The sequence below is a fragment of the Heterodontus francisci genome, chromosome 5, assembly GCF_036365525.1.
Source record: "Heterodontus francisci isolate sHetFra1 chromosome 5, sHetFra1.hap1, whole genome shotgun sequence".
In the NCBI taxonomy this organism is placed as follows: domain Eukaryota; kingdom Metazoa; phylum Chordata; class Chondrichthyes; order Heterodontiformes; family Heterodontidae; genus Heterodontus; species Heterodontus francisci.
Genome location: NC_090375.1, coordinates 184340135 through 184412223, shown reverse-complemented (window position 1 = coordinate 184412223; position 72089 = coordinate 184340135). Strand labels below are relative to the sequence as shown.

Genomic DNA, 72089 nt, shown 5'->3' with positions numbered 1-72089 from the left:
ACCCTGTAATTGTAGACATCCCAGCACTTGGTGGATATGTTATATAAATCTCCTAAATTAGCCCATTAACTTGTGGGGGGGGGGGGGGGGGTGCAGGGGTTTTCCAATCTTTAGATGTTTTTATCACGATTTTCTGTTTTTGCTATGGATTTCCTGTCCATCACACATCTGTATTTACTGTCTATTTCACTTTTTAAGTGTCACACTTTTTAAAGAAATGTGTAAAGAAACAAAGGCATTTGTTTGAAATAGACAGAGAAACTCTCCAGGAACAGACAATACCAGAGTTAACATGTTAGTGTGGAATCTTAGTTGATGTCCCTATCGCTGTAATCTCCTCTACAATACCCGCAGTTCACTATTTCACTGACCTCTGGCCTCTTGTGCAACTCCACTCTTGCACGTTGTGCCAGATATTGTTCTCCTCCCGGAGTCGGGTTCCGTGGCGGTGGGGGTGGGGGGGGGGGGAACGGAGGCCGGAAAATCGGAGCAGCAGCAGCAGCTCACCATGCAATCTGACGCTGGGATTGCCAGGCCTGATCTTCCTGTCGGCGGGGAAGCTCCGTGGTGTCCCTTGCACCGCTCTGGGACAGGACTCGAGTTTGCATATTTAAATTACATCTTTGCATTAATTAAAAGGTAAATCACAGCAATCGTACCTTCAGTTCCGGATCTTCAGCGTGACGGGCGGCACTCGCACACCTTCACTTCCCATCCAAGGAAAGCTGGTGCCACTGAGGTGGGGAAGGGGGTCAACTCTGCACTATGAGTTAATGTTTCAGGTTTGCGATCCTTCATCAGAACACTCGGACTTTTGTGTTCCATGTCAGTGCGCCATTTTCCCACACCCTCTTGGCCAGTCTGGACATAGCAGCGGATGCCTTTCCCATGGGCTTGTTGATTTCTGCATCGAGAGACAGGTTACTGGTGATAGTTGAGCCTAGGTAGGTGAACACTTGAACCACTTCCAGAGCGTGGTCGCTGATATTGATGGGTGGAGCATTTCTGAGGTCCTGTCCCAATATGTTCATTTTCTTGAGGCTGATGGTTAGGCCAAATTCATTGCAGGCAGTTGCCATCCTGTCGATGAGTCTCTGCAGACACTCTTCTGTTTGGGATGTTAAAGCAGCATCGTCAGCAAAGAGGAGTTCCCTGATGAGGACTTTCCATACTTTGGTCTTCATTCTGAGACGGGCAAGGTTGAACAACCTGCCACCTGATCTTGTGTGGAGGAAAATTCCTTCTTCTGAAGACTTGAACGCATGTGAGAGCAGCAGGGAGAAGAAGATCCCAAACAATGTAGGTGTGAGAACACAGCCCTGTTTCAAACCACTCAGGATAGGAAAGGGGTCTGATGAGGCACCGGTATGCTGAATTGTACCTTTCATATTGTCATGGAATGAGGTGATGATACTTAGTAGCTTTGGTGGACATCCGATCTTTTCTAGTAGTCTGAAGAGACCACATCTGCTGTCGAGGTCAAAGGCTTTGGTGAGATCTATGAAAGCAACGTAGAGGGACAATGTAGACCGCCATGTAACAATTGTTTTTACAGCTGGGTGTCATGCTAAGCCACTTCAAAGAGCACCAGTAGTCAAATGCTTAACGTCAGAGTGGGGTCACATGCAGGCCAGACACGGTATGGCTGGAAGCTTTCCTTTTCTGTACAACATCAGTGATTTTGTTGAGATAGGGCCCCCATTTGTCTTCAATCCTAAGTTTGACAGATCACCTGACACAATTTCTGTCACATCCAACATGATCCCACCGCTAAACACATTTTTCCTCTCTGCTTCCCAAGCCTCTGTGAAACTCTAGTTCATTCTTGCACCACTCCTACCATATACTCTCCTTCCATAAGATCTTCCCATGCAAGGGCAGGAGATGCATTTACACTTTTATCTCCTCCCACACCACTGTCCAGGGATCTCAACACTTCTTCCAGCTGAAACAGAAATTTGCATCTATCTTTTCTAACCGAGTATACTGTTCTCACTTTCTCTTCTAAACTGAACAGACCAAATACAGATTAGGTGCCCACTTTTGTGAACACTTCCATTCTATTCTGAAGTGCAGATCTGAGCTCGGTCTCTTCTGACATCAATTGCCTGTATCCTAGTCACTCTGACCTCTCTATATTTATCCCTTCACATTATCCCAATGAAGCTTAACGTAAGCTCGAGGAACAGGATCTTAATATGAGGGCACTTTGCAGCTTTTTGACTTTACTAACTTTTACTGCCTGGGGTGGGGACTCTGTATCATAACCATGCTGGTAAGGTGCTCTACATTCTTGGTGTCTACCTGCTTTTCCTTCTCCCAAGGATCCTGGACCATGGGAGACTGCTTCGTTTTGCCAGACTTTCATGCTTCCATTTCTACTTTCCTTAACCCCTTCACTCTAACATTACCTCAGCTACTCATAAGTTCTCTTTGTCTTGTAAATGCCTGTAATATCTTTAATTATGCCTCCCATTGCTCTATGTTATTATCACTTCAGCCATTTAACTGCCTCCTGTTACCCATTTCAGCACTTTATTGCCCATTTTATTTCTTTATGTGCAAGTGTGTTTTTGTTTCCTCTGTCCATTTTAAATGCTGTTCATCTGTATTCTCCAGTTCTGACCAAGGGCCTACACCTGATATGTTAACTCAACTGCTGTCTCCCCAGATGCTGCTTGACCTGCGGAGTCTTTCCAGCATTTTAACTTCTTTTTCTTACAGGAAATTAATCGTGCTATAGATGGGCGCCATTCTCGTCAATTCTCACGCTGTCATTATTTTCAAAAGGATAACAATGCAAACAGTCTCTGTAGCTGAAACTGCCAACAAGGAAAGAGGTTTAAAATAAATCAAACATTTAAACCAGAACACCCAACAATAAAGTGGCAGGTGTTATCAAACTATAATTGAGACTGTGAGCTAAACATTTCATTGCTTTCAGGATTCATTTCCACAATCCTCTAATCTCTCACAATGCCAAAATTTGCACAATGGCCTTGTATATTGAATTGTTGACAACAATAACTTGCTGTTAATACGGTGCCTTTAATATCGTAAAACATTCCAAGCCCCTTCATAGGAGTGTTAACAAACAATAATTCAAACCGAGCCACATAAAGAGATATTAGGACAAGTAATCAAAAGCTTGGTCAAAGAGGGAGGTTCTAAGCAACATCTTAAAAGAAGAAATAGAGAGAGAGAGGTGGAGAGATTTAGGGAGGGAATTCCAGAGCCTGGGTAACGGAAGACATGGTCACCAATGATGGGGCAAAGGAAATTGTGGATGTGCAAGAGGCCAGAATTAGAAGAGCGCTGAGTTGTTGAAAGATTGTATGGCTGGAGGAGGTTACAGAGATAGTGATGGGTGAGGCCATGGAGAGATTTAAACACAAGGATGAGAATTTTAGGACTGCATTTTATTAGCGCTGCGCGGTGGTGTGCTTTGAACTCGGCAGCAATCTGACACAGAAGTGCCGCCGCCGAGCCCCCGCGATATTACGCACGGGGGCTCATTTAAATAGAGGGGGCAGAGCGGCCGCCTCCAATGATGTAGAGGGTGCAGCCACTGAGTCCCTGGCAACGGCGTCCGTGCCACCACGCAGGTGCCGGCGCCATTTTTAAAGGGTTTCAAGCCCTTCAGTAACATTTTAATATTTAACGGTCCTGGTCTCCGGGAAATAAAAATAAAAGTTTATTTCAACTGTAAATCCCATCTCCCATCCCCCAATATGTAAATTGCCCTCCGCCCCCATAATAAACTGTTATTGATATCCTGAACTATCCCCCCGAAATTTGTTCCCTTTGACCCTCAGCTCCTTCCCACCATCCCCATTGCTTTCCCCACTCCCCCACCTCTGCTGCCCTGAAAATCTTATTCCTCCCCCCTCACCACCAGGTTTCCGCCTCAAAACTCTGTACGGAGTTCCCAAGGTGCGCAAGGTGCGTGTTTGGCCACTATAAAATCGGTATGGGATGGCCACCGCTAGCAGGTAAGTTCATTTACATCTAATTTTTGTTAATTTAAATATTTAGAGGAAGGTCCCACCACCAAGCGGTGGGGGGGGGGCCGCAACGAGGTCCCCCCACCGCCAGAAATAAGCGGCGGGCCCTTCTCGATGTCGGGGGTCGAGGCGGGCCTCTCCCTGCAGAATTTTACGAGCCCCCCCACCCCCCCATGCTGCGACCCACGGCGTTGAGAGACTGGTAAAATCCAGCCTTTAAATTCAAGGTGTTACCGGGCCAGAAGCCAATGTAGGTCAGCGAGCACAGGATTAATGGGTGAACAAAACTTTGTGCGAGTAAAGGTACGGGCAACAGAGTTTTGAATGAACTGAAGTTTACAGATGGAGAAAAATGGGGGGCCGGCCAGGAGAGCATTGGAATATCAAGCCTGGAGCTTATGCTAAATTATCTTTATGCCAGACAGTTGGAATTTTCAATACCCTATTTTTCACAGCAGGCATGAGTCACATCAGCTCACCTAGTAACAAACTATCAAGGGTGTCCTGATATCATTTAGAAGCCTTGCAATCACAGTACTGCAAATTGACATTAATCATTCCATTTTCACTGAACATTTCCCATTCACTGCCAAGCAAAATATGCCTTTCAAAATTATGTTCATTTTTTTTGCTGTTATAAACTTATTATCCTGGTTTACGAAAAAAGAGTAGGGGAGTTCTCCCCGGTGTCCTGGCCAATACTTATCTCTCAAAAACAGTTTTAAAAAAACTGAATTAAGGGCTCTGTAACTGAATACCCGCAGCATTCACAATAAAACAAATGAATTGTCAGCTGAAATAAAAATTCACATGTATGACCTGATAGCCATTATGGAAACATGGGTACAAGGAAACCAAAGCTGAGACCTGAATATCCAAGGGTACGTGACATTCAAGAAGGACAGGAAGCTGGGAAATGTGGTGGGGTAGCTCTGATAATTAAAGAGGGCATTAGTACCGTAGTGAGAGATGATCTTAGTTCTAAAGATCATGATGTAGAATCAGTTTGGGAGGAGCTAAGGAAGAGCAAGGGCAGAAAACATTGGTCGGAGTTGTTTATAGGCCACCAAGCAGCAGAGGTAATATAAATCACAGTATAACTCGGGAAATTAGAGGTGTGTGTAACAAGGGTAATACAGTAATCATGGGGGATTTCAATCTACATATAGACTGGGTAAAGCTAATTAGCACCAATGTTGTGGTGGACGAATTCTTGGAATGTATGCAAGATGGTTTTCTGGAGCAGTACGTTGAGGAACCGACTAGGGAATGGGCTATTTTTAGATCTAGTATTGTTAAAAAGGGCTAATTAATAATCTTGTTGTAAAGAAGCCTTTAGGAAAAAAGTGACCATAATAGAATTTTACAGTAAGTTTGAAAGTGATGTAGTTCAATCAGAAACTAGGGTCTTAAATCTAAGCAAAGGAAACTATGAAGGTATGAGGAGCAAATTGGCTGTGGTAGTTTGGGAAACTACATTAAAAGGTATGACGGTAGACAGGCAATGGCTAACATTTAAAGAACTAAAACATAGTTTACAACAAAAGTACATTCCTTGAAATCACAAAAACCCAGCAAGGAAAGTGTTCCAACCGTGGTTAATGAAAAAAATCAAGGATTGAATTAGATCAAAAGAGGAGGTGTACAAAAATTGGCCATCTGGTTGATAGTGAGGGGGATAGCTGTAGACTAAAGGAAGATATCAAGAGACTGGTCGGGTGGGCAGAAAAGTGGCAAATGGAATTCAACCTGGCAAAATGTGAGATGATGCATTTGGGGAGGTCAAACAAGGCAAAGGAGTACACAACAAATGGGAGAATACTGAGAGGTGCAGAGGGCGTGAGGGACAATGGAGTGAATGTCCACATATCCCTAAAGGCAGTAGGACAGGTCAATAAGGTGGTTAGGAAGGCATATGGAATACTTTCCTCTATTAGCTGAGGTATGGAATATAAGAACATGGAGGTTATGCTGGAACTGTATAAATCATTAATTAGACCACAACTTGAGTACTATGGGCAGTTCTGGTCACTTCATTACAGAAATGATGTAATTGCACAAGAGAGGATACAGAGGAGATTTACGAGGATGTTGCAAGGACTGGAAAAATGCAGCTATGAGGAAAGATTGGATAGGCTGGGGTTGTTCTCCTTGAAACAGAGGAAGCTGAGAGGAGATTTGATTGAGATGTACAGAATTGTGAGGGGCCTGGATAGCGTAGATGGGAAGGGCCTATTTACCTTAGCAGAGAGTTCGGTGACTGGGGGGCATAGATTTAAAGTGATTGGTAGAAAGATTAGAGGGGAGATGAGGAAAGGTTTTTCACCCAGAGGGTGGTAGGGGTCTGGAACTCACTGCCTGAAAGGATAGTAGTGGCAGAAACCCTCAACTCATTTAAAAAGTGTTGGGATGTGCATCTCAAGTGCCGTAACCTGCAGGGCCACAGACCACATGCTGGAAAGTGGGATTAGGCTGGGTGGCTTGGTTTTTGGCCGCCACAGACATGACAGCCCAGGTGGTCTCTTTCTGTGCCATAAACTTTTTATGATTCCATAAAGTTTGCCAAAAAATGGTCAGCCTGAGGATTGGGAGCATTTTAGAATTCTGCAAAAGAAGACCAAGAAAAAGATTAAGAAAGGGAAAATAGAATAGAGTAAATCAGCAAAAAACATAAAAACAGACTGTAAAAGCCTCTATAGGTATGTAAAAAGGAAAAGAGCAGCAAAAACAAATGTGGATCCATTGCAAGCAGAGTCAGGAGAATTTATAATGGGAAATAAGGAAATGGCAGAGAAGCCAAACAAATACTTTGTGTCTGTATTCACAGAAGAAAATACTAAAAAAACCTCCCAGAAATAATATAGAATCAAGGGACTAATGTAAACAAGGAAATGCAAGATATTAATTTTAGTAAGAAAAAGTACTAGAGAAATTAATAGAACTTAAATAAATAAGTAAATAAATAAATACATTTCCTGGACCTGATGATCTACATCCCAGAGTGTTGAAAGAGGCGGCTGTAGATGCATTGGTGGTCATCTTTCAAAATTCTATAGACTCTGGAATGGTTCTTGCAGATTGGAAGGTGGCAATTGTAACCCCACTATTTAAGAAAGGACGGAGAGAGAAAATGGGGAACTGCAGACCTGTTAGTCTAACATCAGTCGTAAGGAAAATGCTAGAATCTATTATAAAGGATGTGATAACTTGACACTTAGAAAATAATGGTAGGATTGGGCATAGTCTTTTCCAAACCTGTTGGAGTTTTTTGAGGATGTAACTAGCAGAATAAATAAGGGGGAACCAGTGGATATGGCATATTTAGATTTTCAGAAATCTTTTGATAAGGTCCCACACAAAAGGTTAGTAAACAAATTTAGAGCACATGGGATTGGGGAGAATATACTGGAATGGATTGAGAACTGGTTAACAGACAGAAAACAGTGAGTCGGAATAAATGGGTCATTTTCAGGTTGACAGGCTGTGATTAGTGGAATACCACAAGGATCAGTGCTTGGGCCCCTGCTATTCACAATCTGTATCAATGATTTGGATGTGGGGATTAAATGTAATAATTCAAACTTTGCAGATGGCACAAAACTAGGTGGAAATGTGAGTTGTGAGGAGGAGGCTAAGCAATTGGGCAAAAATTTGGCAGATGGAATATAATGTAGAGAAATGTAAGGTTATCCACTTTGGTAGGAAAAACAGAAATACAGATTATTTCCTAATTGGTGAGAGGCTGGGAAGTGTTGTATTTCAAAGGGACTTGGGTATCTTTTTTCATGAGTCACGGAAAGCTAACATGCAGGTGCAGCAAGCAATTAAGAAGGCAAATGGTATGTTGGCTTTTATTACAAGAGGATTTGAGTATCGGAGTAAAGATGTCTTGCTGCAATTATATAGAGCCTTAGTGAGACTGCACCTGGAGTATTGTGTGCAGTTTTGGTCTCCTTACCTAAAGAAAGATACACTTGCCATAGAGGGAGTGCAACGAACGTTCACCAAACTAATTCCTGGGATGGAGGGATTGTCCTATGAGGAAAGATTAAATAGACTGGGCCTTTATTTTCTGGAGTTTAGAAGAATGAGAGGTGATCTTATTCAAACATTCAGAATTCTTACAGGGCTCGACAGGGTAGATGCAGGAAGGATGTTTCCCCTGGATTTAAACATATTAAAAACATCAAGGGATAGGGGGATAGTGCAGGAAAATAGTGTTGAAGTAGAAGATCAGCCATGTTCTCATTGAATGGCGGGGCGGGCTTGAAGGGCTGAATGGCCTACTCCTGCTCCCAGTTCTTATGTTCTTATGTTCTCAACTGACATCACTAAAACAGATTGTCTGGTCATTATCGCATTGCTGTTTGTGGGAGCTTGCTGTGTGCAAATTGGCTGCCGTATTTCCAACATTACAACAGTGACTGCACTTCAAAAGTATTTCACTGGCTGTGAAGCAGTTTGGGACATCCTGAGGTCATAAATGGCGCTATATATAAATGCAAGTTCTTTCTTTTTACTACTGTTACATAATAGAAGGTGTTATAATCCCCATGGAGATCAACAAACCAAAAGAACAGAATTTACCGAATGACCCCAGTAAACAAAACTAAATGGACAAGATTTCACTTTTATATCAACATAAATTAAACATGAATTAACAGACAAATCACGGTCTATATAAATTACAAACTACACATTAACTATCAGATACAACAAAGGTAGATCTCACAGATTTACTGGGCAGTCCACTCAGCATGTATGACACCAATTACAACCACAAAGTTTGTCAAAGCTCTGAACTTCCTCAGGTCGATCTCCAGCTCATTTCTTCCAAGCTGCAGCACCAATTGTCATCCGACAGCCATTCCCCTTTAACCCGAACTCCACAGGTATGGTCTTCACCCAAAACGACGCACATCTCCACAATCTCCTCAGCTCTGCTCACGACAGTCTTGCTGGCATGGATCTACCTGGATTACCTTTATCCGAGACCTTCAGTGACAACACTATGCACTGTCTGGCTGGATCTGGTTAATCAGTTACTTTAAGTTACAGAAACAGCTCCTGGATCTAGCCTTCACTTTCTTCAGACTGCCAGCACTACACTCCTGCATGATCTGAGCTTGGATGGCTCTATGTCCTTTTATCTGGTTCCAACCAGTTTCTATTTTCCCAGAACTCTGAAGTTTTTGTTTCAGTCTCTGTGACAGTTTTAGTTTCCCTTTCAGTTAGGCTCTGTCTGTAAAAACAAGCTTTGAAACCAGGGTCAGTGCAACTAAAAGAACATTCGACAAGTCATCTGTTCAGACAACAGTTCATACACACTCCCCCACTAGTTGAACAAACCATGGACTCTATCACAAAGGCAATTATCTACAATATAACAGATACCTAGGAGGGTTTTACAAGGCTCATTATTGGGATGTTTGGGTACTATCATACATTGCAGCTGTCAACTTCTAATGAACCTCAGCTGAAGCTCAAGATGTACTCTAGCCTTTAAAATGTTGCTATGTATTCTATAGTTTATACAAGATCTTTGGTGCTAAGGCTCTGGAGGATCTAACTAAGGACTTTAAGGATTAAAGGATAGTGAATTATCTTTCACTCTCTTCCTGTCATGTAAAACACATTTTACTTTCAACTTAAAACCAATTCTAGGCTAACATGCCGCCTCTGGTTCTTTTGCCAATCACCTTAAATATGCGTCCTCTGGTTACCGACCCTTCTGCCACTGGAAACAGTTTCTCCTTATTTGTTGTATCAATGCCCTTCATGATTATGAACACCTCCATCAAATGTCATCTTAACCTTCTTTGTTCTAAGGAGAACAACCCCAGCTTCTCCATTCTGTCCACGTAACTGAAACCCCTCATCCCTGGTTCCATTCTATTAAATCTCTTCTGCACCCTCGCTAAGGCCTTGACATCCTTCCTAAAACTGGAATTGTAAGGCCATGGGATCCAAGCTGACAGAAGCATAAAGATTAAGGCAAGAACGATGAAGGGCTGGCGGCTAGCTAGGACAATATGACCATAACTAAATGTACAGGTCAGAAGCCTGAAAAAATGGTGGAAGCAGATTCAGTAGTAACTTGTGTTATGAAAGTGCTTCTATATTTTTTGTTAAGTATATGTTTTTGATGACTTATATTTAAATTGTGAAGATGGATTCATTGGAAGGCTATAGATTTCATAGAAGCGGGACTTTGCTTTGTTGTTGACAGTTCATTGAAAGGACACTGAGATGTTGTTTAAAAACAGCCTTGCTGGAAGTCATGTGCTTTAAGCAACAAACAACAGAAAACTTGGTGACCTGGGGAAGATGTTTAGAGAGAAGTGACAGGTCAAGATGTATCGGGGTCAGGAGGCTTGACTCATGAGATATTGTTTTTGGTTTCACTTTGGACAGTGTGTTGGGGTGTGAACTGTTTTGACAGTTAGAGGAAACTAGCCAAAAGAGTATCCACCATCAGCTCACCTTCTTCCATCTCTTTGAGAACTTCCTGAGAATCAAGTGCAAGAAATAGAAAAACTGATGCTGCATTTCTCCTGGAAATCCTGCCAAACAGATCCTCACTGTTGCCTGAAAAGAACTGCTCTAGAAAGATCCCGTGACAGCCATCTACACGTATTTGGGACGCCAGACCAAAAAAGGGACAACTGACATCTTTCCATATCTTCTCTTTTTTCTTCAAGAATTAGCAAGTATTTGGCCAAAGTATTCTTTTTTGTCTTTTTTTTGTAACAGACCTCCACAGAGAGAATTTCTGTATTTTTTTCAGTGTGTGTGTCAGTTTGTGTGTGGGGAATTTTTAAAAGCGGAACTTTCATATTTCAATCTGTGTGTTAATGCTTTGCTCCATTACTGGTTCAGTCTTGTTTTATAATAAACTGATAATTTTGTTGTTTATTAAAGAAACCTTGTTGGTGTATTTTATTCTGGAATAAAGAGTAGAGTATATGATTGACCATTTCGGTAACTGGATAAACATTTAAATAGATGTTGTAACCTGTGGAGAAGTGGAACTAGAAAAGACAGTGCACTCCTCCTGCCTCAGTCGTAACACTTGTGAAAGGAAATTTTCTATACAGTATAAATAAAAAGGAAAAAGTTTCAGGGGTGTGGGGTAAGAACAGGATAGTAGAACTAATTGGATAGCTCTTTCATGTAATAATAGAAATGGTAACATTTTACTATACTGTACTGGACAATTGCTGTAGACTAGGGTTGCCAACAGTCCAGGATTGCCCTGAAGGATTGCCCTGAAGTCTCCAGGAAATAAAGATTAATCACTAGGATATTGCTGCAAGTAAATGAGGAAAAAAGTCATAAGGCGTTAAAAAAGTTGTTTTCTTTCATTATCTTTGAACACTTTCACCTATTAGTTATACAAGTATTGGAGATTAGACAAAAAGGTGGTTTGACACTGTCTGAATCATCCAACCGGGTAATGAGGGGTTTATTTCCCTTCCAGTTGGTGAGGGGAGGGTGTGGATGGACATTGGGCAGCACAATGGCGCAGTGGTTAGCACCACAGCCTCACAGCTCCAGTGACCCGGGTTCAATTCTGGGTACTGCCTGTGCGGAGTTTGTAAGTTCTCCCTGTGACCGTGTGGTTTTTCGCCGGGTGCTCCGGTTTCCTCCCACAGCCAAAGACTTGCAGGTTGATAGGTAAATTGGTCATTATAAATTGTCCCTAGTATAGGTAGGTAGGTGGTGGGTATGTGGTAGGAATATGGAATTAATGTAGGATTAGTATAAAATGGGTGGTTGATAGTCGGCACAGAGTCGGTGGGCTGAAGGGCCTGTTTCAGTGCTGTATCTCTAAATAAAAATTTTAGGTGATCAATGAGGGAAGTGTAGGGTTAAGGTGGCTGGAGACAAAAGGTCATTTGATGGAAGCTCCAGGAACATGTCTAACCAGAGTTGGCAACCCTACTGTGGACTGGTGAGGTTACATTAAGCTGGTCGTTATGTTGTTATACTGCGATGCATTCTTCCTAGAACAGTGAATCATTTTTGCCAGTCAAACTGTTACTGTTAGCGGGGAAGTGGTAGCTTTGTTAAAGGTGCAAAGTCTGTGAGAGTATCTGATGGTGACCCGATGCCCTGACTCATCACTCAGTGGTGTAGAACGAGAATCTATAAACAAGTCACCTTTGCTTGTGGAGTGGCACAGGGAAATGGTACCCTTGTGTGATAACCGGATGGCTTAAGGCAACGCTAGTTAGGTAGAAATTGAACTGGTGTAGCTACTGTCTATTAGAGCAGAGATAGGATTAGAGGATCTCCTGACACCACTGTGTTCTCTGATGAAGGTAACAATGATTGGTCTGTAAGTACTGCAAATAAATATTTTTGACTTTAACCTCTCTGTAAGCACATTTACATCTGTATCTGAAGTCACTGATTACACAATCAAGTATTATTCAAAAAATGAATAGTTTTGATAAAGTAAATACAGAGACACAGTTTCCAGTGGCAGGAGGGTAAGTAGCCAGAGGACACCGATTTAAGATAATTAGCAAAGGAATCTGAGAGGGGAGCTGAGGAGAATCTTTTTTACGCAGTGAGTTGTTCTGTACTTAATTGCATTGCCTGAGAAGATGGTGGAAGCAGATTCAACAGTAACTTTTAAAAGGGAATTGTAAATACAGTATAATTGAAAAGGAAAGATTTGCAGGGCTATGGGGAAAGAGAAGGGCTGTGGATAGTTCTTTCAAAGAGACAAAACAGCCACAATGGGCCAAATGGTCTCGTTCAGCCAGCAAGATTCTCTGGACCGAATTTTATCATGGGCTTTGGGACCCCAATGTTGGGCCAAAAAGCGGGTCCCAAACCCACACTTGCTGGCAGCGGGACTGACTCGGCGATTTTACTGGAGGCAGCCGCTTAATTGGCCACCTCCGGGCCTGCGTCCAATTACGGATGACGGGTGGGCTGTTGATGCTGCCGGACCAATCAGAGGACCAGCAGCTCTGAAGCCACAGCAGCATCACCGGGAGAGGTGGGCGCTGCTGAGGCAGGTCAGAGATTGAGAGGGTGCCTCGACATGGAGGTGCCCTCGGACAGGTAAGTAAAAACTAAAATTCAGGTTGGCTGAGGGGGAGTAAGCCCAGCCAATCAGACGGGAATCCCCTCCGCGGGGATCATTGGGACTGCCGAGGCTGCCTCCCCTGCCTGCATCCTCCTCAGTGGGCCATGGAACCTCTGGCTCTGATGGCCCCCTGGGCTGCCCACAGGGAGGCCTCCTCAATAAAGCTGGAGGCCTTCCCAGGCAGCGGGGGGCCGCCCCACCCTCAGCAAAATGCTGGCAGCCCAGCTTAATGGTCCCTAATTGGGGCCTTAATAATGCAAATCGGCTACCCTCCTCTGTGGAGCAGGCAGCTGATCTGCACCCGGGCCTGCCTCCTGCCCGCTGCTGGGAAACTTCCCCGACGGCAGGACAGTGATGGGACAGCGATGGGACAGCGATGGGGAGCTGTCGCAATGCGGCTCCCCGTTATTTTACCGGATGCCCCCCCACCCCTGCCTCCCAGCCTGCCACCCAGGGACTGGTAAAATTCAGCCCTACGATTCTGTGAAGAACTAACATGGACAACGATAGCATATTGGGCCATATGTGGATTTCCCAGCCATTCTTAACGCTGAGCACCAATCATCCTGACATGTGATAAAATGCTACATGGGAGAAATGAATGACAGTCATTGGCTTAAAGGGAAAATTGCCCATGGTAACAGAAAATCTAAACAAAAATTGCAAACCACAAATGGGAAAGCTGGAAACAGGAGGAAAATTGGAAGAATGAATGTAATGTTAAGGATAAAATAGTTCGGCTGCAATGGGATCTAGACTAGTTAAATGATTGGGCGAGAAGGTGGTAGCTGGAGTATAAAGTGGGGAAGTGTGAAATTATCTACTTTGGTTGGAAGAATAGAAAAGCTGAATATTTTTAAAATGTAAGAGACTTGTTCATGTTGGTATTCAAAGGGATTTGAGCATTCTTGTACATGAATCACAGAATATTAGCATCCAGCAATTAGGAAGGCAAATGGTAGGGCTAGCCTTACAAAGAGGTTGGTGAATAACATTAAGGAAGTCTTGTTGAAATTATATAGAGCCTTGGTGAGACCACACCTGAAGTGTACTCTGTACAGTTATAATCTCTGTACCTCAGGATTTTTGCCTTAGAGGGTATGCAACAAAGGTTCTTTAGATTGATTCCTGAGATGAGATAGTTGTCCTATGAGGAAAGATTGAATAGAGTGGGCCTATATGCTCTGGAGTTTTGTAGTATCAGAGGTGATCTTATTGAAACGTATAAAATTCTTAAAGAGCTCAGCCCGGTGGACGCTGAGGCTGTTTCCCCTGGCTGAGCAGTCTAGAACTAGGGATCATAGTCTCAGGATAAGGCATTGATCATTTAGGACTGAGATGAGGAGAAATTTCTTCACTCAGAGGGTTGTGAAAATTTCTCTACCCCAGAGAGCTGTGGATGCTCAGTGGTTGAATATATTCAAGGCAAAGGTTGATAGATTTTTGGGTACTAAGGGAATCAAGGGATATGAGGATAGGGTAGCAAATTGGAGTTGGTGTAGAAGATCAGCCATGATCTTATTAAATGGTGGAGCAGACTCCGCACGGCCTCCTCTTCCTCCAATTTCTTATGTTATTATGAAATCTGGTAAGGAATGTCCTTAAGATTGTGATGCAGCCTCAAAGCCTCACTATGGCACAGCACATTGGAACTGCTGCACATTGTGCCATTCAGTTTGGAGATATGAGTTTTTTCCCATGTCCCCTCGTGTTAGGTTCCTGATCTCCGTCTAGCCATAATGGGGAAGTATTGAGTAAAGGCCAGTAACTTCCCAAAGAAGAGGACAAGAAAATTGGAGGGCCAATCACCCTGTGTTGTCTTCTTGCACCTCTTAGTGTCTAGCTGTGAAGCATCATTGATTGTGAAATGGGTGTGTGATATGAGGGCAAGGAGAAAATAACTTTTTTTAAAAATGTGTAACACAGTCAAGGGGTGAAATTCCTCTGTGCTAGTGTTAGATCAGCTTATTTTTTATTGCTCTTCATTTACATGCTCTACAAAAGTTGACTTTCATTCGTAAGCCAGTACTTCTAAAGCACCAAAACTTGATCCTTTTTTGTGGAATATCTGGGATGGTAGACCATGGGATGCAGAGTGTGTGTTGGGTTATCCCCTGTAAACTGTACTTCTTAGTTAAACAGTTGGACTTCAGAGTGTCAGGCATTACAGTAACATATGTGACTGTTTCTCTCAATACCAAACTCACATGCATTGCCATTGACCAGCTAGTGGGGAGGGTGGGGATGCAGGCAAGTCCGAGGAACTCCTCATGGGTTTGCTCCTGTACCTGGCCAAGGCAGTCTCCCACAGGTCCAGGTTGGACAAGGTATGTGGTGGGGAAAGTGGGTAGCTCTGGTTACCTGTCTCCCTTCCACCGCCCTGTCCATGCTTGGGTGTCGCTGGAGAGAAAGCACGTGGTGTCTGCCGACACACTTGAGGCCTTCTTTGACCGGTGAACACCGCAGGGACTTGCAGGCGTAGCAGACACTGGCAACAGTATCATTGTTTAGTTTAATAAGTTTCCTTCATCCTTTTGTTTAAGCTCTGTTAAAAGGGGACACATTTAGTTATTTTGGTTTTCATTGATGTCAATGGGGCAACCCAATCCCTCCTTTTTGGTCAATTGTAAAAGACATACATTTCATACCATCAGCAGTCTTGTCAATGAAGGTGGGAAGTTTTGTTTCAGTGTCAGAGTTCACTTCAGAAAAGCTGGTGTGGACCTATCCCTCACAAAAATAGAAAGATAGACTAAAGCCCGTTAGCAATTAGTATTAAAAATATTTTAATTATTAAAATACCGAGTCTAGCTATCGATTCATACAAAAATAGATTTTTTTTGCGATAGAACAGATATCATTCTGGCAGTTAGAGCTAACCCAAGAAAAATATTTGCCAATTTTTCACACACTGCTAAAATTGCTTTGGAAAGTAATGTGATTCAGTGCATGACTTCCAAAGTACTTCATTGGCTATATAGTGCTTTGGGACATCCTGAGGTTGGGAAAGGAACTATATCAATGCAAGTTCTTTCTTTCATCACTTTGTTGAACATACAGGAGGTAATATCCATTGAGTGAGTGGATATTGACTACTGTATGTTTAAGGCAGCAGCACAGCTTTATGAGATAATGAATAATTTCTCTAAACGTAAATTACTATGCCGAGAGACTATATGGGAGCACATTGAATGCACTGGACTAGTCAGCTATATGTGTGAATAATTACAGTGTTCAATCTCTTTTAGGTTATCCATTATTAGCCTGCTCTACTGGCTCTTCACAGCCTTCATTACTTCTCTTTGTCTTCCAAGTGTTGCAGATTCCAAGATCAATTTAGATTAAGTGCAGCAAGCAATCAACAAACACATCTGGCACCTTTAAAATTTATGAGGGTGGTGGAAGCAAACGATCGATGATATCAAAAGGAACTTGAATGGACACTTGAGGGAAATCAACTTGCAGGGCTATGGGGATAGAGCAGGTGGTTGGAACTGACTGGATTCCTCGACAGAGAGCTGGCACAGACTTGATGGGCCAAATGGCCTCCTTCTGTGCCATAACGACTCTATGACATCCATATATGGCAGCCTCCATTTCCTCAAGTTCATCCTCATTTGCTCACCTTTGCACTCTGCTTGCAGTCTGATGCCTCTTTCTGGTTAAATGCCCGCTACCCCCCCAGTTTCTCCAAGTATGTAATCAATTGCTCATGGCCGAGGTCATGCCCCGCCCCCCCACACACCTGCTGTACCCTCTGCCTACTGGTGGGTTGGCTGACTGCACCATACACAGAGCACCTTTCGATGATTATACACTGTACTGAGGGAGGAGGGAATATCGTCAAGAAAAGACAATATAATCATTCTTTTGAAAGCTACCTCACTATTGTAAAATGAACTGACACTCAGAGGATAGAATGTGCGGTTGGATTTCCTCTATTACTTTTTAAATGTACGTCTGCATCAGTGGTTGAACCCGTAACCAGCCAACATCATGAGCATGTCTTTGATTCACCCTGTTCAGTTTATTCTATGAATCACCTTTACTTTATATCATCATACCCAGAAATTGCAGTAACCTGTCACCTTTAGAATTAACAACAGGAAGAACAATATGTTCTTTTTGCGTGCTTTTCATTCCAATAATGTAAGTAGTCAACATGCGCTCATCAGCACTATGTATAATCTACCTAGTTATTGTCAAGAATGGTACGTTCAGCACTACATCGACAAATGCAGAAAAGCACAACCTTGAATTTTACTTTTCACTTAGCATCACCATCTCCTTTCATTTTAAAGTTCCTGTAGGAAGATTCCCTTCTATTAAACTTTTGAATACCCTGCCTCTTTTGAGCACTTAAATCTTTTCAACATCCCCAGTCTGGTGAGCTAATTTGACATCTAATTGACAATGTCTAGTCCAGTTGAAACAGGCAGGTGCCCCAAGGCGAGCCAGCTGTAGTGCAGTATCTGCAAATTCTGTTTGCTGTTCCTGCTGGGTGTCATCTGTCTCCTTGGTCTTACAACGGATAATTTCTGTCCCTCTGACATCATTTGCTTGAACAGCTTCTGCCTGGGGCCTTGTCTGTCCAGGTTTGCCATCAAACACTGTAGCCCTGTACCTAATCTGACTCGGCATGGCTCCAAACACTGAAGCCTTAGGCCTTTTTTTACCAGGATCAAGATTGTATCCCACCAATGTATAACCATCACAACTGTGGCCTTGGCTTCCCATCGCAAACACAGCCGATGGACTTGTTTTGCTCACGCAAAGTATGTCCCATGCTCTAAAGCTTTCACTCGCATTACTTTCATCGCAGCTGAAGTCTGCCTCAACAGGTTTGGGTTTCCCTGCCTGTTACAAGCAGCTGACCTGGACATAGCCACTTGGATGACAAAATCCTGCAGCAGATTATCATTGTTTCATCGCCTGTGGGTAAATATGACAAGACTCAGCAAATAAGTATGGAGAGATTTCTAAATAAAATGTCCTGTACACTAATCCCAAATGGCACAATGGTTTCTGGAAGACAAGACGGTATATGTTGTAAGGGGGGATAAAAGTGATAGAGTTTGCTGGGTATATCTTTTGTTCTTTAAAAAAAGATGATGACCACATATGCTGATATATATGCTCTAGGCAACTGAAATTACCATAATTCTTTATGCTTAGATGACTGGTTAATACCACCTGACCAGCAGGACTCTATGAATGTACTGCTTCTGACTTATCTGGTCTGTTTTTATTGCATTTGTTGAAATCATAACCTGAAATATTCTAAGATCTACACAACTGTTTTCTCAACAATACTTGATCATTACAATAGCGTTCCATTTACAAAAATAGATCTGTGACTTGGTTTAGAACTAAAATCCATTCCATAATACTGTAAAAATTGTGATTACGAACATACCAACATTCGACCATACGAATTAGGAGCAGGAGTAGGCCACTCGGCCACTCGATCGGCATGTGGCCTCAACTCTGCTTTCCTGTCTGCCCCTTGTAGACAAATCACATAATTAGTGCAAACAAGTGCAAGGGTACAGACTGGTGTTATCAGAAGTCTTTGTGTACATTCAGTGCACACATTGTTTACACTCACTTAAGAAAATATAACCTTTCCATTCTGTAGGTAGCATATAAGAAAATGAAAGATAACGACCACGGATATTGTCACCACAGCATCCAAAATGGACCACAAACCTATAGTAAACGTTGTGCTAGAAAAATTAGGAAAATTACTGTCATTGCTTTCCAGGACAGTGCTCCTGAAACAACAATAGATCCATCTGTTTCTGTATTCACTTGAGCTTAATGGCCGATTGCTTTACAGCAATAAAACTTACATTAATACAGCACTTTTAATCTATTAAAACACCCCAAAGCGCATCACAAGAACGTTATCAGATACATTTGACACCGAGCCACATGAAGTGATATTAGGACAGGTGACCAAAAGCTTGGCCAATAAGGTAGGTTTTAAGGAGCGTCTTAAAGGAGGAGAGCGAGGTTGAGAGGCGGAGAGGTTTAGGGAGGGAATTGCAGGGCAATAGGGCCTAAGCAGCTCAAGACATGGTCGCCAGTGGTGGAGCAATGAAAGTCAGGGATTTTCAAGAGGCCAGAATTGGAGGAACGCAGAGATCTCAGAGGGTTGTAGGACTGGAGGTGGTTCCCGAGAGTGGGAGAAAGGGCAAGGCATTAAATGGACTTTAACATAATGTTGGTCAACGAGCACAGGGGTGGTGGATGAAGGGATGGTGTGAGTCAGGGTGTGGGCAGCAGAGTTTTGGACAAGCTGAAGTTTACAAGGAGTGGTAGGTGGGTAACTGGCCAAGAGAGCACTGCAAAAGTCGAGTAACAAAAGCACGGATGAGGGTTTCAGCAGAATTTGTTTGATGAATAGTGAATGGTTACAGTGCTAATTGTAGCAGGAGGCACAAGGTGGGAATAACCAGGTGGAATTCCTATGTCAAAGTAAATCCTCATCTGGCTTAGGTGGTCCCTCGAGTTGCTATTTTAGAATTATCATTGCCATTGTCACTCTACCTCCCCATGTCTCCCGAAACAACTTTTAGGGATGCCATCATCTCCCATGGCTGCCCACCTCCTTGCCATTCACTGCCAGGAACTGAAAAAAGTCAGGAGGCAAGTGTGCCGCACCAGATAGTTTGATTGACAGCTCTAACCAGCTGGCAGCTCTGGGCATAGAGTTACCAACTCTGGTTGGATGTACTCCTGGAGGTTTCACCTCATGATGTCCCATCTCCAACCAGTCAATCAGCCTTTATTCCTCCATCGCCAACATTTTTACAACAAAAAAAAGGTCGCTTTACAGCCAATGAAGTGCTTTTGAAGTGTAGTCACTGTTGCAATGTTGGAAATTCGGCACAGCAAGGGCTCGCAAACAGCAAGATGGTAATGACCAGTTGACCTTCTTTTAGTGATGGTGGTCGAGGGATAAATATTGATCAGAAGACTGAGGAGAACTCCTCTTCAAAACAGAGCCCTAATATAATCAGCCTGTAGAAATTGACCAGCAGAAAATAGGTACGGGTTCTGCAGGCTCAAAGGTTCTAGGAGTCTGCACTGCTTTACAGTGTCTCAGAATGTCAGATTGGGGACAGCAGCTTTTCAGAATGCAAAGGCACTATTATTACCCATAGAGGAGATATTAAAATATCAAAGGGAGTTTGAGTTTGCTAAATGCTAGATTTCTAGACTTATTTCCTTCTACCCTGGAGCCCTCATAATTAGATTCTGCCTGCTTCCTGTTTCCCCTTAACAATAATTATTTGCTGCGTTAAGAATTGCAAAGTGATTTGAAAGATCAGATGTGTTCGTTATTAGGAACACAGGAACAAGAGTAGGCCAGTCAGCCCCTCGAGCCTGTTCCGCCATTCAATTAGATCATAGCCAAGTTCAATCTTAACTCCATCTACCTGCTTTGGTTCCGTAACTCTTAATATCCTTACCTAACAAAAAGCTACAAGCAGCACGCCAAACAGCCACCACGATTCCAAGTGCGGCGGCTCATTTAAATAGCCGGGAGGGCTCCCCCCCACCCCCAACCCCTCCCCCGATCATATGGAGAGGGTGGGCTGTCCATCCCCGACAATGGCGTTAGCTGCCTGTGCGCAGACGCTGACGCCATTTCTAAAGGGCTGTTAGCCCTACCAGCAAATTTAAATATTTAAAGGAAGATTAAATGAAAATAAATACATCTCTTTTGCCCCTCTCCCACCCCCAATAACAATTAAATTAATTATTTGCCCTTCTCCCCCAAAAACACTTACCTTTACCATCTGACCTCCCCCCTCCCCCCTTCCAACTGCACAAGCTTTAAACTATAACCCTTCCCACCATTCCCTATTCCCATGATGTTAGTTTGACCTTGTGCACGCCCCCCCCACCCCACCACACTGATAAACCTACCTCTTCCCCACTTCCCACCAGCTTTGCACCTTGTTTCCCCAGACAGGGATCCGAAGGCATGACAGTGCTAGCTGCCAGAGTGAAGATGGCGGCAGGACTTCAGGAGATGACAGGATAGTAGTTAATGCAGGTATTTTAATTTATTTAAATATTTAAATTGCGGCCCCGTTGCCGAGTGACTGGGGGGGGCGGGGGGTGGGGTGGCCGCTACAAGGCTTTGCCGCCGCCGGCATTATCAGGTAGGCCTCATCCGGGGCCATCTTCAGGCCCCTTCCACACCCAGCCATGGATCCCAATGTTGAGGGCTGTATAGAATCCAGCATTTTGTGTGGAGTAGTGCGTCCTGACATCACCCCTGAGATGCTACTGAGTTATTGTTGCTCACAAGTCCCGTTAGTAAACCAGAGTTAAAGGGTTTTAATTATGCACCAGAACACAACGTCCCTACTCGCTCTTGGTGAACAACGTACAAAATCTTTTTTTTTTAATTCAGTCACAGGAGGCGGGCATCACTGGTAATACCAGCATTTATTGACCATCCCGAATTGCCCTTGAGAAGATGGTGATGAGCCACCTTCTTAAATACAAATAAGTGGCTTACTCGGCCATTTCAGAGGGCAGTTAAAAGAGTCAATCACATTGCTGTGGGTCTGGAGTCACAATGGCCGGATCAGGTAAGGACGGCAGATTTCCTTCCCTAAATGATATTAGTGAACCAGATGGTTTTTACAACAATCCAGTAGTTGCATTCCAAATTCCAAATTTTATTTAATTAACTGAGTTCAAATTCCCCAGCTGCTCTGGTGGGATTTGAACTCATGTTCTCTGGATCATTAGACTAGACCTCTGAATTACTAATCCGGTAACATAACCACTACACTCCCATAACCCTATATATATTTACACTAGACAATAAAGGCAGTGCATCTAACTAAATATAAACAAGCATTTAACCAGTGGCAGCTCAATTCCTAGGACTTCAACATTGCATTGTTATGTACGATTCTCAAGTAATACCCAGTGGTGTAGCAGTGAGCTGTACAGACCAGGCAGGTGACTGGTTTGATTCTCTATCTTTCTTTCTTTCCTTCCTGGAATATACCTTTCACAACAGAGCTGCAGTTGGAGTCTCCAACAAGCCTTGATTAGGAGCACCGTTGGGTTGGAACAGACAAGCAGTGCTCCACTTGAATGCTGCTTCCCCAAGACTCGAAGTCTAAAGTGAAAGAGTTGTAAGTTTACAGTGAGAATCTCTGCTTATAAGCTGCTTCCCCGCAGTTTGATAGTTAAATGCACTACCCAGTAGTGTAGCAGGAAGCTGCACAGACCAAGAAGCCTCGAGGTTCGATTGCCAGTCCATGCAAGTGGATGTTAGTAAGGGCAGGAGTTGGGACATTGCAAATCACCTCAGTGTCCCTGGGCTAGGGAAAAGAAAATCAGTCCAGATTCCCTGGTGCTGAGTGTTATCCAGTGATCACTGCAGAAAACAGGAATGTTGGATGAAAACAGGAAGAGGTTTGCCAGTGATATGTACTTTCCTTAGTTGACAAGCCTGCCAATAATCACTATCTAGGCTCATACATGAAGAATGTCCACTAGGATGAGGTATTTGAGAGCTACCAGCACCTGGAACATGAACGCCAGTCGGTAAGTCAGCACCTTCGGGGGAAGTAGGAAGAAAAATAATTTGAAGAGGGAAACACATAGCAGATTACAATAATGTGAACTTACTGTGACTTCAAAACAGCAAACAGAGTTGACTTGTGATTTTCCATTTCACCATTCTGTGGTGTGCTGCTGTTTTAAACTCTAAAATGAGGGGTAACCTAGCTTTACCTGAAGCGCTCAATAGTACAACAGCACAGTTAGGGTTAAAATTGACAGATCAGTAATCCAGAGGAAAGCTTCACACAGCTGGAGTACACATTGGGATTTGGTAGTGAAGGTTAGCGCATTCCATCCTGGATGGAAATCATGCAGGACACATTGGCCTTTGGGCCAAATTCCCATCAGGTTTTCCTGTTCCGAATCCATGCCTTTGTTGCCTAGACTCAAATATTCCAATGCTCTCCTGACCAGCCTCCTCCTTTGCACCCTCCGTAAACTTCAGCTCAGCCAAAACTCCTCTGCCTGTATCCTAACTTGCACCAAATCCCATTCACCCATCACCCCTGCGCTTGCTGTCCTACATTGGCCCCCGGTCCTGCAATGACTCAATTTTAAAATCCTCATCCTTGTTTTCAAATCTTTCCATGACCTCCTTATCTCTGGAACCTTCCTATCTGAGGTATCTGAGCTCCTTCAATTCTGGCCTCTTGAGCATCCCCAATATTAATTGCTCCACTATTAGCAGCCGTGCCTTCAGCTGCCTAGGCCCTAAGCTCTGGAATTAATTCCCTAACCCTCTCCGCCTCTTTACCTCTCTCTCCTCCTTTAAGACATAGTTTAAAACCTACCTCTTAGACCAAGCTTTCAGTCACCCCTCCTAATATCTGCATATGTGGCTTAGTGTCAAATTTTGTTTGATAATGCTCCTGTGAAGCACCTTGGTACATTTTATTATGTTAAAGATGTTCTTTGAGTGCCAGCTGTTTATCTTGATATTGCATAATATATTACTGAACTACACAGACCAAGCAGTTCGGAGTTAGATCCCTGGTCTTTGCTGAGTTAGGTGATCCCATTTCAGGTAAAGGTGCTGTGATTATATTCAACATTCTTATCCCATGGAGGAGAAACATGGGCCAAGACTCCACCACTGATTAATTGTGTAAAGCAGAACTACCTACCAGAAAAGATTGAACAGGTTGGGCTTCTGGTAAACAGAGATGTTTCCACTTGTGAGATACGTTACAACATTGACAAGGACACAATCAGTAAATCTAAAAGATAGTTTTTTTATTGAAGATCAAATATCGACAGCAATACTGGGAAGGTCCTGTACTTGGTTGTTACATTGCTCGATGAAGAAGGGTGTGAAAAGGCTCGTGTGGAACATAAACTCTAGTATAGACCAGCTGGGCCCAATGGCCTGTTTCAGTGCTATAAATACTTTGTAATATCTGAAAGTTTGAACAAGCCTAGAAAAATTGTATTCTTCTTTTGGGCCTCCTTATCTCGAGAGACAATGGATACGTGCCTGGAGGTGGTCAGTGGTTTGTGAAGCAGCGCCTGGAGTGGCTATAAAGGCCAATTCTGGAGTGATAGGCTCTTCCACAGGTGCTGCAGAGAAATTTGTTTGTCGGGGCTGTTGCACAGTTGGCTCTCCCCTTGCGCCTCTGTCTTTTTTCCTGCCAACTACTAAGTCTCTTCAACTCGCCACAATTTAGCCCTGTCTTTATGGCTGCCCGCCAGCTCTGGCGAATGCTGGCAACTGACTCCCACGACTTGTGATCAATGTCACACGATTTCATGTCACGTTTGCAGACGTCTTTATAGCGGAGACATGGACGGCCGGTGGGTCTGATACCAGTGGCGAGCTCGCTGTACAATGTGTCTGTGGAAGCCTTACCCATGCGCTTGTTGATTTCTGCATCTAGAGACAGGTTACTGGTGATAGTTGAGCCTAGGTAGGTGAACTCTTGAACCACTTCCAGAGCGTGGTCGCCAATATTGATGGATGGAGCATTTCTGACGTCCTGCCCCATGATGTTCGTTTTCTTGAGGCTGATGGTTAGGCCAAATTCATTGCAGGCAGACGCAAACCTGTCGATGAGACTCTGCAGGCACTCTTCAGTGTGAGATGTTAAAGCAGCATCGTCAGCAAAGAGGAGTTCTCTGATGAGGACTTTCCATACTTTGGACTTCGCTCTTAGACGGGCAAGGTTGAACAACCTGCCCCCTGATCTTGTGTGGAGGAAAATTCCTTCTTCAGAGGATTTGAACGCATGTGAAAGCAGCAGGGAGAAGAAAATCCCAAAAAGTGTGGGTGCGAGAACACAGCCCTGTTTCACACCACTCAGGATAGGAAAGGGCTCTGATGAGGAGCCACCATGTTGAATTGTGCCTTTCATATTGTCATGGAATGAGGTGATGAGACTTAGTAGCTTTGGTGGACATCCGATCTTTTCTAGTAGTCTGAAGAGACCACGTCTGCTGACGAGGTCAAAGGCTTTGGTGAGATCAATGAAAGCAATGTAGAGGGGCATCTGTTGTTCACGGCATTTCTCCTGTATCTGACGAAGGGAGAACAGCATGTCAATGGTCGATCTCTCTGCACGAAAGCCACACTGTGCCTCAGGGTAGACGCGCTCGGCCAGCTTCTGGAGCCTGTTCAGAGCGACTCGAGCAAAGACTTTCCCTACTATGCTGAGCAGGGAGATTCCGCGGTAGTTGTTGCAGTCACCGCGGTCACCTTTGTTTTTATAGAGGGTGATGATGTTGGCATCGCGCATGTCCTGGGGTACTGCTCCCTCGTCCCAGCACAGGCATAGCAGTTCATGTAGTGCTGAGAGTATAGCAGGCTTGGCACTCTTGATTATTTCAGGGGTAATGCTGTCCTTCCCAGGGGCTTTTCCGCTGGCTAGAGAATCAATGGCATCACTGAGTTCTGATTTTGTTGGCTGTATGTCCAGCTCATCCATGACTGGTAGAGGCTGGGCTGCATTGAGGGCAGTCTCAGTGACAGCATTCTCCCTGGAGTACAGTTCTAGGTAGTGCTCAACCCAGCGGTCCATTTGTTTGTGTTGGTCAGTGATTATGTCCCCTGATTTAGATTTGAGGGGGATGATCTTCTTGATGGTTGGCCCAAGAGCTCTCTTCATGCCATCATACATTCCTCTGATGTTTCCGGTGTCTGAGGCCAGCTGAATATGACTGCATAGGTGTTGCCAGTAGTCGTTTGCGCAACGCCTAGCTGTTCTTTGTGCAGTACTTCTGGCTGCTTTAAGTGCTGCGGATGTTAAATCGCTAGGGGCTTTCTTGTAGTTCAACAGTGCAATGCGCTTAGCGGCTATGACAGGTTCCAGCTCTTCATTATGAGATTGAAACCAGTCTGTAAATACGATCTGTAAAGTGCTAGGAACTAATTAGCAGGGAACTAGTTGTTATGTGTAAGTGTTCCAGTGGGGCCACATTCACAGCTGCACTGGACAGTCATGTGATATGTAACAGAAAACCAGTTACACCAGTCCTGCAGCAGGCGGCATGGTGACTGAACAAATAAATGAAAAGTTCAAGCCTTTCCAAATTTAAAGTGTGATTATTTCCAACATCTGGGAACCAGAAACAACAAGAAGACGTAACACTGGGCTTAGACAGTCACAGTTGAGTCTTTAGTAGGCATAGTTACTCAGTGTAAAAGTATTTTACACTGTTCGGAACGTTCCGATGAAGGGTCACTGACCCGAAACGTTAACTCTGCTTCTCTTTCCACAGATGCTGCCAGACCTGCTGAGTGGTTCCAGCATTTCTTGTTTTTAATCCTGCCATTTACACCTCCTCTAGACACATCTTTTGTTTCTTTACTTGTCCCATTAACACTCCCTTTGAGCCTACACTATGAACCCTTTTGTCATTTAATCTCTCCTGGCTTCCACCATATCACAGACCTTCCCTTTTGTTTTTTTTTGCCACCCTCCCCCTTTCAGTTTCTCAAAATCTATTCCTGTACATTTCTAACTTTTCCCAGCTCTGATGAAAGGTCACAGACCTGAAACGTTAACTCTGTTTCTCTCTCTAGACCTACTGAATATTTCCATTATGACAGGTTGCCAGGTCAAAAATACTATTGAGAAAGAGGCTGACTATAGAAGATCCAGAGGGGAAGTGAAAAATCAAATAAGAGAGGCAAAGAGAGAGCATGGAAAGAGATTGGCAGCTAGCATTAAAGGAAATCCCAAAGTTTTCTATAGGCATATAAATAGCAAAAGGGTGGTAAAAGGAGGAGTGGGGGAGATTAGGGACCAGAAAGGGGATTTACACATGGAGGCAGAGGACATAGCTGAGGTATTAAATGAATACTTTGCATCTGTCTTTACCAAGGAAAAAGTTGCAACCCAGGCAATGTTGAAAAATGAGGTACGTCAGACACAAGAGGGGTTTAAAATTGATAAAGAGGAAGTATTAGTTAGGCTGTCTGTACTTAAAGTGGATAAAGCACCAGGACCAGATGAGATGCTTCCAAAGATACTGGGGGAAGTGAGGGTGGAAATCGCAGAGGCATTGGTCATAATTTTTCAGTCTTCCTTAGACTCAGGGGCGGTGCCAGAGGATTGGAGAATTGCAAGCATTACACCCTTGTTCAAAAAAGGCTCTAAAGATAAGCCCAGCAACTACAGGCTGGTATCTTTAACTTCGGTGGTGGGGAAACTTCTAGAAAAAATAATTAGGGACCAAATTAATAGTCACATGGACAAATGCGAGTCAATTGAGGAAAGCCAGCATGGATTTGTTAAGGGAAAATCATGTTTAACTAACTCTCTGGAGTTTTTTTGAGGGGGTAACAGTGAGGGTTGATGAGGGCAATGCTGTTGATGTGGTGTACATGGACTTTCAAAAGGCATTTGATATAGTGCCACACAACAGACTTGTGAGCAAACTTGTAGCTCATGGAATAAAAGGGACGGTAGCAACATGGATACAAAATTGGCTGAGTGACAGAAAACAAAGAGTAGTAGTTAATGGATGTTTTCGGGCTGGAGGAAGGTTTGTAGTGGAGTTGCCCAGCATAAGTGTTGGGACGCTTGCTTTTCCTGATATATATTAATGACCTAGACCTTGGTGTACAGGGAACAATTTCAAAGTTTGCAGATGATAGGAAACTTGGAAGCATTGTGAACTGTGAGGAGGATAGTGTAGAACTTCAAAAGGACATAGACAAGTTGATGGAATGGGCAGACTGGTGGCAGATGAAGTTCAATGCAGAGAAATGTGAAGTGATTCATTTTGGTAGGAGGAACATGGAGAGATAATATAAAATAAAGGGTACAATTCTAAAAGGGATGCAGGAGCAGAGGGACCTGGGTGTATATGTGCATAAGTCATTGAAGGTGGCAGGCCCAGTTGAGAGAGTGGTGAAAAAAGCTTACAGTATCCTGGGCTTTACTAATAGAGTACAAGAGCAAGGAAGTTATGTTGAATTTGTATAAGACACTACTTCGGCCTCAGCAGGAATATTACTTCCAGTTCTGGGCGCCGGAATTTAGGAAAGATGTGAGGGCATTGGAGAGAGTGAAGATTCACGAGAATGGTTCCAGGGATGAGGAATTTCAGTTATGAAAGTAGATTGGAATGTTAGGACTGTTTTCCTTGGAGAAGAGAAAACTGAGGGGTGATTTAATAGAGATATTCAAAATCATGAGGGGTCTGGACAGAATAGATTGAGAGAAACTGTTCCCACTCATGAAAGGATCGAGAACGAGAGGGCACAGAATTAAAGTATTCGGTAAGAGAAGAAAAAGTGACATAAGGAAAAACTTTTTCATGCAGCAAGTGGTGAAGGTCTGGAATGCGCTGTCTGAGAATGCGTTGGAGGCAGGTTCAATTGATGCATTCAAAAGCAAATTAGACAGTTCTATGAAAAGGAAGAATTTTCAGGGTTACGGGGAGAAGGCGGGGGAATGGAACTGAGGGAATTGCTTTTTCAGAGAGCCAGTGTGGACATGATGGGCCGAATGGCCTCCTTCTGTGCTGTAACGATTCTGTGATTCCAGAATTTTGTGTTTTTATTTACTGTCCTCAACAGGCTCTGTTCTCCTTTCTCGTCCCATTTCCCATTGCAATTTGTCCATCTCTCTCTTATGCCGCATAATCAGTGCCAAATGCAATGTGCAGTTAACTCACCACTAAAGAAAAAAAACAAAGACTTGCATTTATATAGCCCCTTCCATGCCTTCAGCACGCCCCAAAGCACTTACAGTCAACTAAGTGCTAGCAAGCTCCTACAAATAGCAATTTTATAATCACCAGATAATCTGTCTTAATGATATTTTTTGAGGGATAAAAATTTGGTAGAAAACCAGGGAGAGCTCCCTTGCACAATAGTTCCATTGAATATTTCACATCCACCCTGAAAGGGACAGACTGGCTCTTGGTTTCATGCATCATCTATAAGTTAGCACCTCTGACACTGCAGCACTTCCTCAGTACAGCACTGGAGTATGTTATACAGACTCACGATTACACAGGCCTTCATTAAGTGTTATATGTAAAAATTATTATGGAACAATTTTTTGAAAATCATTCACACAATGTGGCCACTGCTGGCAAGACTAGCATTTAATATCCATCCCTTGTCCTTCTTGAAACGGTGCTGATGAGCCTTATTCCTGAACCACTGTAGTTCTTTGTAGCAGTTTTTTTTTTAATATAACAGGGGTGTTTGCCTGGCCACTTCAGAAGGAAATTAAGATTTAACCACATTGGTGTGGGACTGGAGTCACATGTAGGCCTGACCAGGTGTGGGCGGCAGATTTCCTTCCCTAAAGGACATTAATGAACCAGTTAGGTTTATAGACAAAACACTTGTCACTGGTCACTTTTACTGATTCCATCTTTTTATTTCCAGAGCTTTAAACTGAATTCAAATTCCCAAATTGCCCTGGTTTGATTTGGACTTGCATTTGGATTTCTTTGCTGTTATCACATGAGACACTCTGATTCCATTGCAGACTGGTTCTCAATAATGAATGACAAAAAATACAAATTCTTTAAGCATGATGTTAAAATGTTTGGTTTTGTTTTGCTTTTAAACTGGCTGTTTTACAAAGTGACCTGCTGTCCATGGGGGCAGCAGTTGGAACTCTATAGTTAATTTCAGTGGTCTTTGGGCTATGGTGGAGAAAATCAACCCAAGCTCCCTGTCCTGATCCAGTGAGCACTGCTGGAAGTACTCATGTCGGGACATCAGGTCAATGTCGGGACAACAACAAATTATATTTATATAGCGCCTTTAACGTAATAATACATCCCAAGGTGCTTCACAGGAGCATTATCAAACAAAATATGACATAGAACCACATAAGCAGAGATAAGGTCAGATAATCAAAATCTTGGTCAAAGAAATAGGTTTTCAGGAGGAAAGCAAGGTTGAGAGGTGGAGAGATTTAGGGAGGGAGGGAATTCCAAAGCTTAGGACCAAGACAACTGAAGGCACGGCCACCAATGGTGGAACAATTAAAATCAGGGATGTTCAAGAGGCCAGAATTAGTGGAGTGCAGATATCTCAGAGGGTTGTGGTGCTGGAGGAGATTACAGAGATAGTGAGAGGTGAGGCCATGAAGAGATTTGAAAACAAGGATGAGAATTTTAAAATCAAGATGTTCTTTGACTGGGAGCCAAAGTGGGTAAGCGAGCACAGGAGTGATAGGAGAACGGGACTTGGTGCGAATTAAGGCATGGGTAGCAGGGTTTTGGATGACTTCAAGTTTACAGAGAGTAGAATGTGGGAGACCAGCCAGGAGTGCATTGGAATAGTCAAGTATAGAGGTAACAAAGGCATGAATGAGGGTTTGTGCAGCAGCAGGTGAGCTGAGACAGGTCAGAGTTGGGTGACATTATGGAAGTGGAAATAGGCTGTCTTAGTGATAGCACGAATATGAGGTCAGAAGCTCTTCTCTGGGTCAAATGTGCCACCAAGGTTGCAAGCAGACTGGTTTTGTCTCAGACTATTGCCAGCGAGAGGGATGGGGTCAGTAGCTAGGGAGCAGAGTCTGGAGCAGGAACTGGAAACAGTGGCTTCAGTCTTCCCAATAATTAATTGGGAAGATATTCAACAGATGTTAGGATGGGGCTCAGCAGTGATACACTTCACAGTTGAACATACTACCAAGTCTCACTGCTCACATGTGGAGCAGTCATTTGGGAGGAAGTAAGTTGGATAAATATTTGAAAGGAAAACATTTCCAGGGTTGTGAGGAAAGAAAGAGCAGAGGAGTGGGACTAATTGGATAGCTCTACCAAAGAGCCAGCTCAGGCATGACAGGCTGAATGGCCTTCTTCAGTGCTGTATCATTCTATGATTCTATGAATAGAAGTCTGTTGACATCTGAGGAGCCATATCCCAGCAAAAATAAACGTCTGTGGGAAAGAGCACTGGAAGGAAAATGGGGAAGAGCAATAAATGTTAATGTTGTGAAAATGAACTCTCAAAGAAAAAATTGTCCTGCCCAATATTTAAAAATATATTTAATTCACACTATATTCCACATGACAAGCAGGTTTATTGGATTTAACCTGCGAAATTAGTGTACACTAATGAATCTGTAATTCCGCGTGTGCATTTATATAGCGCCTTTCCTGGCGTTAAGACGTCCCAAAGCACTTTACAATCAATGAAGAACTTTTTGAAGTGTAGTCACTATTGTAATGTAGGAAACCTAGAAGGACACATGGGAACAACACCACTTGCAAGTTCCCCTCCATCCTTGGAAATATATCAATGTTCCTTTACTATTGCTGGGTCAAATTCCTGGAACACCCCTCCTAACATCAGTGTGGGTGTACCTATATCACATGGGCTGCAGTGGTTCAAGAAGCCAGATGGTGATGTAGTGGTAATATCACTGAACTAGTAATTCAAAATCCCAGGCTTGTGTCCTAGGGACATGAGTTCAAATCCCACCAAATCTCAGTAACAGTGCCATGAAAGTATCATTGATTGTCATTAAAAACTCATCTGGCTCACTAATGCCCTTTAGAGAAGGAAATCTGCTGTCCTAAGCTGATCTGGTTTACATGTGATGCTAGACCCACAACAACGTGGGACTCTTAACTGCCCTCTGAAATGACTGAGCAAGCCACTCAAGTTGTCAATTAGGGATGGGCAACAAATGCTAGTCTTGCCAGTGACACCCACATCCCATGAAAGAATTTCAAAAAAATGCAGCCGCTGCCAATTTGCACACAGCAAGCGCCCACAAACAGCAATGTGATAATTTTAAGAGATGTTGGTTAACAATCATAAACTGATTAATTATGGTTTAATCTTGGCCAGGACCCTCCCCTGAGTCCCTCCCCCGACCTCAGGGCAAGATCTGCAGGTTCTCACTCTGCCGCCCCCTGCCGGCGGTTCCAGCTCACAGTAGAGTGGGCGGCCCTTCCGCCCTCAGCCAATCACAACCATTGTTCTTGACAACCGTTGGAACAACCAATCAGTGACTCTCATAGAATCAGTTTCTCCACCAAATCAGCTTGGGAAGAAACCATTGCCTTGTCCATTACAGGGGGTGGAGTGTTTAATCTGCTGGTTTAAAATATTTAAATACAGTTAGAAGCAGTCTGTTCATTCGGACCAAGTCCCGGGTGTTTAATCCCTCTCCCATCCTCAGTGCCTGCGGCTACCGGTTATAGAATCGCCCTGGTTGTTTGTGGTGGTTCCGGCGACTGGATCAGCTGATCCAGAGAGAGGAGCGCGGCATGGAGCGCGCGCGGAAAGGTTAGAGTGTGTTTGGGGTCAGAGATCAGGGGTCAGAAACCTCGGGGGTGTGTGTGTGTTCTCCCCACTCACATCGCCCCGCCCCCTCCCCTCCCCAGGGTCCAGTGAGTGTCCCACATTCCCCCCCCCTCCCCCCACAGGCTGGTGAGTGTCCCTCATTCCCCCCTCCCCAGTGTCCAGTGAGTGTCCCACATTCCCCCCCCTCCCCCCACAGGCTGGTGAGTGTCCCTCATTCCCCCCTCCCCAGTGTCCAGTGAGTGTCCCACATTCCCCCCCCTCCCCCCACAGGCTGGTGAGTGTCCCTCATTCCCCCCTCCCCAGTGTCCAGTGAGTGTCCCACATTCCCCCCCCTCCCCCCACAGGCTGGTGAGTGTCCCTCATTCCCCCCTCCCCAGTGTCCAGTGAGTGTCCCACATTCCCCCCCCTCCCCCCACAGGCTGGTGAGTGTCCCTCATTCCCCCCTCCCCAGTGTCCAGTGAGTGTCCCACATTCCCCCCCCTCCCCCCACAGGCTGGTGAGTGTCCCTCATTCCCCCCTCCCCAGGGTCCAGTGAGTGTCCCACATACCTCCCACCCCCCCCCAGAGGCTGGTTGTCCCACATTCCCTCCCCCCCCCCCCCTTGGAGGGGCTGGTGAGTGTCCCTCATCCCCCCCCCCCCCAGGGGCTGGTGAGTGTCCCACATTCCCCTCCCAGGGGCCAGTGATTGTCTTTCCCCCTGGGGACAGGAAGTGTCCCTGGGTGCCAGAGTGATTGGTTCCTGGCCATTGGACCCCAGCACTTTTAAATGTGTCTTTGACGATTGCCCGCCATTCTTCCTCTGTTACTCGCTCTCCCTCCTCCTCTTCCTCTTGTTTCAATGTTTGACCAGTCTAAATTTGTTGAATTTTTTTGTTATTTTGGCAGATTTGAGTGAGATTCATTCCAGGCTGTTTGACCATAGGCCCATCATCCAGGCAGACATTCGCTATTTTGTTAGAGAGTTCGAGGTCAGTATTTTTACAGGAAGGATGGGTGAATCGTATGCGTGGAAAAGCATGTACTTTCTCTGTTGGACCTATTTCCAGCCTCCCTCCTCCTCAGTAAATTGCTTGCTTTGTTTATACACCTCTCATTGTTACTGACAAAATTGCACAGCCAGTTTTAACCTGCAGAACAGAACCTGCTTGCTTTTCCCTAATGGTGGTGGTTATTGTTGTCTCTGCACCTCCCTTTGTATTTTTCTCTGGGGCTATTGTGCAATCTGGCTGCCCCCCAAGCATGTAACCCGACTCCTGAAGTGACAAAGTGAAAGACTTTTCTATGCAGCAAGTGGTTAGTATTTGGAATGCACTGCCTGATAGGGAGTTGGAAACTGATTTGGTAGTAGCTTTCAAAAGGAAATTGGATAAATACTTCAAGGAGAAAAAATTTCGGGAATATAGGGAAAGAGTGGGGGAATTGGAACTAATCAGATTGCTCTTCAGAAAAGAACTGGCACTGATTCAGTGGGCTGTATGGCCTCCTGCTGTGCTGTACTGTTTTATGATTCACTGACACCAACTGCCTCTCCTTCAGGTCCTGGTGACTGTTTTATTCTGCATGGTCTTTGGGGGTTAATTTCTCCAACCTGCTTCCTGACCCCATCACCAATTCAGTACCTCATAACACTGCTGGTGGATCAACACTCACCACCTCTTCTGTATTACTCTCCAGAATGTTCAGGCTCTTCTCCCCACAATGTAACAGAACCCTCCCAGGTTGCCTAAACATTCCATCGCTTGCCCAAATTGATGATGTAGTTGTGGTGTACATTTCATTGCCAAGACATACCTTATTCTCCAGGCACCTTCTCTTTCAAGTACATCATTCTCTCCTTCAACAGCAGTTTTGTTCTGAAAACAGTCTGATTGCAATCATCAGCACAACACAGGAGTGCTGTCCACCTCAGTCCCTTTAATTGGTATCCATTTGCATTTGAAGGATACATTCTCAGAGACAGGGACAATGCATTATTTAATGTACTTAACCATACAGACCAACATGTCCTGAGTTCGATTCCGGGTCTATGCTGTGTTGGGTGATCTCAATTGAGACAATTATAAGGATGCTACACTTGGTGCGATGGATCCTTGGTTAGGGAAGGGTAAAGGCAGCCAGGGTTTGTGCTCCGCAATTGCTCTCCAACAGCTTCACCTGGAAAATGTGAATGTGTTGATATCTTGAGGGCAGGGTCTGACTTGCCAGTGATGCTCTCTAATGGTGGAACAGCCTTTGACCAATTGCTGTTTACACATACACCTGTATAAAAAAACCACTTAGATGTGCTCCCAGCCTGATTCGGTACCACATCAGGAACGAGCTTCAGAAGGGACAGAAATTGTGTTTTTGAGGAAAAGGGGAAAGTCCAAAAATGCTGTTTTCTTTCAGTGAGAAATTGTCCTAAAACATAAAAAATTAGATGGAACACCAGGGGTAGGAACCTAAGACTGGAAGCATTCAGTACTCCCATTTGGAAACAAACAAACTTATTAGCGAGAGACAGCATGGTTTTGTGAAGGGGAGGTCGTGTCTTACTAATTTGATTGAGTTTTTTGAGGAAGTGACGAAGATGATTGATGAGGGAAGGGCGGTGGATGTTGTCTATATGGACTTTAGTAAAGCCTTTGACAAGGTCCCGCATGGCAGACTGGTGCAAAAGGTGAAGTCACACGGGATCAGATGTGAGCTGGCAAGATGGATACAGAACTGGCTCAGTCATAGAAGACAGAGGGTATCAGTGGATGGGTGTTTTTCTGAATGGAGGGATGTGACTAGTGGTGTTCCGCAGGGATCAGTGCTGGGACCGTTGCTGTTTGTAGTATATATAAATGATTTGGAGAAAAATGTAGCTGGTCTGATTAGTAAGTTTGCGGACGACACAAAGGTTGGTGGAGTTGCGGATAATGATGAGGATTGTCAGAGGATACAGCAGGATATAGATCGGTTGGAGACTTGGGCGGAGAAATGGCAGATGGAGTTTAATCCGGACAAATGTGAGGTAATGCATTTTGGAAGGTCTAATACAGGTGGGAGGTATACAGTAAATGGCAGAACCCTTGGGAGTATTGACAGGCAGAGGGATCTGGGCGTACAGGTCCACAGGTCACTGAAAGTGGCAACGCAGGTGGATAAGGTAGTCAAGAAGGCATACGACATGCTTGCCTTCATCGGTCGGGGCATAGAGTATAAAAATTGGCAAGTCATGTTGCAGCTGTACAGAACCTTAGTTAAGCCACACTTAGAATATTGCGTGCAATTCTGGTCGCCACACTACCAGAAGGACGTGGAGGCTTTGGAGAGGGTACAGAGGAGGTTTACCAGGATGTTGCCTGGTCTGGAGGGCATTAGCTATGAGGAGAGGTTGGAAAAACTCAGATTGTTTTCACTGGAAGGACGGAGGTGGAGGGGCGACATGATAGAGGTTTACAAAGTTATGAGCGGCATGGACAGAGTGGATAGTCAGAAGCTTTTTCCCAGGGTGGAAGAGTCAGTTACTAGGGGACATAGGTTTAAGGTGAGAGGGGCAAAGTTTAGAGGGGATGTGTGAGGCAAGTTCTTTACACAGAGGGTGGTGAGTGCCTGGAACTTGCTGCCAGGGGAGGTGGTGGAAGCAGGTACGATAGTGAAGTTTAAGAGACATCTTGACAAATATATGAATAGGAAGGGAATAGAGGGATATGGGCCCCGGAAGTGCAGAAGGTGTTAGATTAGGCAGGCATCAAGATCAGCGCAGGCTTGGAGGGCCGAATGGCCTGTTCCTGTGCTGTACTGTTCTTTGTACTGAAACAGGCTTCCCTCTATAAGTACAACCATGGAAGCTAGATACTAATCAGAGAATAAAACAGTACAGAAGGAGGCTATTCGACCCATCAGGTCGAAGCCAGCTCTTTGAAAGAGCGATCCAGTTAGTCCTGCTCCCCTGCTCTTTCCCCATAGCCCTGAAATTCTTTTCCCTTCAGTTGTTTCTCCAATTCTGTTTTGAAAGCTACTATTGAAACTGCTTCTGATGAAGGGTCACTGACCTGAAACGTTAACTCTGCTTATCTCTCCACACATGCTGCCAGACCTGCTGAGTATTTCTAATATTTCTTGTTTTTATTTCAGATTTCCAGCATCTGTAGTGTTTTGCTTTAATTATTGAATCTGCTTCCTCTTTTCAGGAAGTGTTTCCAGATCATCATAGCTCATGTCACCTCTGGCTCTTTTGCCAATTGTCTTACATTTGTACCCTCTGGTTACTCACCCTTCTGTCACTGATGTGAAGTTTAGGGAATTTGGTGAAAAATGAACAGTAATTGCTTTTGGCCACAAATTACCTGATCATTTATGCACATAACATTATTCCGCCTTTCATTTTGTCTTCAGAAAACTTAATTTTTTAGTCCTAATGGCTTTACTTGACATTGCTTTTGTGCTGTGGTGGTGTTTCTCACACCTTCCTGTCCCTGTGTATTCCAGTATTGATTGCAACCTGCCTTAATTTTCTTTGTTGTACAAATGATCCTAACCTCGTGGAAGATTGCTTGATTTTTAGGACGGATAAAAGTAGAATGTTTTTACATTGGTCGCCTTTTTTTGTTTCCAAAGGAGAAGCGTGGATTTCGAGAGCAGAGGGGGCTGGAAAGCGTGAACAATCTGATAGTGGAGCTCAATGACCAGACCCTTCCTAAGACCAAGGAGGCAATGAGCGGCGGCATTCCAAGTGTTCTTGCCAGGTGTAAGTTTACTGGTTTTGACACGATATATGTTTTGTGGTTTAAACACTGTGAGGGGCTTTGATAGAGTATGTAGAGAGAAACTGTTTCCAGTGGCAGGATTTAAGATTAATTGGCGAAAGAACCAGAGGGGCAATGAAGAGAATATTTTTGGTATAGAATGGATTGTTATGACCTAGAATGCATTGCCTGAAAAGTTGGTGGAAGGAGATTCAAAAGCGAGCTGGCTAAATACTTGATAATCGCTCCTCAGTTTAACTAGAATTGCCCTCTTTCTCCGCCTTTTCACTCACCCCACTACTTGGGTATCTCTGCTGATAACTTGACTCTCCATTTATGGCTTTTCTCTGCTCAGTACTGTTGTGCGGTCTCCAAGTTTGCCAGAATACCTCTTGTTAACAGGTTACACCATCTGAAGCTCTGAGTCTGAATATTTTTCCTGGCACCACTGTGGACTAGGGATGGAGGTGTAATGGTGTGCTGCTGTGCATATGCAACAGATAATTGGCAGTTTACTAATGTTATCACCACATGCCTGATGCACAGCAAGGCAGTACTCCACGTAAGTGTGCAGTGACAGGTTCCCGTCCCTGTTTCTGTACCTTGGGGGCAATTTGTCAACTTTTGGCCAGCATCTTCATTTTCGATCACCCAGTGCAGCAGCTGAGCAGGTCCTTTTGGAAGCCCACTCCTTGTTGGTCTTTTGTGATGAAGGAGGTCCCAACATCTGCAAGCTGCATCTTCTACATTCTCCTCCATTCCTCCTCTTCACTGTCCTCTTTGCCATTTTCCACTTTGCACCTAACTTTCTCTTTGTTGTGTTTCCATTGCTTCTCTTAGTGTATCCTTTCCATCTCCTGCTACCCCTCCACTGTCTCGTTCCTGATCTTCCTTGCTACACTTCACCCCCTCCTGCTTCATCTTTTCCCTCAAAATTCCCATTCTCCCTGCCATATCATTTTCACTTTCCCGATCACCTTCCTTAATCCCATCGCATGCCTCTAATTGGCCACTTTCACTCATTCACTCCCTCAGTCCCTGTTAGCTAGTTTTGTGTGAGTTCAATCAACAACAGTAAGACAATACACTCACTGGGAAAGTTCTGTTTGTTCAAAATTTAATCCTCCAAATGTGGTGAAGTAACTTACAAATTAAGCGAACCTGATTCAGTGGAGTCTATCTATCGAGCCCTTGATAGATAGATAGATATATATATATAGTCATTGAGCTCAAACGTCCCAGATCAAGTCCAAATTCCTGTTATAGTTTCACATCTTTTTATATCTTTCAGAACTCCCCATTAAAATGCCCAAATATTATAAACTGCACGCTCTAATTACAGTGATGAATGGGTGATCTATATTGCTTCTGCTGATTGAAATGCAGCGAGTGGTTAGGATCTGGAATGTGCTGGTTGAGGGTTTGGTGGAGGCAGATTTAAGTGTGGCTTTCAAAAGGGAATTGGATAAGCACCTGAAGAACAACATTTGCAGAACTATGGGGACAGAGTAGGGGAATGGGACGAGCTGAGTAGTTCTTAGAGAGCCGGCATGGACGCAACGGGCCGAATAGCTGCCTTCTGTGCTGTAACCATTCTATGATTTCTGTTCTATTGATGTGGCTGAGGATGATTTTGCATTGCACTGTACCGTCATCCTTCATTTTCTCAACCGTCTTGTTCTTCCCGATGTCACCTGATCACCTTTCAATGAAGTAGCAATGGGCTAGCGTCTAATGACACCATGTGTAGTTTCACGATCAGTCTGACCTCAGTGGTGGGTGAATTGTTAGAATCCATTCTGAGGGACAGGATAAACTGCCACTTAGAAAGGCACGGACTGATTGGGGATAGTCCACATGGATTTGTTAGGGGAAGATCATGTCTTACTAACTTAATTGAGTTTTTTGAAGAAGTAACGAGGAGATGAGGGTAGTGCAGTGGATGTGGTCTACATGGATTTTAGTAAGGCATTTGACAAGGTCCTGCATGGCAGACTGGTCAGTAAAATAAAAGCCTATGGGATACAGGGGAATGTGGCAGGTTGCATCCAGAATTGGCTCAGGGACAGGAAACAAAGGGTAGTGGCCAAAAGATGTTTTTGCGAATGGAAAGATGTTTCTAGTGGCATTCCACAGGGCTCAACGTTGGGTCCCTTGCTGTTTGTGGTATATATTAATGATTTGGACTTAAATGTGGGAGGCCTGATTGGGAAATTTTCTGATGACACAAAAATTGGCCGTGTAGTTAAGAGTGGAGAGGATAGCTGTAGACTCCAAAATGATATCAATGGTTTGGTTGAGTGGGTGGAAAAGTGGTAAATGGAATTCAATCCAGAGAAGTGTGAGGTTATGCATTTGGGGAGGGCAAATAAAGTGAGGGAATGCGCAATAAACGGGAGGATATTGAGAGGGGTAGAAGAAGTGAGAGACCTTGGAGTGCATGTCCACAGGTCCCTGAAGGTGGCAGGACAGGTAGATAGAGTGGTGAAGAAGGCATATGGAATGCTTTCCTTTATTGGAGGAGATATAGAATGCAAAAGTAAGGATGTAATTCTAGAACTGTATAAAATGCTGTTTAGGCCACAGTTGGAGTATTGCGTACAGTTCTGGTCCCCACAGTACAGAAAGGGCATAATTGTTCTGGAGAGAGTACAGAGGAGATTTACAAGAATGTTGCCAGGGCTCGAAAGTTGCAGCTATGAGGAAAGATTGGATAAGCTAAGGTTGTTTTCCCCACAACTCCGGCTCGGCTCCCTGATCCTGATCCCAGTAGTAGTACACCATTGTAAAAGGGACAATGGTGGGAGCTGATTCAATGTTTTATTACCTGCACCCCCTCCCCCCCCCACTCCCAGCTCACCCCCCTCGCACCCCCTTCCCAGCTCCCCCCTTGCACCATCTTCCCCTCGCACCCCCTCTCCCTGCACCCCTCTCCCCTACCCCCTGCAGCTCCCCCCGCACCCCCTTCCCTTCCCTCCACCCCTTCCCACCGCAGTCCTCCTCCTCGCACCCCCGCCCCCCCCCCCCGCACCCACTTCCCTCCACCTCCTCCCACCTACCCCTGTGTAGGGGCCCCAACAACCCCACTGCCTTGTGGGCGTCTCGGGAGAGATCAAGGCTAAGGGAGTAAACCCTAACAGAAAATCCGGAGCGGAACCCCGAAGGCGGTCATGTCACCTTTGGCATGTTTCCGGCAGTTCCTGCAGCCATATTGGTGCCAAACGTCGTGCTCTGCACTCCCTTGGACCCCACCAGTAAGGCCGAGAGGGGGGTTTTGACGCTTGGGCAACTCACAACCTCCATACATCCGCCCAGGCATGCGCCATGGAGAGGTCACTCCATAGTCGCCTCACAGCGACCAAATCAACACGGAAGGCAGCAGTTACAGGTTATAAGTCCAGCTCAATTGATGTAGAGATTGGGCGCCACAGATTGCCTTTGTCGGTGGGAGAGGTCATCGCATCTCACCGGACAGCTACCGCCCGCCTCAAACCGGTCAGTAAGGTTCTGTCCCGCCGCAGTCCACCTGCTTCAATGGGTGCTTGGAGCTGAGGGTCATTGCCCGAAAAGTGGACTGCAACACCGCACCAAACGACCAAAAAAGGAAAGAAGGTACCAGCCCTTCGTTTTGCAAGCTGGAATGTCAGAACTATGTGTCCTGGCCTGTCGGCTGACTTTACACAAATCAACGATTCTCGGAAGACCGCCATCATCAACAACGAGCTCAGTAGACTCAATGTGGACATTGCAGCACTTCAAAAGACACGCCTCCCTGCGAGCGGATCTCTAACAGAGCAAGACTACACCTTCTTCTGGCAGCGTAGGGATTCTGAAGAACCAAGACAGCATGGAGTGGGCTTCGCCATCAGAAACTCTTTGCTCAGCATGATAGAGCCACCCTCAAATGGCTCGGAACGCATACTGTCCATCCGCCTGTTCACCGCCTCTGGTCTAGTACACTTACTCAGCATCTACGCTCCAACACTCTGCTCCCCATCTGAAGTTAAAGACCAGGTCTATGAGGAACTCCATAATATCATTAGTAGCATCCCCAACACCGAACACCTATTCCTGCTTGGGGACCTGAATGCCAGGGTTGGGGCCGACCATGACTCATGAACCTCCTGCCTTGGGCGCTTTGGCATTGGAAGGATGAATGAGAATGGACAGAGACTGCTTGGGTTGTGTACCTATCATAACCTCTGCATCACCAACTCATTCTTTCACACTAAACCCTGTCACCAGGTTTCTTGGAGGCACCCGAGATCACGTCGTTGGCACCAGCTGGACCTCATCATCACAAGGCGAGCCTCTTTAAACAGTGTTCAAATCACACGCAGCTTCCACAGTGCGGACTGCGACACCGACCACTCCCTGGTGTGCAGCAAGGTTAGCCTCAAACCAAAGAAGCTGCATCACTCCAAGCAGAAGGGCCGCCCGCGCATCAACACTAGCGGAATTTCTCATCCACAGCTGTTACGCAAGTTTCTAAATTCACTTGAAAAAGCACTCCAAAACACTCCCACAGGGGATGCAGGGACCAAGTGGGCCCACATCAGAGACGCCATCTATGACTCAGCAATGACCACCTATGGCAATTGAGTGAAGCGGAAAGCAGACTGGTTTCAATCTCACATTGAAGAGCTGGAACCTGTCATAGCCGCTAAGCGCATTGCACTGCTGAACTACAAGAAAGCCCCCAGCAAGTTAACATCCGTAGCACTTAAAGCTGTCAGAAGCGCTGCACAAAGAACAGCCAGGCGCTGCGCAAATGACTACTGGCAACACCTATTCAGTCATATCCAGCTGGCCTCTGACACAGGAAATATCAGAGGGATGTATGATGGCATTAAGAGAGCTTTTGGGCCAACCGTCAAGAAGATTGCCCCCCTCAAATCTAAATCATGGGACACAATCACTGATCAACGCAAACAAATGGACGGCTGGGTGGAACACTACCTAGAACTGTACTCCAGGGAAAATGTTGTCACTGAGACTGCCCTCAATGCAACCCTGTCTCTGCCAGTCATGGATGAGCTGGACGAACAGCCAACAAAATCGGAACTCAGTGATGCCATTGATTCTGTAGCCAGCGGAAAAGCCCCTGGGAAGGACGGCATTACCCCTGAAATCAAGAGTGCCAAGCCTGCTATACTTTCAGCTCTGCACGAACTGCTTTGCCTGTGCTGGGACGAGGGAGCAGTACCACAGGACATGCGCGATGTCAATATCATCACCCTCTATAAGAACAAGGGTGACTGCAACAACTACCGTGGAATCTCCCTGCTCAGCATAGTGGGGAAAGTCTTCGCTTGAGTTGCTTTAAACAGGCTCCAGAAGCTGGCTGAGTGTGTCTATCCTGAGGCACAGTGTGGCTTTCGAGCAGAGAGATCCACCATTGACATGCTGTTCTCCCTTCGCCAGCTACAGGAGAAATGCCGTGAACAACAGATGCCCCTCTACATTGCTTTCATTGATCTCACCAAAGCCTTTGACCTCGTCAGCAGAAGTGGTCTCTTCAGACTATTAGAAAAGATCTGATGTCCACCAAAGCTACTAAATATCATCATCTCATTCCATGACAATATGAAAGGCACAATTCAGCATAGCGGAGCCTCATCAGACCCCTTTTCAATCCTGAGTGGCATGAAACAGGGCTGTGTTCTCGCACCTGCACTGTTTGGGATCTTCATCTCACTGCTGCTCTCACATGCTTTCAAGTCTTCAGAAGAAGGAATTTTCCTCCACACAAGGTTGTTCAATCTTGCCCGTCTAAAAGCGAAGACTAAAGTACGAAAAGTCCTGATCAGGGAACTCCTCTTTGCTGACGATGCTGCATTAACATCCCACACAGAAGAGTGTCTGCAGAGACTCATCGACAGGATTGCGGCTGCCTGCAATGAATTTGGCCTAACCATCAGCCTCAAGAAAACGAACGTCATGGGACAGGACGTCAGAAATGCCCCATCTATCGATATCGGCGATCACACTCTGGAAGTGGTTCAAGGGTTCACCTACCTAGGCTCAACTATCACCAGTAACCTGTCCCTCGATGCAGAATTAAACAAGCGCATGGGAAAGGCTTCCTCTGCTATGTCCAGACTGGCCAAGAGAGTGTGGGAAAATGGCGCACTGACACAGAACACAAAAGTCCAAGTGTATCAAGCCTGTGTCCTCAGTACCTTGCTCTACGGCAGTGAGGCCTGGACAACGTACATCAGCCAAGAGCGACGTCTCAATTCATTCCATCTTCGCTGCCTCCGGAGAATCCTTGACATCAGGTGGCAGGACCGTATCTCCAACACAGAAGTCCTTGAGGTGGCCAACATCCCCAGCATATACACCCTACTAAGCCAGCGGCGCCTGAGATGGCTTGGCTATGTGAGCCGCATAGAAGATGGCAGGATCCACAACGACACATTGTACAGCGAGCTCGTCACTGGTATCAGACCCACCGGCCGTCCATGGCTCCGCTTTAAAGACGTCTGCAAACGCGACATGAAGTCCTGTGACATTGATCACAAGTCGTGGGAGTCAGTTGCCAGCGATTGCCAGAGCTGGCGGGCAAGCATAAAGGCGGGGCTAAAGAGTGACGAGTCGAAGAGACTTAGCAGTTGGCAGGAAAAAAGACAGAAGCGCAAGGGGAGAGCCAACTGTGTAACAGCCCTGTCAACCAATTTTATCTGTAGCACCTGTGGAAGAGTCTGTCACTCTAGAATTGGCCTTTATAGCCACTCCAGGCGCTGCTCCACAAACCACTGACCACCTCCAGGCGCTTACCCATTGTCTCTCGAGACAAGGAGGCCAAAGAAGTTTTCCTTAGAACAGAGGAAGCTGAGGGGTGACTTACTTGAGGTGTACAAAATTATGAGGGGCCTAGATAGAGTAGACAGGAAGGACCTGTTTCCCCTCGTCGAGAAGTCAATTACCAGGGGGCACAGATTTAAGGTGATTGGTAGGATTAGAAGGGACATGAGGAAAACCCTTTTTCACCTATAGGGTGGTGGGTGTCTGGAATTCACTACCAGGAACGGTGGTGTAGACAGAAACCCTCAGTTCTTTTAAAAGGTACCTGGACATGCACCTGAAGTGCTGTAACCTGCGAGGCTATGGATCAGGTGCTGGAAGGTGGGATTAGATTGAGCGGCTAGTCTTTTCAGCTGGCACAGACGTGATGGGCTGAATGGCCTCCTTCTGTGCCGTACTTTTTCTATGGTTATGTGAATGTCAGGGGAATGGATCAGGGTTAGCTGTGATATCCTTATGGGAATTCCTGTACTTCCATATAAAGAATGAACTGTTGGATGAAGTACAGGAGGGCTGCTTTCACCCTATTACCATACTCTGCAAGAGATGCTGTGTAGTCTGTGTCATAAGTGTGAAAGATAACCTTGAACTCTATTTTTTGATCGTTGTGTTGCCTTGCTGAACGGAAATCTCACTCCTAATATTTCCCTAGTGCTGACTGTTCACAGACTTTTGTGCTTGTTTTTTTCAGTGCAAGCTGCAAATCACATTATGAGCAGAATCCAGCAGAGGGAGCAGGAGGCCGATCAGGTCAGTGTTACAGCTTCACAACCTCAAAATGAATCTTTTCAACATCCGAACATTTTTCTGAATGAGGATGGCGGGGGTATGGGAGGCCCCCACACCTGCTACAGTTGGCAGGGTGGCTCTGCTTATTTTCCGCTGATGCCACTGTTCTTTATTTAATTGCTCTGCGCAGAACTGAAATCTGAGTCTATTTGCGTGGTTCTGTCGCTACATTGCGGGATAGATTCTAGAACATCGGTGGGAACACAAAGCAGCTGCCCAAGAGCTGTTGTTCAAAAGTCTCAAATACAACTTTGGTATTTCAGGCCTTGGATTGTCTCTGCTGTTATAGAAATATCCATAGAGACTCACAGAGGGCATCTTTGGGCCTTTACTGGGAAGGCTGAGCATGCAGCCAGCTTATGGGCCCTGGAAACTGGCTCCACAGACTATGGTTTCCATTTGCTTTTGTTGGTATGGATGAGGTTCGGGGTATGGCAGGAGGGAACGTGCCGTGAGGTAATGCCCAATGTCTCCAAACGCACTAGCCTCTTCATTTAATATTAGCTGGAGTAATCGTTCGATTCAGCAGCATTAGTACAGTGTAAATATAGCATTAATCTCTGAACCAATTGTTCATACACCAAAAATCGCATTGCTCTAATGGAATCTTGATATATGGGCAATCCAATTTCCATTGAAAAAAGACTTTGTTTACTCGTACGGAACAATCTCACAGCACAAATGACTTTAAACAGTCGGCATTACTCCAAGGCAAATTGAAATTTATCATCCTTTCCACACCAAGGGGCATATACTAGTAATCCAGTCAGTCTGCTTAAGGTATAGCCAAGGATATGAAGTAAATTAGAATTGTTTTGTTTCTCAAATCAGTTTATGTAGAATTTACAGCACAGAAATGATAATTCGGCCCACTGGTCTAGGCCAGTGTTCAAGTTCCACTCGAGCCTCCTCCCACCCTACTTCATTTAACCCCATCAGCATAACCTTCTATTCCTTACTTCTTCATGTGCGTATCTATCTCCCCCTTAAAGGCATTATACTATTCGCCTCAACCACTCCATGTGGTAGGAAGTTCCACATTCTAACCATTCTCTGGGTTAAGAAATTTCTGCCAAATTCCTTTCTGTATTTACCAGTGACTATCTTTTATATTTATCACCCCTAGTTTTCTCCCCCACAAGTAGAAACATTTTCTCTCCGTCTAACTTATCGAATCCCTTCATATTTTTGAAGATTTCTGTCAGGTCACCCTTCAGGCTTCTCTGTTCAAGAGAAAAGAGCCCCAGCCTGTTCAGTCTTCCCTTATAGTTTAATGTTGAAGTTGACTTGCCAGCTTAGTGTGAGTGTCGCAGCCACTTTGTTGCATTGTCAGCATCATTGACCTAACTTTATTCAGTGTCGTCAATGGATAGGCCAAGTCTTTTTCACTATTGTGAATGTGAGGGAGGGGATTAAACAGCTGTATGTAGTGTGCAAACTTTCAGCAAGTGATTTTTCAAGCTTGAGCATTTACAGTTTTTAAAATTAAATTGGTGTTTGCCAATTTTGAAATCATTTATTGCATTTGGAACTTGCAAGCTTCTATTTTCTTGAGGGTGTTTTAAGTATTTTCTTGGCGAAGGGTGCCTGGGTGGGGGGAGATTTTGAGAAAGAGAGACCTTTAGCTGTTCACAGCATATGCTAGATGTACAGATTACAAGACAATGGAATAGAATGGAACAGGAGATACCAGTATTCTGATTTGGTATACTGTCAGTCATGGTAGTGACCAGACTTGTTTGTGGTCTGTTGTGCTACAATATACTGTCATCAATAGTCTTAAGTATTTAAAATGCAGGTATGGTGCAACCTTTATATTTCCTTTATATGCAGAAGACATAAATCCATTAGAGTGTGACTTAAAGTATTAAGGTTTCACAGTTAAATATTTAAAGCAACAATAAGTTTGATTGTTTTTTGAATTTAGTAAATGCTGGCCTTGCCAATGGCACCCACATCCTGTAAATGAATTTTAAAAATTGTTTGCCTTAGAGCAGAGAAGGTTAAGGGGAGATTCAATAGAAATCATGATGGTTTTTGATGCAATAAAAATGGAAAAACTGTTCCCACTGGCAGGAGGGTCAGTAACCAGAGGACACAGATTTAAGGTAATTGACAAAATAACCAGAGGGGGAAGATGATGTGTATATAATGCATACACACTGAGTTATCATCATCTGGAATGCACTGTCTGAAAGGGTGTTGGAAGTACATTCAATAATAACTTTCAAATTTGAGAAGGAAAAACAATGCAGGGCTATGGGGAAAGAGCAGGAAGTTGAACTAATTAGATAGCTCTTTCAAAGAGCTAGCATAACCACAATGGGTCAAATGGCCTCCTTCTGTGCTATATGATTCTATGTTCTCTTGAGGCTGGCAGCTGCTGATCAAGTGGTGTCTATAGGGAAGGCTTGCCCCAATTTAATAATAACTGAGTAATTTTAAAAGATGATTTCTGTACACCTAGTTAATCATTGCATTGATGCCCTGGTTTCTAGGATGAACAAGTAAGAGGATCTTGTAGATATGCTAGGCCTTGCAAAATGCTGTACATAATCCTACATTATTTCAGATTGCTGGGCAGGTAGTCTGACTGCTTGTCCAAGATTATATTTTTGTGGCCTTGGCACTCCAATATGCAGGGTCACTGGATGCCACCTGTGACCTGTTGACTTGCTACAAACCACACAATTTCAACAGACCCAATTAATTATCACTTCATAACTGCCAACTGTTAATGATTCCTGCTGATGGAGGCCCCAGCCACACTCTTACTGTTGTTGACAAACATCAGCATGAACTAGGCCTCCCACTGCTCCTTGAGCCCAGCTGCTATTGCAACAGATTGAGTCCTTGCACTGCCCTTATCACTTCTTCTTTGGCCTCCTTGTCTCGAGAGACAATGGGTAAGCACCTGGAGGTGGTCAGTGGTTTGTGGAGCAGCGCCTGGAGTGGCTATAAAGGCCAATTCTAGAGTGACAGACTCTTCCACAGGTGCTACAGATAAAACTGGTTGTTGGGGCTGTTACACAGTTGGCTCTCCCCTTGCGCTTCTGTCTTTTTTTTTCCTGCCAACTGCTAAGTCTCTTCGACTCGCCACACTTTAGCCCCGCCTTTATGGCTGCCCGCCAGCTCTGGCGATCGCTGGCAACTGACTCCCACGACTTGTGGTCAATGTCGCAGGACTTCATGTCGCGTTTGCAGACGTCTTTGAAGCGGGGAAATGGACGGCCAGTGGGTCTGATACCAGTGACGAGCTCGCTGTACAATGTGTCCTTGGGGATCCTGCCATCTTCCATGCGGCTCACATGGCCAAGCCATCTCAAGCGCCGCTGGCTCAGTAGGGTGTATATGCTGGGGATGTTGGCCGCCTCAAGGAGTTCTGTGTTGGAGATAGGGTCCTGCCACCTGATGCCAAAGATTCTCCGGAGGCAGCGAAGATGGAATGAATTGAGACGTCGCTCTTGGCTGCTGTACGTTGTCCAGGCCTCGCTGCCGTAGAGCAAGGTACTGAGGACACAGACTTGATACACTCGGACTTTTGTGTTCCGTGTCACTAATGGCAGGGATTATGGCTTCTTTGTACTGTGGGTGGGGACTCTCGCAAAAACGGGAGATGCAACTATTGAGGTCCCCATTCCCTACCATTAGTGCTGAGAAGGGGAGGAAGGGCTGTGGCCTGATCCAGTGTGTTAGCAATAGGAGTGAGTGGTTGAGGGCTTTAAGAATGATGATGAATTGGCTGGTTTTGAGGGGAATGAAACCGAACGGAAGCTGGGAGCAGTGATTATGGTGGGACTAGAAGGAGAATTCAGTGTTTGGGAAGGTGGAGACTGCTGGAAATAACAGATTGGGGTGGGAGAGTGCTGGCATGAAGTTGTGGGGTGGGGATATGAAGTAGCAGCAATTTTGAATCTTCATTCATATTTCTCCTTTCACGCTATCATGTACTTGAGGTTCATTTCTTCCATACAAGTGAAGATTACAAGTCTGTATAACTACTTAGCAGGGGACCATCAGACTTGAATTGGCTCATGGGAGGAATGTTTCAGCTTTCACCAGTTTTCTCAGGTAGTAAGTATGTGATTACATGGCTTTGGATGGGGCTTCACTCTGGCATCTTGTAGAAAGGAAGAGCTACTTGTTGGTGGGAAAAATAGCTAGTGGTCATTTTTTGTGCAAGGGAAGGCACAATTGACTCAGTAGAATTGTTCATTTTATACGGATCAGTTAGATGTGCAATCTTTTCAGAAACCTGATTTTGGTCCTTTTTGCTGTTAATTATTCTAGTTAAATGCAGTTTTAAAATGCATTGTTTGTAGAGCTTTTCATAATGGGCGATTCACTTGTATTAAGTACACGGATCTCGCTTCCGCCCATTGTACCACGCTTTTTAACACCAACTACTGGGCATCACTGCCAATTTGCCTAGACACCCAGTTCTTTAAAGTCTGAGTGACTGCTTATGGTAAATTCAGTCATATTGGCTTCTGGAAAATTGCATTGAGAGACAGCAAACAAAATTTGAAACAAAAACAGAAAATGTTGGGAACACTCAGCAGGTCAGTCAGCCTCTGTGGGGAGAACAGACGAGTTAATATTTCAGAAGTGGCCCTCTTGGTCAGAACTGCAAATGCTAGAAACCGAAATAGAAACAGAAATTGCTGAAAATGCATAACCCATCCGTTGGCATCTGTAAAGGGAAAAAGTGCTTTGTGATTTGAGTGTGTACACTTAATCGGAACAATCTTTTCGGTACAAGTGGTGAGTGACTTATGCATTCCCAGCATTTCCTGTTTATGTGTAGGAGATAGACTGTTACTGCCATTTTAGTGGTGGCCTGAGAGTTGCCTTGAATGAACTTGCACTGAACGTGTTTTACTTCAGAGACATGCAACCAAAAAGCTAGCACTTTGATGCCTTGTCTGTGAGGAAGGAAGGAGTTTCTCCTTGTGCTCTTGCTTCACTGCCCCTAAGGGGTGTCTCCACCATTCCATTCCAAGTAAACAAGGAATGTTAATTAAATTTTCAGTGGCATCATTTTGCATGTTTTTTTTAACCACTATACATAGTCTGTCTAGGAGATAAAGTCTCGCTGTGTGTTCTATCTGATTGGGGCCACTTAGTCATTTAAGCACCATGGTGCATTATTAGTTGTGAATGAGTAGTAACTGTCTCTTCCTTTTTATAAAGTTGTGGAGCATCATGCTGCGATTCAGTCCTCAGTGTTTCTGGCATGCGAGTGGCTGTATAAGGCTGAAAAGTAGAAGTTTGAAAAAATGAGAAGGAAAGAGAGAAAGAGGCAAATGTGGGAAGGAAGAAAGCTGAATTAGAGAGAGCCTTGATCTGTAAAGGACTACTTGTGAAAAGTAGCAATGACAATTCAGGACATGTTTCACCTCATTCTCGTGACGTTCTCGACTGTCAATTTAAGTTAAACTTACTTTCACCTTTTGGAGCAATGTTGATTGTAACCGTTGTGTTTCCTAATTGACAGGAAAGTTGGGAGGAGGAAAGAACTTGCCTATACATCATACCTTTCACATCCTCAGGATGTCCCAAAGCATTTCACAGCCAATGAAGTACTTTGAAGTGAAATCACTGTTGTTAAAATGGCACACTTGCTTTTTTTAAAAAAAATTATCTGGGAGGTCAGTTTTATGGAGATTTTTCTTGCTCCGACACTACAATTTCCCCCAAAGTTACAGCAGTGGAACAGGAGGAGCCACGAGAAAATTGACCCCCATTGTCTTGGTTTGCCTGTGGTTTCCTCATTAAAATTCAGTAACTTTTTGAGCTAAAATCATGGTGATTTGTTGAGCTGCATAGTAGAAATTGGGCTCCTGACATCACTTTTCTAGCTGAATGATCTCTATTTTTACAAGGTGGTGGTAGAAGAAGTAATTTTGCATTTGTGTGCATTAGTGAGATAAGATGAAACAGGGGACTGCTCTCAGGGCAAGGAGTAGGGAGAAAGGTTTGCAGAAGATTTTTAACCCAGTTGCTGTGTTGACCCAAGTTATGATTGCTACGAAGTTGAGTGGCAGATGTAAGTTTTACATAATTGAACAGGCTGAGGCTCAGTATTAAAGGGTCAATTGTTTCTTGGACAAGGATGCCAAAAAGAGTAGTTGTTCACAAGCTGCTGGCCTACATTTCAGAAATGCCGAGACCTGTTTACATCTGTCTGAATACACATTTCCTTCTTGTTGTTTGAAGAATGACCAGCTGCGAGCCAGCAGAGTGAGGCGCAAGGCTGAATGGGAGGCCTTTGTGAACGAGCAGCACCGCAAAGGTGCAGAAGCGGAGGAGGAACATGCGAAAGCGGCCGAGTGGCTGAAGGAGCAGTATGCAGTAATGGAGAAGGACTTGGTAAAGTTCAGGACATTTTAAGAAGCTGCATCACAATGCAGTTCTTGGGTCTGTGCTCTTTCCTGGTCAAGGGTGTTTAAATGTGATGATGGTGGTTGATGCATGCAGGAGGAGGAGGCGGGGGTCGGGGGGGATACATTAAAATAATTTTATTGTTCAAATAATTTGCCAATGACGTTTACTGACTGCATTACTGGTTCTTTTATGCTTACAGTGGCTGTTTCAACAGCAGAGATTATACAGACAATGTTCCAACAAGATACAGCAGAATTGTAAATATTTACAAATTATCTGAGCAAAAACTGTCTGATATTTCTATAAAAGCCTTATCACCAACATTGCAAAGTGCTTCATAGTTATTATTGAAGTGCCGTGACTATTAATATGTAGGTGGCTAGAAATGATGGTTTAAGTCATAAATTGAAATAGGATTTTTGAATACCGCTTTAGTATCTGTTGCACGTCAACATGTTCTGTTAAGTTAAATGTTAAAATAAACTTTATGCGATCCTCATTTCCAAAACATGAGTATGTGAGTGAAAATAAGAGCTTAAAGAAGGAGTTGCCTGTGTGAATTTATGGCTTATTGTCAAGCCGCATTCTTGGCAGCGTGTTGAAATTGTGATTAAAGTGCTGCAGCAGATGGAATAAATATTTTAGATTAGTTTTGATAACATTGAGCTGAAGCCAAGTTTTTCATCTACCACAGTGTTTTGACAGCCTCATCAATCACCTGCTGGTACACGGAGTAAAAACACCACCAGCACAGAGTCACTTGGAGTTTTAGTAGCCCACTATTGTGTAACTCGAGATGAAAGCAAAAGGTTTGGCATTATTTGACTTTATTTATTGCGCGGTGTGGGGGGGAAGAGAGCGCCCTTATTCTCTTGTCTAGTTTATAGAGCTCTTCAAGATGTCTCTAACATCAGGTTTTACTTTCCTGTCTACATCATAAATACATGACTAAAGTAATTAGGCCATATTTTTATATAGAGGAAAAAACCTGATAAAAGCAAGGCCGAGATTGTTGAAACTCTCACTCAGAGCAGGTGAAAGTTCTTTCAGATGCTGTTCGACCTCCTGCGTATTTCCAAAATTTTATTACAAATATCTAGAGAGCCCTTCTGAGAGTAATCTTTTTCAGTGATGTGTTCTTGCAACTGGATGGAAAGGTTCCTGCTGAACGGCATCCTTTTTCTGTTCTGTGGTATTGCACGAAAGAGAAGCTTGTAAATACTTACATTATAGGTTAATTTAAAGTTGGCTGTGGTTCATTTCACAAGTGTGAAAATTGAGCTACCCAAATCCAGATGTGGAGTTTACATTTGTTGATTGACAACCCTGATCCAGATGTGAAGTTTGCATCTGATGATTTACAGCAAAGTACAGTTTTGAAGCTTTCAAAAGAAGATTTTGAACCCTATTAACAATTCTAGGAGATTTAGACATGGAATATATCTTGCTGGTGCTGGCTGAGTTCCAGACATTTTCATTCAGACTGGTTTGTGTCTGCCACTTGTGAGTTAAGATCCTTTTGAAACAACAATGAAAAGATGTGCTTGAAATCTAAACACAACCAGAACCAGTTTTTCTTTTAATCTTGATGAAATATTTCTTTCTTTCTTTGAGATGCAATATAGGTTTCTTTAATTGTGTTAACAGCCCATTAGAATAAACTGCTTAATTTGTTTTTGAGTCCATGTGCTTGTAAATAAGATGTAAAGTGAATATATAAAAAGACAGAGGCGCAAGGGGAGAGCCAACTGTGCAACAGCCCCAACAAACAAATTTCTCTGCAGCACCTGTGGAAGAGCCTGTCACTCCAGAATTGGCCTTTATAGCCACTCCAGGCGCTGCTTCACAAACCACTGACCACCTCCAGGCGCGTATCCATTGTCTCTCGAGATAAGGAGGCCCAAAAGAAAAAGAAAGATATATATATATAATATATAATTTTATATATATGTTACACATACATGCATATGTATAACATCAACTCATCTGTTAGTGTTATGTGAAAGCTTGAGGCATTTATTGGTGCCCAAACATTTTCTCCTCTCCGCAAGGGAGTTGATTGTGCCGTTGACCCATTTTGTATCCTAGTTGTCTATCCTGATGTATCTGGTTTAAAGCTATACCTGCAAGGCATCAAAATCCCTGGTGGAGATACCTTTCCTTGTAACTTTTCAAAAAGCAGCATCATTGCAAATCAAACTATTCTGTTGAACATTATGCCATATTTGTTTCTGAAACACAGATATGCAAGTGAAAACATAACTCGATTGTCACGGATTAATTGGTAGAAGTACATTTTCACTTTAAACTACTTTGCAAATAGGAGGCCCGTGTTCCTCTGGATAGAGAGAATTGGAAATGCCAACTGCTATTGTCGCATTGAGTTTAAGGTTTTATTACTAGAGTACATTTCTGCTGTGCTACATTGAGTATTAATCTATGTGAAAGACCAAAGACTTTTCATTTTTAATTATTAATTGACATTTGTCCATTGCTTGCAAATTAATTGCATCAGTGGTTTTGTTTATTGTATAGATAGTGATATCCAATATTTATTAGTAGCCCAAATTGATTTCTTATATATACTATTCCCATCATGAACTAGAGTACTGCAGGAGTTGACTGCTGTCTTTCACTGGATGAAAATCCTCTAGAGATGTTGCTGCAGTAAGCTGCTTTTTTTCCCCCTGTAAGGCTGGCTTATATCAGAATTCGGCAGCTGAGGGCCCCACACACCACACACGTTGTTTTTGATCCGTGGAATTTTGAGTACAGCGGAGGATGGGGATGGGATCTGAGTGTGGAGAGCAGCTGTAATTTCAGACACTTAACGTAGAAGCTGACAGATCTCCAGTTACTGAAGCAATAAGGTTCAGGGGCCGTCCATTAGCTTATTTGTGAGCCAAAAAATAAATAAATACAAGGCATTGCAGGGAAGGACAACAGTCACGTAGACCAATTGTGAATTGCAGTGACATATTTTGAAGAGTTAACTGTGTTGTAAATGGTATTACATTCTGTTTTCTTTGGCAGTGTTAGCAGCTACGATTACCCTGTCCCATCAGCAAACCATCTTCAGAGCCTTGCAAGATTTGTACAAACGCCACCAACATTAAAGTTAAAAATGTAGTAAACCTACATCTGGGGTAGTTCATAAAACTAATGGAGTTGTGAGCAGGCCTGAGCTTTGAAACACTCCTGCAGAGCTGTGAAGTAAATGGATTTGGATTACATCCCCCACACAAGCTCAGCTTGTCGGGGAGATCAGGAAAGATGGAGACTATCAAGGCAAGTTATCAGGTTAGTCTTTGGGATCTAGATAAAACAGCATTAGTTGGAGACCTCAGTGCAAGTTTTACATTCGTGCTTAGCTGGTGCATATCAGAGACCCAAAGTAAGGGACAAAATCATCACACATTATAAACAAAAAAATTTCCAATTGTAATACTGCTTTGTGCATTCAGTGCAAAACTGAAGGGGCAACATAGGCAAACTTGGAGCCCTTCTGCTTACTGGACAAAGACTGATGGTGGGAAGAAATTTGTTTAGCTTTGATCTTACAGTGGTAACAACAAAAGGGACATTACCATTCCTGTATGTACAGTAGCTCTGGTTTTGGTTTTGCTCCCGGTTTTGGTCCTTTGTTCCTAATTTGGCATATATATATATAAATGTAGTTCTGCTCCTCAGAGATAACGCTAATGAGGGTAGATGGACAGAATTAAACCTAGTGGTTGTTGGGAGCACAGAAAGACTGGAAATTGTATTTTGGTATCAACTACAGCTGGCCTTTATATAGTGCCTTTAATATAGTAAAATGTCCCAAGATGCGTCACAGGAGTGTTATCAAACAAAATTTGACACCGAACCACATAAGAGATCTTTTGACGGATGACTAAAAGTTTGGTCAAAGAGGTAGGTTTTAAGGAGCGTCTCAAAGGAGGAGAGAATTTTGGGGGAAATTCCAGAGCTTATTCCCAAGGCAGCTGAAGGCACGGCCCCCAATGGCGAAGCGATTAAATTTGGGGATGTGCAAGAGAGCAGAATTGGAGGAGCGCAGAGATCGCGGAAGGTTTTAGGGCTGGAGGAGATTCTAGAGATAGTGAGGGGCAAGGCTATAGAGGGATTTGAAAGCAAAGATGAGAATTTTTAAATTGGGGTATTGACAGACTGAGCGCCAATGTAGGTCAGCAAGCACAGGATTGATGGGTAAATGGGACTTGGTGCAAGCTAGTATACAGGCAGCAGAGTTTTGGATGAGCCCAAGTTTGTCGGGTGAAAGCTGGAAGGTCAGTCAGGAGAGCATTGGGGTAGTCAAACCTGGAGGCAGCAAAGACATTGATGAGGGTTTCAGCAGCAGATGAGCTGAGACAATCACTTGTTGATTAATGCACAGAATTTCAAATTGAACTTTCTGATGACCAGGCCCAGACCTGTTAATTCAGAATAGGATAACTATCCTGCCACTAGGCCCTCCCAGTTCTTCGTCATCAATACTTTGCACGGCGGGTTTCCCCGAGATCTGAATGGTTTACACTTCATGTGAATGTCAATTGGATAATGAAAGTTTGCTACCCGACCCCTTCCACCCGGCCCTCACCCCGTCCTAAGGCCTTCTAGCACTTGTGACGACTTGTCTCCTAATCGGATAAAGAAGTTGGAGGCAAAACAACTGTACAATGAAGTAAAAATTGACAGTGATGGGTAGGCTGATGTGTGGTGATCAGAATTATTTTGGTGTTTCAAACGTTGGCCAATAGCATCCTCTACGCTCCTAAAGCTAGTGGACATTCCAGCGAGGGTAATGGCATACACGTCATTGTGTAAAGGGAATGTGCCAACCTATATCTGGGAAGGGTGAAGACTTCTTTAAAGCTTTCAGTTGTTCTGTGCTAATATACCAGCGATAGTGCATTGCAATTGTGTCCAAATATCTCCTGGTAGAAGCAGATGCCAAGACTTGCTTTGGGGTATGGTAATATAGTGGTTAAATCACTGAATTAGTGATCCGGAGACATGAGTTCAAATCCCACCACGGCAGGTGGGGAATTTAAATTCAATTCATTAACTTTTTATAATTCCAGATTTTACTTAGTATCAGTAAATGGTGGCCATGAAACGAACAGATTGTTGACTCATGTCCTTCAGGGAAGGAAATCTGCCAACCTTACCCGGTCTGACCTATATGTGACTCCAGACCCACAGCAATGTGGTTGACTCTTAACTGCCCTCTGAAATGGCCCAGCAAGCCACTCAGTTATTTTCAAGAAGGTGGCTCACCACCACCTCAAGGGCAATTAGGGCTGAGCAATAAATACCAGCCTTGCCAGTGACACATCCAGTGAATGAATAAAAAAAATCCTTGGTACGTCATTAACACCATGTGAGGGTTGAAGGAAACGACACTAATTGCCACCTCCCGCCATCTTTGCTGCTGCTTCCACTGAATTGTCTGCTTCCTCCATCTCCCATACAAACTCTTCCTTCCGCTAGCAATATTTTCAGCTCTCCCTCGGTGAAATTCGCACACCAGCTCCCTCCTCCCTTTTGACTGGCCATCTTCTCCATCCAGCTCCTTTGGCTGTTGTTGCTTTTCTGCTTTCAGCCTTTGAACTGTGATGCCAGTCATGAATTCCTCTGACCCCTCACCCACCCTGCACTCCTGCCCAGCGTCTGACCGATCTCCCAGGCTCCAGAAAACGCCTCGGGTCAGCGGGACGCACTTCTGGCCACCTGCTTGAGGTATGGTAGCACATTAACTGTCGAAAAGCCCAGACTGTCGTTTGGAATTGCAGCTAAGGTGGATCATTGGAGATACTAAAACCACAATGAGCTGAGATTTGTTTCATTACGTTCTTAATGTGACAAATACTGTGCAGAGAGAATTTATGAGACAATAACATCTGGTTGCTGATAAATGATTTAGTGCTGATCAGCATGCAGATGTTTTTGCTTCATGATCCACCCACGGAGCATTTTTTCCTTTTAATTAAAGCAACACCAGACAGAGCAGTTTATTAAACAGCCCTTTACTAAATGAGTGTGGGCTAAAAAAGGAGTTACTAAAGTTTCTGTGGGACCGTATTAATTCTTTTAAAATACAGTCTTGACAAGATCATTGTTACTGCACATATCCATTAACTGCAGTCTGGTGCAATGCCCAGCGACTATGAAGCAACTCATTAATGTGATTTACTGTGTGGGGCTATTGTTTTAGTTCCCTGTCATTGCTGATAGACTTGGTATCACAGTAATAGCAAAGTGTAAGGGTCCTGTTAATATTTTGTTCTCTTGTCCTTGCTTTTTGCTACTTTGTTTCGCAGTTGACTGAAATTATACTGATCAAAGATTATTGATCAGATTTCTACTTTCTTGGTCACTGTGAATTTTACTGTGTACACATCACATTAGTTGCATCACCCCAAGGAACAGAGAATGACCGCATGTATTTTCTTTTTAAGAGATCGTTAGAGACAAAGCTACCAACCATAAGGCCATAAACATTGGGGTATTTTGTTTCAATAAAATATCCTTTGATTTCTTTAATTCGTCCTTCAGTGACAGGGGAGATGGGGGAAATGTCCTCACCAAGTTGCTAGATGCAGCAGAACCTCAGAATGGCTTCACTTGAGATTCAATGTTCTGTTTACTCCAAACACTAAGCACATGAGGCTGGCAATGTATATATCTTTATTGACTAAACATTAATTCCCCCAATAATTAGAAAAGAGGCATAGTTTTCTCTGAATTCTCGCTAATATCTCAAAGAGAAACTTGCATTTATATAACATCTTTCATGACCTCAGGACATTCTGAAGCACTTTACAGCCAATTAAGTACTTATGTAGTTACTGTTCTAGGAAACACAGCAGCCAATTTGTGTACAGCAAACTCCCACAAACAGAAATGTGAGAACAACCAGATAATGTGTTTTTGTGATGTTGATTTTGGGATATATATTGTCCAGGACACCGGGCATAACTCCCCTGCTGCTCTTCAAAATAGTGGGATCATTTATGTCCCTCTGAGAGGACAGACAGGGCCTCAGTTTAACATCTCAATTGAAAGACAGCACCTCCAGCAGTGCAACACCCCCCTCAGTACTGAACTGGAGTGTCAGCCTTGGTTTTTGTGCTGAAGTCTCTGGAGTGGGACTATGAACCCTTAATATCCTGACTCAGAGGCAAGAGTGCTACCAACTGGGCCACAGCTGACGGAGGGAGAATGGGTGTATAGAAATTAAAACTCCCAAACTTAATGCAATATTACAAATGTGCTCTTCCTGGTGAGTTATACTGAGTTATTTTAACTTATTAAACAACATTAAGATGTACTTGGACTATCTCTGTCAATAGCTGCCTCACAATACCTTTGATGAATGGCCAATAACAAAATGCATTTCTTCTTTTTTGGCCTCCTTGTCTCGAGAGACAATGGATAAGCGCCTGGAGGTGGTCAGTGGTTTGTGAAGCAGCGCCTGGAGTGGCTATAAAGGCCAATTCTAGAGTGACAGGCTCTTCCACAGGTGCTGCAGAGAAATTTGTTTGTCGGGGCTGTTACACAGTTGTCTCTCCCCTTGCGCCTCTGTCTTTTTTCCTGCCAACTACTGAGTCTCTTCGACTCGCCACACTTCAGCTCCGTCTTTATGGCTGCCCGCCAGCTCTGGCGAACGCTGGCAACTGACTCCCACGACTTGTGATCAATGTCACAGGATTTAATGTCGCGTTTGCAGACGTCTTTAAAACGGAGACATGGACGGCCGGTGGGGCTGATACCAGTGGCGAGCTCGCTGTACAATGTGTCTTTGGGGATCCTGCCATCTTCCATGCGGCTCACATGGCCAAGCCATCTCAAGCGCCGCTGACTCAGTAGTGTGTATAAGCTGGGGGTGTTGGCCGCCTCGAGGACTTCTGTGTTGGAGATACAGTCCTGCCACCTGATGCCAAGTATTCTCCGGAGGCAGCGAAGATGGAATGAATTGAGACGTCGCTCTTGGCTGACATACGTTGTCTAGGCCTCGCTGCCATAGAGCAAGGTACTGAGGACACAGGCCTGATACACTCGGACTTTTGTGTTCCGTGTCAGTGCGCCATTTTCCCACACTCTCTTGGCCAGTCTGGACATAGCAGTGGAAGCCTTTCCCATGCGCTTGTTGATTTCTGCATCTAGAGACAGGTTACTGGTGATAGTTGAGCCTAGGTAGGTGAACTCTTGAACCACTTCCAGAGCGTGTTCGCCAATATTGATAGATGGAGCATTTCTGACGTCCTGTCCCATGATGTTCGTTTTCTTGAGGCTGATGGTTAGGCCGAATTCATTGCAGGCAGCCGCAAACCTGTCGATGAGACTCTGCAGGCACTCTTCAGTGTGGGATGTTAAAGCAGCAACGTCAGCAAAGAGGAGTTCCCTGATGAGGACTTTCCGTACTTTGGTCTTCACTCTTAGACGGGCAAAATGCATTTATTGTTTTCTTATCTATGTTATTGGACACTGAAGAGCAATCAGCAGCAGAAACCATGTCTGCTTTGTTTTTTTGTCTTGTGTTCCTTGTCATCTAGGGACTACTGCAACATCCCCATGGCTGCCATAGCTGAGAGCTTCCCTCTCTGCACAGGTTAGAGATCACATTAAAATATTGAACTACATAGCCAGTTGAATATAACTTAGGAGAACCCCCGATCACAAGTTACAGTGCTTTGGTTGGACTGCAGCTGAAGTACTGCATTCAACTCAGGTTGTGAGAGACACCAGGGAGACACTCGGGTGCTGGAAACAATGCAGAAGAGCCATACGACTTAACCTTGAAAGAAAGACGAAAGAGACGTGGGATTTTCATCCAGGAAAAAGATATCTGCCAAGTGCTATTATAAAAATATAGAAAGTAGTAAATGGTATTGAAAAGATAAATCAGCAATAATAATTTAAATTAAGTTTGGGAATCGAAAAAGGGACATTGGTCTTGACGGACAAATTAATATGGGCCATATGGCCTTCCTCACCCTTAGTTATTTTGTGATCTTGTAATTATGAATGTATAGGTTGGTACCACACCAGTCAGTGCCCAACACTTCTGTTTAGATTTGTGTCACACCACCCAGTACCCATCACCTCTTTTCAATCAGTATTAAGGTCAGTAGATTACAAGATGCTTTGCTGCCCTCTGCTTCATTGAAATCTGCGCAGAAAGTGTCCATCGTTGCTCAGTTGTTGTACGTAACTTACATTCAGGTTCACTGTGCAATGCAACTTAATGGTGAGAATAATTCAGCTGCCTGAGCTGCAGGGTGTATGGGTAACCACTAGAGGTCAGAATTATACAAATAGAGGCCACGTCCCCGAAGGTGACAATAAAAATCCCATAAATTTACCAGTTCAATAGAACAACAATGACTGTTAGAAGTATATCGTACAAACTGTTAGCAGTTATATTTTTGTGTGAATTCAATGTTCTGTAAAAACAAAAAAAATCTCAATAGCAACAGGAAATGTTTTATTTAAACATTTATTCACTGCTGAATTAGTGGGAGATTTATACTATTGCAAGACTGATGTAGCCGATATTATAACACAGCTGCTTTGTTTCGTATTGAAGTGATAGGATGGTTGCAATGCTGGATGGCATCAGTTGTCGAGATCTCGAATTCCTTATTCCTGTTTGATGTAAATCAAGTCTGTTCTTGATCTTGCAGAAGTCTCGATGGGCATTCGTTCTGTGTATCTGCAAAAAAGTCTTGCATTTATATAGCACCTTTCATGACCACAAGTAGTCCCAAAGCGCTTTACAGCCAATGAAATACTTTTGAAGTGTAGCTACTGTTGTAATGTAGGAAATGTGGCGGCCAATTTGCACACAGCAAGATCCCACAAACAACAATGTGATAATGACTAGATAATCTGTTTTTTGTGATGTTTATTGACGGATAAATATTGGCCAGGACGCCAGAGAGAACTCCACTACTCTTTTTTTGAAATAGTGTCATGGGATCTTTTACATCCACTGAAAGGGCATAAGGGGCGTGAGTTTAACATCTCAACCAAAAGACAGCACCTCTGAAGGTGCAGTACTCCCTCAGAGGCAAGAGTGCTACCAACTGGGCCACAGCTGACACTAGAGCACAGGTATGCAGATCATATTGATATGATAAGTACTGATTCTTATTGGTCTACAGTTGTAGGGGCACCAGCAGATCTCCAGGACTTCTCTCAAATGGTCAGTCTTTGTGTGTGGGCCGAGATAATTAATCTGAAGGGTATCTCCGACACGGCTCATTTTGTCCTGATATCTAGATGCACGCACTTTCCAACAAGGGTTGAGAGCCCTCGCTGTTTTATTTTCCTCCACTCCTTCAGCCAGGCCCTCCAAGGCCAATTGTATCTCCCCTACCTTCACCCTGGCAGAGAATAGCTCACACTTCATAGACCAATACATTTGCTAACTATTGGGACATTACTAGCGAGTGTAACTCAGAACCTCGCCTTGTAGCTTTGTTTGCTAACTATTCTGCACGTTATTTAAAAGCATTTTTAAAAAGCAAGCCAGTTCGGTAGGTTGGTCCCTGGGATGAGAGGGTTGACCGATAATGAGAAGCTGAGTAAATTGGATCTATACTCTCTGGCGTTTAGAAGAATGAGAGGTGATCTCATTGAAGCATTCAAGATGCTGAAGGGTTTGACAGGGTAAACACTGAGGTTGTTTCCCCAGGGTCGAGGAATCTAGAACACGGGGTTATAGTCTCAAGATAAGGGGCTGATCGTTTAGGACTGAGATGAGGAGAAATTTCTTCACTCAAAGGGTTGTGAATCTTCGGAATTCTCTACTCCAAAGGGTTGTGGATGCTCCATCGTTGAATTGATTTAAGGCTGAGATAGACCGATTTTTGGTTTCAGGGAATCCAGGGATAAGGGGAGTGGGTGGGAAATTGGAGATGAATCAGAATGTCAGCTGTGATTGTGTTGAATGACGAAGCAGGCTCGACCTGGCTGTATGATCTTCCACTGCTCCTATTTCTTATGTTCTTATAACTTTACGTTTTAGAAATTTGTGGGTTTTTTCTGCATGTTTTTGATTCTTTAATTTTTTTTTTCAAATTCACTGAACAGGTTGGCTCTCTTTTCCCTAGAAAAGACAAGGCTGAGGGAGTGACCTTTAAAATTATGAAAAGGGTTTGATAGGGTGGATGTTTCTGCCTATGGGACAGTGCAAAACTCGGAGTCATAAATATAAGACAGTTACTAATAAATTCAATAGGGAATTCAGAAGAAACTTCTCTACCCAGAGAGTAGATAGAATATGGAACTCGCTACCATAAGGGGGAGTTAAGGTTAACAGTATAGATACATTCTCCCACCATGGATCATCCAACACATCCATCCTCACGACGCTCACCTTCGCATACTAAGTGTAAAGCGAGCAGACTCATTACTTGAATGTCAAACAGCCAATTTTCCCATCTCCAGTAATTTTCAACTAGTAAAGGAGAGTGCTCAAAGAAAGCATAACTGCACCAAAATAGCCGCGGAATCTCAATAATGAAGGTTCTGCCTGCTTCCCGAGGAAGCACTTGCTTAAATCGAGACCTGCTGGAAAATAGCAGTAGGAAGGCCTTAGGCAGGATCCCAGTGGTAAGCTTATTGTATGGCCTTTTGGCCATGCTTCTGCCTAGTTCCCACCGAAATACGAGTGACAGAGGGACTGTAATCAGGGGCCGGTGCTTCTGCATGTTTTTCAGTGGCTAATTCTGGGGAACTGACCTGCTGCTTAGCAGCACATCGTGCGATTTTTACATTTCCAACTTCCTCCCTATTTGTGAAGCATCCGTGGCAGACAGCAGAATAGCAAGCGCATCCTGACTGAAGTTACCACCAGACTACACATGCAATGACACGTATACAACAAGGAATCAGCTCCATCCCCCCACCAGGCCAAAGTGAACAGCAAGAAAACTGGTACATTAAATATAAAAGGTAAGGCAAGTGATAGTCTCAGTCGTGGAGATTGAAAAGCACCCAGCAGTCTAATAATGTGCTTCAAAAATTACCATTGCTAAAAAATTTGTATCAGTGCTTACTACTGTGATAGTTTGTCTCCTTTTGTAATACCCTCAAATTAAATAGAATTCAGGCCATATTTTCTAATTACTTTAAAATATATATATATTACATAAGTCTAGTGCATAAAAACATTGCCTGAAATAGTGCTAATTCAAGTTTAATTGGTGGCCTGTGCTGAGGTTACTGATCCCAAGGGGTGAGACACTAGACTCTGCATTTTGGGGACATGTCCTCCAATCCTATCATGGGCCTCCCCTCACTTACTGACACTGTTGGTTATGCTTCTGTTATAATAATAATTGGAGGTTGAGGAGAATGGGTATGGGTGTCAGGGGGAGAGGGAGTATTAAACTTCTCCATGCACTTCGCACGCTGCAGCAACTCCAAGCAGGCTGCCTAACAGACCAATACCTGCTGGTGCACAGCACTGAGTCTCCTTCTATGGGCTGAGCAACTGAGGAATGCACTTCAATCCTCTACAGCAGAACTAAGACCCAGGCTGGGCCTGCATCTCACTCTACGGAGCTAAGACCCAGGCCTGGTCTGCATCTTGATCTATAGCAGAGCTAGGACATAGGCTGGGTCTGCATCGTGATCTATAACAGAGCTAGGACAATAGGCTAGGTCTGCATCTTGATCTATAACAGAACGAAGACTCGGCTGGGTCTGCACTCGATCTGCAACAGAACTAAGACTCGGCTGGGTCTGCATCTCGATCTATAACAGAGCTAGGACCCGGGCTGGGTCTGCATCTCGATCCATTACAGAGCTGGGACCCGGGCTGGGTCTGCATCTCCATCTATTACAGAGCTGGAGCCCGGTCTGGGTCTGCATCTCAATCTATGGACCTGTGACCCGGTCTGGGTCTGCATCTCAATCTATTACAGAGCTGGAACCCGGGCTGGGTCTGCATCTCGATCTATGGAGCTGTGACCCGGTCTGGGTCTGCATCTTGATCTATTACAGAGCTAGAGCCCGGGCTGGGTCTGCATCTCGATCTATGGAGCTGTGACCCGGTCTGGGTCTGCATCTCGATCTATGGAGCTGTGACCCGGTCTGGGTCTGCATCTCGATCTATTACAGAGCTGGAACCCGGGCTGGGTCTGCATCTCGATCTATTAAAGAGCTGGAACCCGGGCTGGGTCTGCATCTCGATCTATTACAGAGCTGGAGCCTGGGCTGGGTCTGCATCTCGATCTATGGAGCTGTGACCCGGTCTGGGTCTGCATCTCAATCTATTACAGAGCTGGAACGAGGGCTGGGTCTGCATCTCGATCTATGGAGCTGTGACCCGGTCTGGGTCTGCATCTTGATCTATTACAGAGCTGGAGCCCGGGCTGGGTCTGCATCTCGATCTATGGACCTGTGACCCGGTCTGGGTCTGCATCTCGATCTATGGACCTGTGACCCGGTCTGGGTCTGCATCTCGATCTATTACAGAGCTGGAGCCCGGGCTGGGTCTGCATCTCGATCTATTACAGAGCTGGAACGTGGGCTGGGTCTGCATCTCGATCTATGGAGCTGTGACCCGGTCTGGGTCTGCATCTCGATCTATGGACCTGTGACCCGGTCTGGGTCTGCATCTCGATCTATTACAGAGCTGGAGCCCGGGCTGGGTCTGCATCTCGATCTATTACAGAGCTGGAACGTGGGCTGGGTCTGCATCTCGATCTATGGAGCTGTGACCCGGTCTGGGTCTGCATCTCGATCTATCACAGAGCTGGAGCCCGGGCTGGGTCTGCATCTCGATCTATTACAGAGCTGGAGCCTGGGCTGGGTCTGCATCTCGATCTATGGAGCTGTGACCCGGTCTGGGTCTGCATCTCGATCTATTACAGAGCTGGAGCCCGGGCTGGGTCTGCATCTCGATCTATGGACCTGTGACCCGGTCTGGGTCTGCATCTCGATCTATAACAGAGCTGGAGCCCGGGCTGGGTCTGCATTTCGATCTATGGACCTGTGACCCGGTCTGGGTCTGCATCTCGATCTATTACAGAGCTGGAGCCCGGGCTGGGTCTGCATCTCGATCTATGGACCTGTGATCCGGTCTGGGTCTGCATCTCGATCTATTACAGAGCTGGAACGAGGGCTGGGTCTGCATCTCGATCTATGGAGCTGTGACCCGGTCTGGGTCTGCATCTCGATCTATTACAGAGCTGGAACCCGGGCTGGGTCTGCATCTCGATCTATAACCGAGCTAGGACCCAGGCTGGGTCTGCATCTCAATCTATAACCGAGCTAGGACCCTGGCTGGGTCTGCATCTCAATCTATAACCGAGCTAGGACCCTGGCTGGGTCTGCATCTCGATCTATAACCGAGCTAGGACCCAGGCTGGGTCTGCATCTCGATCTATAACAGAGCTGGGACCCGGTCTGGGTCTGCATCTGGATCTATTACAGAGCTGGAACCCGGGCTGGGTCTGCATTTCGATCTATTACAGAGCTGGAACCCGGGCTGGGTCGGCGTCTCGATCTATAACAGAGCTGGAACCCGGTCTGGGTCTGCATCTCGATCTATTACAGAGCTAGGACCTGGTCTGGGTCTGCATCTCGATCTATAACAGAGCTAGGACCCGGGCTCGGTCTGCGTCTCAATCTATTACAGAGCTGGGACCCGGGCTGGGTCTGCATCTCGATCTATTACAGAGCTGGAACCCGGGCTGGGTCTGCATCTCGATCTATTACAGAGCTGGAACCCGGGCTGGGTCTGCATCTCGATCTATAGCAGAGCTAGGACCCGGGCTGGGTCTGCATCTCGATCTATAACAGAGCTGGAACCCGGGCTGGGTCTGCATCTCGATCTATAACAGAGCTAGGACCCGGGCTCGGTCTGCGTCTCAATCTATTACAGAGCTGGGACCCGGGCTGGGTCTGCATCTCGATCTATTACAGAGCTGGAACCCGGGCTGGGTCTGCATCTCGATCTATTACAGAGCTGGAACCCGGGCTGGGTCTGCATCTCGATCTATAGCAGAGCTAGGACCTGGGCTGGGTCTGCATCTCGATCTATTACAGAGCTGGAACCCGGGCTGGGTCTGCATCTCGATCTATAGCAGAGCTAGGACCCGGGCTGGGTCTGCATCTCGATCTATAACAGAGCTGGAACCCGGGCTGCTTCTGCATCTCGATCTATAACAGAGCTGGAACCCGGGCTGGGTCTGCACCTCGATCTATTGCAGAGCTGGGACCCGGGCTGGGTCTGCATCTCGATCTATTATAGAGCTGGAACCCGGGCTGGGTCTGCGTCTCGATCTATAACAGAGCTGGGACCCGGGCTGGGTCTGCATCTCGATCTATTATAGAGCTAGGACCCGGGCTGCGTCTGCATCTCGATCTATTACAGAGCTAGGACCCGGGCTGGGTCTGCGTCTCGTTCTATTAGAGTTGGGACCCGGGCTGGGACTGCATCTCGATCTATAGCAGAGATGGAGCCCGGGCTGGGACTGCATCTCGATCTGTAACAGAGCTAGGACCCGGGCTCGGTCTGCGTCTCAATCTATTACAGAGCTGGGACCCGGGCTGGGTCTGCATCTCGATCTATTACAGAGCTGGAACCCGGGCTGGGTCTGCATCTCGATCTATTACAGAGCTGGAACCCGGGCTGGGTCTGCATCTCGATCTATAGCAGAGCTAGGACCTGGGCTGGGTCTGCATCTCGATCTATTACAGAGCTGGAACCCGGGCTGGGTCTGCATCTCGATCTATAGCAGAGCTAGGACCCGGGCTGGGTCTGCATCTCGATCTATAACAGAGCTGGAACCCGGGCTGGGTCTGCACCTCGATCTATAACAGAGCTGGGACCCGGGCTGGGTCTGCATCTCGATCTATTACAGAGTGGGGACCCGGGCTCGGTCTGTGTCTCGATCTATAACAGAGCTGGGACCCGGGCTGGGTCTGCATCTCGATCTATTACAGAGCTGGGACCCGGGCTCGGTCTGTGTCTCGATCTATAACAGAGCTGGAACCCGGGCTGGGTCTGCATCTCGATCTATAACAGAGCTGGAACCCGGTCTGGGGCTGCATCTCAATCTATTATAGAGCTAGGACCCGGGCTGCGTCTGCATCTCGATCTATTACAGAGCTGGAACCCGGGCTGGGTCTGCATCTCGATCTATAACAGAGCTGGAACCCGGGCTCGGTCTGCGTCTCGTTCTATTAGAGTTGGGACCCGGGCTGGGACTGCATCTCGATCTATTATAGAGCTAGGACCCGGGCTGCGTCTGCATCTCGATCTATTACAGAGCTAGGACCCGGGCTGGGTCTGCGTCTCGTTCTATTAGAGTTGGGACCCGGGCTGGGACTGCATCTCGATCTATTATAGAGCGAGGACCCGGGCTGGGTCAGCATCTCGATCTATAACAGAGCTGGAACCCGGGCTGGGTCTGCATCTCGATCTATAACGGAGCTGGAGCCCGGGCGGGGACTGCATCTCGATCTGTAACAGAGCTGGAACCCGGGCTGGGACTGCATCTCGATCTATAGCAGAGATGGAGCCCGGGCTGGGACTGCATCTCGATCTATAACGGAGCTGGAACCTGGGCTGGGTCTGCATCTCGATCTATTATAGAGCGAGGACCCGGGCTGGGTCAGCATCTCGATCTATAACAGAGCTGGAACCCGGGCTGGGTCTGCATCTCGATCTATAACAGAGCTGGAACCCGGGCTGGGTCTGCATCTCGATCTATAACAGAGCTGGAACCCGGGCTGGGTCTGCATCTCGATCTATAACAGAGCTGGAACCCGGGCTGGGTCTGCATCTCGATCTATTATAGAGCTAGGACCCGGGCTGCGTCTGCAGCTCGATCTATAACAGAGCTAGGACCCGGGCTGCGTCTGCAGCTCGATCTATAACAGAGCTAGGACCCGGGCTGGGTCTGCGTCTCGATCTATAACAGAGCTGGAACCCGGGCTCGGTCAGCATCTCGATCTATAACAGAGCTGGAACCCGGGCTGGGTCTGCGTCTCGATCTATAACAGAGCTGGAACCCGGGCTCGGTCAGCATCTCGATCTATAACAGAGCTGGAACCCGGGCTGGGTCTGCAGCTCGATCTATAACAGAGCTAGGACCCGGGCTGGGTCTGCATCTCGATCTATAACAGAGCTAGGACCTGGGCTTGGTCTGCATCTCGATCTATAACAGAGCTGGAACCCGGGCTGGGTCTGCATCTCGATCTATTATAGAGCTAGGACCCGGGCTCGGTCAGCATCTCGATCTATAACAGAGCTGGAACCCGGGCTGGGTCTGCATCTCGATCTATAACAGAGCTAGGACCTGGGCTTGGTCTGCATCTCGATCTATTATAGCGATGGGACCCGGGCTTGGTCTGCATCTCGATCTATAACAGAGCTAGGACCTGGGCTTGGTCTGCATCTCGATCTATAACAGAGCTGGGACCCGGTCTGGGTCTGCATCTCGATCTATAACAGAGCTAGGACCTGGGCTTGGTCTGCATCTCGATCTATTATAGCGATGGGACCCGGGCTTGGTCTGCATCTCGATCTATAACAGAGCTAGGACCTGGGCTTGGTCTGCATCTCGATCTATAACAGAGCTGGGACCCGGTCTGGGTCTGCATCTCGCTCTATAACAGAGCTAGGACCCGGGCTGTGTCTGCATCTCGAGCTATAACAGAGCTGGGACCCGGTCTGGGTCTGCATCTCGATCTATAACAGAGATAGGACCCAGGCTGGGTCTGCGTCTCGATCTATAACTGAGCTGGGACCCGGGCTGGGTCTGCATCTCGATCTATAACAGAGCTAGGACCCAGCTGGGTCTGCATCTCGATCTATAACAGAGCTGGAACCCGGGCTGGGTCTGCATCTCGATCTATTATAGAGCTAGGACCCGGGCTGGGTCTGCATGTCGATCTATGGAGCTAGGACCCGGGCTTGGTCTGCATCTCGATCTATAACAGAGCTGGGACCCGGGCTGGGTCTGCATCTCGATCTATAACAGAGCTGGGACCCGGGCTGGGTCTGCATCTCGATCTATAACAGAGCTGGGACCCGGGCTGGGTCTGCATCTCGATCTATAACAGAGCTGGGACCCGGTCTGGGTCTGCATCTCGATCTATTATAGAGCTAGGACCTGGGCTTGGTCTGCATCTCGATCTATAACAGAGCTGGAACCCGGGCTGGGTCTGCATCTCGATCTGTGGAGCTACGGCCTGTAGTATAAGGCTTTGAAAGGGTTAATGTTTGGGACAGTGTGAGTAATACCTCCCACTATGATGATTTAAGAGATTACATGTGAGAGAGACACGAAGAAGTAGCATAGCATCAGTGGAGTAAGACATACTTGTGCAAAGCTGTATATAGTTCTTCAATATGTATTAACTAGTTTTATTAAATGTTACTGAAGTCTCAGTAATCTCTCCTAGCTAGACTTCTAACATACAACATGGTGAACAGTGGTGGTTCTTGCCATATAACTCCCAGAAAATTTTGAAATGAAGGTTGGAAAATCAGGCCGGGAAAAAGTGGTGCCAAATCTGCAGAATTTGAGAAGAGGCTGTGAGGCCCTCCAGAGTTGCTCTGTGGATGAAGTGGAGGCACAGAGAGTTGGGGAGTCGGCTTGCAAAGATATTCAGGCTGCACCACAGAGGTGTGATGGTCTGTGAGAAAACAAATCCCAGTCCAGTGATCGCAGGCTTCGAGTCGGAGAACCAAGCAATCGTTGGGGATCTGGTGAGCAACCCTTAAAAATGGTTGAAAATTGTTCTTAATGGCTCACTAGACAGGCAAGGGTGGATCCAAGGGTGACACCGTTACTTGTGGCAACCACGAGGCAGAGAAAAGAAAAAAAAAAAAGTGGCTGCAAAGGTGAAGGGAGTGAGGAGATTTTTGAAATAATATTGCAATGCTGAGTTCAAGAAATAAATACCTAGTCTAGCAGAGAGATTCCCCAGAGAAAGTCAGTGACTGCAGCGGGAGTCCGTGCAAAGCTGAGCAGCATGGGAAAACTTCCAATAATTGAGGGAAAATATAAAACAGAAAGTATAATACCTAGGAACTTAGCAAAGCTATAGATCTTAAATTTATGACACCAAAGAGGTTTGGATGCATGGAAGGACCAAATCAAACCCAAAAAGATTTTTAAGGTACAGAATTGCTTTAAAATTAGACAGAAACTCTGAAGCAGGACAGTCAACACATTATTGCATAGCAGACGATGTTATTGCAAGACAAGGCATTAATGAGACATCAGATAAATTTGAAGAAGTCTTAAAAACCTTTGATAATTACTTCAACCTGAGGAGCAACAAGATTCATGCAAGGGCCAAATTCGACAGAAGGCTCCAGAAACCAGGTGAATCAGTAGGTGCTTATATTAATGATCTTTACAGGCTCTTTGAAGGATGTGAATATGGAGATCTAAAAGCAGAATTAATTTGAGACCACATTGTAGTAGGTATTGCTGAGGAATCCTTATCAGATTTATTGCAATCTAAGGAAGACTGCACCCTAGACAAAGCAATTTCGCTGGTGAGACAAGCAGAGATCTGGAAGAAGAACAGAGCAATCCTGAGAGGTGAGGAAAAACCTGGGTTCAGGAAACCTTCAGTGACTGTACAGTTCCTTAAGTACAGGACTGTAAAAGAAGCACCAGAGTAGGAGGTACACTTGGGAGGGAAAATGCAAGACACCATGAAACTGCCAGCACTGTGGCGCCAAAAAGACCCACAGGCGTGAACAGTGCCCTGCAAACAAAGCAGAATGCTTTCACTGCAAGAAAGTTTACCATTTTGGGAAGATGTGCCAAAGTAAACCCCTACGTTCACAGATTCTAACGGAAAAGTCTTCACGCATAGAGCCATTAATGGCATTGAACAATCTCCATCAGTAGAGAAATCAAAAAGCTTCCTTGATGAGATCAATGACCCTAATCATGCATTCTGGTCTGCAGACATATCACCAATTTTAAACTAGACACTGGAGCAAGTGTAACAGTTTTATCAGACAACGAACTGTGCTTATCAATGCATTATCTGCAACCAACTGAAATGCTGTTACATGGTCCAGGAGGGATTGAACTGAAAGTCAAGGGAAAGCTATAGGCAACACTCCAGTACAAGGGAAAGCAGATATTGGAAACAATGTATGTTCTACAGAATCAAGAATATTCTCTTTTAAGTAGAAGAACTTGTATCGACCTTCATCTTATTAGGAAAGTGGAAGTTAGGCAACAAGAATGCAGGAGTTACTTCCAAAAGGACTTTCCGAAATTATTTACTGATTAGGAAGACTTAAGACCGAATATAGTAAAGGCCTACTACCCGACCTGAACCCGACAAGACCCAACGACACGTGTCAGGTTCGGGTCGGGTCGGGCCCCTCTTCCAGGTCCGGCTTTCAGGCTCAGGTCGGACCGGGTCGGGCCGGACACGCACGGTAAGTACTCTGCTGGTAAGTATTAAAATTTAAAAACTTATCTGAGCTGGGAGTTCGGGACGTCAAGCAGGGAAACTGAGTCTGCGCAGTGAGCGAGTGACGTCACTATGATGTCATCGCACATGCGCTGCAGCTTCGTGGAGCTTCCCAGTCGGAAGATAAGTAAAGGGATGGTCGGGTCGGGCTTGGGTCGGGTCGAGTTGGGGTCGGGCTCGGGATGAAATTGGAGGGAGTCAGGCTCGGGTCGGGTTCTTTCTCCCAACCTGAGCAGGCCTTTAGAATATAGTATTACTTCGCAAAAAGATGCTAAGCTGGTATGTCTTTTGATGCTAAGGAAGATACCACACCCACTAATGAAGCAAGTCCAACTTCAGCAAGAAGAGATGACCAGGACGGGAGTCATTTCTCCTGTCACTGAACCTACAGAGTGGTGTTCAGGAATGGTTCCAGTTCCTAAACCTAACAGTACTCTTCGCATTTGTGTAGACTTAATCAACTTAATAAGGTGGTA

At 45.0% G+C, this 72089-nt stretch overlaps 1 protein-coding gene across 1 annotated transcript; it reads left to right on the top strand.

Moving 5' to 3' along the window:
* The first annotated feature begins 32168 nt into the window (after nucleotides 1-32168).
* On the top strand, nucleotides 32169-51456 carry bloc1s5 (biogenesis of lysosomal organelles complex-1, subunit 5, muted). The gene is made up of 5 exons (XM_068030987.1): nucleotides 32169-32419; nucleotides 33323-33405; nucleotides 37025-37154; nucleotides 44651-44709; nucleotides 50968-51456. The coding sequence occupies exons 1-5, from the start codon at nucleotides 32401-32403 to the stop codon at nucleotides 51139-51141; spliced, it is 465 nt and encodes a 154-aa protein (XP_067887088.1). The 5' UTR covers nucleotides 32169-32400; the 3' UTR covers nucleotides 51142-51456.
* The last annotated feature ends 20633 nt before the right edge of the window (nucleotides 51457-72089 follow it).

What these genes read in the sequence shown, in the direction of transcription:
- bloc1s5 (XM_068030987.1), top strand. An exon ending in ATTTTGTTAGAGAGTTCGAG is followed by an intron (nt 33,406 to 37,024) that starts GTCAGTATTTTT and finishes TTGTTTCCAAAG; the next exon opens with GAGAAGCGTGGATTTCGAGA. An exon ending in TCCAAGTGTTCTTGCCAGGT is followed by an intron (nt 37,155 to 44,650) that starts GTAAGTTTACTG and finishes TGTTTTTTTCAG; the next exon opens with TGCAAGCTGCAAATCACATT.